The sequence below is a fragment of the Schistocerca cancellata genome, chromosome 1 (assembly GCF_023864275.1).
Source record: "Schistocerca cancellata isolate TAMUIC-IGC-003103 chromosome 1, iqSchCanc2.1, whole genome shotgun sequence".
Lineage (NCBI taxonomy): Eukaryota > Metazoa > Arthropoda > Insecta > Orthoptera > Acrididae > Schistocerca > Schistocerca cancellata.
Window position 1 is genome coordinate 814629129 of NC_064626.1, and position 72089 is coordinate 814701217.

Sequence of the window (72089 nt, forward strand, 5' to 3'; positions counted from 1 at the left end):
CTGTCTTTCTGTTGGAAGAACTACACTACTTCTTCAAGACAGCATGGAACTCCACTACTTCCGTGTGCAATTTCTTTTACTGCTCAAACTTTGAAAAAAAAACACGATAATTTTACTGTGATGAATGAACAGGACTGTCTTTATGGACTGTGAGAAACTTTTAGCTTCCGACCAACATTGTATCGATAAGTGTGTGCATTTGATTTCTTTGTTATTGTAATTATGTAATTTTTTTCAAATGTGTATTGGCCACTGCCCAAAACAATTTGTAAAATCTTTTTGTGGGGAGCATGAGGGCTATGTAAGTAGGATGTTTAGGTTTTTATGTTGGTAACGCCACATAGCGCTCTGTACGAAAATCACTGGCTGTGCTGTGAGCAGTCTGTGACTGGTTTTCATTGTTGCTTGCTATTAAAGTGTTGGGCAGTTGGCTGTTAACAGTGCGTAGCGTTGCGCAGTTGGAGGTGAGCCGCCAGCGGTGGTGGATGTGGGGAGTGAGATGGCGGAGTTTTGAGAGCGGATGATCTGGACAGAGACAGTAAATTTGTAAGACTGGATCTCATGAACTTATATATATATATATATATATATATATATATATATATATATATATATTATGACTTTTGAAAACTATTAAGGTAAATAAATTGTTTGGTATCTATCAAAATCTTTCATTTGCTAACTATGCCTATCAGTATTTAGTGCCTTCAGTAGTTTGAATCTTTTATTTAGCTGGCAGTAGTGGTGCTCACTGTATTGCAGTAGTTCGAGTAACGAAGATTTTTGTGAGGTAAGTGATTTGTGAAAGGTATAGGTTACTGTTAGTCAGGGCCATTCTTTTGTAGGGATTATTGAAAGTCAGATTCCGTTGCGCTAAAAATATTGTGTGTCAGTTTAGTGTTGATCAGAATAGGTAAAGAGCGAAATGTCTGAGTACGTTCAATTCTGCTCAGCTGTTTGAAAATCAAATAATGTAAGAGGTTTATCAGCACAGTCATTCATAAATTTTTCTATGGGGACGTTTCACTCTTACAAACTGATCTTGGGAAATAATTCTACAATACTAGTTTCAAAAAGTTAATGCAACATCTCAGAATTAGTCATTAGTCCACTTTTTCAAATATGAAAGCTGTAGTTGAACGTTTCAGCAGAACTCTCAAGAGTCTTATGTCCAGAAAATTTACTGCTAATGGCTCCTGCAAATTGTTTAATACTGTACAAGGATTTAGTTAGTGTTTGACCGATCGACGTATTTCCGTAGTGCACCAATCGAACTATACTACACTTGCACAACACACTGGAAAAACGACACACGCAAGGTGTTTTTTTCCACCTCAACCGGCCTAAACCGACCCTTTCAATACTTGAACTGATAATTCGTAAGAAAGGGAAGTTCACAACATTCCCATATTAAATTATGCAAATTTTAACCAAAAAATGGTTCAAATGACTCTGAGCACTATGGGACTCAACTTCTGAGGTCATTAGTCCCCTAGAACTTAGAACTAATTAAACCTAACTAACCTAAGGACATCACACACATCCATGCCCGAGGCAGGATTCGAACCTGCGACCGTAGCGGTCGCGCTGTTCCAGACTGAAGTGCCTAGAACCGCTCGGCCACAGCGGCCGGCAGCGATCTATAGAAACTCTAAATTTTGCGAGGCCTTCAATTCGAGATACTTATAATAGTTTCCACAATGGTAACTTTGTACCGAAACCCGGCAGAAAATGCAAAGAGATCGTGGTCATACGTAAAATATGCTACTGACAAGACACACTCAATGCCTTCACTGCGCGAAATACTATCAATGACAGTGCTGCCAAATCAGAGTTACTAAACACAGGCTTCCTAAATTCCTTCATAAAGAGGACGAAGTAAATATTCCAGAATTCGAAAAAAGAACAGCTGTCAACATGAGTAACATGGAAGTAGGTATCATCGGACTAGTGGAGAAAATAAATCACTTAATAAAAGGAAGTCTTCCTGTCCATGCAGTATACCAATTAGGTTCTTTTCAGAGGTTACTGATGCTATAGCTCCATATTTAACAACAATTTACAACCGCTCGCTCGAAAAAAAAAAAGTTCAAATGGCTCTGAGCACTATGCGACTTAACTTCTGAGGTCATCAGTCGCCTAGAACTTAGAACTAATTAAACCTAACTAACCTAAGAACGTCACACACATCCATGCCCGAGGCAGGATTCGAACCTGCGACCGTAGCGGTCACTCAGTTCCAGACTGTAGCGCCCAGAACCGCACGGCCACTCTGGCCGGCCGCTCGACAAAAGATCCGTTGTAAAAGACTGGAAAGTTGCACAGGTCACACCAATATTCAAGAAAGACAGGAGAAGTAATCCACTAAATTACAAGCCCATATCATTAACGTCGAGATGCAACAGGGTTTTGGAACACATATTGTGTTCGAACATTATGAATTACCTCAAAGAGAAGAGTCTATCCACAAATAGTCAACACGGATTAAGAAAACATCGTTCTTGTGAAACACAACTAGCTCTTCACTCACACAAATTGCCGAGTGCTACTGACAAGGGTTTCAAATTGATTATGTACTTCTAGATTACCAAAAGGCTTTTGACACTATACCTCAATATATTTTTTTTTCTTTTTGAAATTTGTGGTAAGGCCTAATGGGACCAAACTGCTGAGGTCATCGGTCCCTAAGCTTACGCACTACTTAATCTAACTTAAACTAACTTACGCTAAGGACAACACAGACAGCCTTGCCCGAGGGAGGACTCGAACCTCCGACGGGGGGAGCCGCGCGGACCGTGACAAGGCGTCCAAGACCACACGTCTACCCCGTGTGGCACACTGTATCTCACAAGCGGCTTGTAGTAAAATTGCGTGTTTATGGAATATCGTCTCAGCTTTGTGACTGGATTCGTGATTTCCTGTCAGAGATGTTACAAGTTCGTAGTAACTGACAGAAAGTCATCGAGTAAAACAAGTGATTTATGGCGTTCCGTAAGATACTGTTATAGGGCCTCTGCTGTTCTTTAGCTGTATAAAAGATTTAGGAGACAATCTGAACAGCGATCTTTGGTTGTTTGCAGGTGATGCTGTTGTTTACCGCCTAGTAAAGTCACCAGAAGATCAAAATAAATTGCAAAACGATTTATAAAAGATGTCTGTACAGTACTAAAATTGGCAATTGACGCTAAATAATGAAAAGTCTGCGGTCATACACGTGAATGTAAAAGGAATCTGTTAAACTTCGATTACACGATAAAACAGTCAAATCTACAGATCAAAATTCAACTAAAAACCTAGGAATTACAATTACGAATAACACATACAAAATGTTGTGGGGAAGGAGAACCAAAGACTGCGTTTTATTGGCAGAACACTTAGAAGATGCAACAGATCTACTTTTTATAGACTCTCTAAGCTATGCTTGTCCTTCCTCTTTCGGAGTACTGGGACGCGGTGTGGGATCCTTACCAGGCAGGATTAACGGAGTACATCGAGAAAATTCAAAGAAGAGCAGCACGTTATGTACTATCGAGAAACAGTTGAGAGACTGTCACACGATACACGATTTGGGTTGGACATTACTAAACAAAAGCAATTTTCGTTGCGGCGCAATCTTATCCCGAAATTTCAGTCACTAAATTTATCCTCCGAATTGAAAATATGTTGTTTATGCCGACGTACATAGGGATAAATGAGCATCATAATAAAATAAGGGAAATCAGAGCTCGCAAGGAATGTTATGGGTATTCGTTTTTTCGTGCGCTGTTCGAGACTGGAATAATACAGAATTATTGTGAAGGTGGCTCGATAAATCCTCTGCCAGGCACTTAATTGTGATTTGCTGAGTGGCCATGTAGATGCAGATGTAGATGTAGATTTGTCTGTTCTTTATTCTATACTGAAGAGCCGAAGAAACTGGTACCCCTGCTTAATATCGTGTAGGGTCCCCGCGAGCAGAAGTGCGGTAACACGATGTGGCACTGACTCGATTAATATCTGAAGTATAGCTGGAGGGAACTGCCACCATGAATGCTGCAGGGCTGTCCATAAATCCGTAAGAGTACGAGAGGGTGGAGATCTCTTCTGGACAGCACGTTGCAAGGCATCGCGGATGTTGTCAATAATGTTCATATCTGGGGAGTCTGGTGGCCAGCGCAAGTTTTCAAGCTCAGAAGAGTGTTCCTGGAGCCACTCTGTAGCAATTATGGACGAGTGGGGTGTCGCATTATCCTGCTGGAATTACCCACGTCCATCGGAATGCACAATAGACATGTATGGATTCAGGTGATCAGACAGGAAACATACATACCTTTCACTTGTCAGATTAGTATCTAGACGTATCAGGGATCCCATATCACTCCAACTGCGCACGCCCCACACCATTATAGAGCCTCCACCAACTTCAACAGTTCCCTGCTGACATACAGGGTCCATAGATTCATGAGGTTGTCTCCATACCCGTACACGTCCATCCGCTCGATGCAATTTGACACGACACTCGTCCGACCTGGCAACATGTTCTCAGTCATCAACAATCCAATGTCGGTGTTGACGGATCCAGGCGAGGCGTAAAGCTTTGTGTCGTGCAATCGTCGAGGTTACACGAGTGGACCTTCGGCTCCGAAAGCCCATATCGATGATGTTTCGTTGAATGGTTCGGACGCTGACACTTGGTGATGACCCATCATTGAAATCTGCAGCAATTTGCGGAAGAGTTGCACTTCTGCCACGGCGAGAGATTCTCTTCAATCTTCGTTGGTCCCGCTCTTGCAGGGTCTTTTCCGGCCGCTGTGATGTCGGAGATTTGAAGTTTACCGGATTCCTGATATTCACGGTACACTCGTGAAATGGTAGTACGAGAAAATCCCCACTTTGTCGCTATCTGGGAGATACTGTGTCCCATCGCTTGTGCGCCGACTGTAACCCCACGCTCATACTCACTTAAACCTTGATCACCTGCCATTGTAGCAGTGGTAACCGACCTAACAACTGCACCAGACTCTTGTCTTATAGAGGCGTTGTCGATCTTAGCGTCGTACTATGCCTGTTTACGTATCTCTGTATTTTAATACGCATGCCTATACCATTTCTTTGGCGCTTCTGTGTTATTTATGTCCCTCGTCCTATATTGGCGTGCCATCGGTTGTTGGCGTTTCAAACATTCCACTCTTGAGCATGAGGTGTTAGAACCACAAGGGGATGAGAGAAATGTAAAGTCTGAAACATTTAAAAATTAATAAAGATGAATTACACTGGTGGCATTTATTTTAAAACTTCATTATAGACTTTTGTTGTTTTTAACTTAGACAAAGAATGTAGGAAAAAGAAATAATAAAATAATGAAAATGCAATTGCAATTATAATACACGTTTAAGTACCTGCACTAAAGAAGGTCATTTAGGAGAGGGAAACTTCAGGTTTTCTTTGTAGGGTCTGCATTGTGAATTTAAGCTTGGATGTCGGTTGGATCTAAATTATGGAGATGAAGGTAGGTGTTAGTGGATAGTGAAAAGACAGAAAGTAAGTGCGGTGTGGGCAGGGCCATTAGTATAAAGAGGAGAGCGATAAGCGAAGCTGGAGAGGGAAGGACGATCCCTGATGTGGGGTGATGCTGTTGGAAAAATTTTATATTTGATAGGCTGGAAACATATGAACCTGCCCGGATAGCCACGAGCGTCATCACGCCGCTTCTGGAATTAGGGGAGGAGCGCCTGCTCCAGATCAAATTACCGACGACGGCCAGTGTACCGGCCACGAGGTTCCCCGCACTGTCCCCTCTCAGTTACACCACTCGAAAACATTGCGAGAACGTTATCATACTCTCACACGGGATGAACCTAGACAGAAGGGGTACACAAATACTGCCCAGGGGGGTGGGGGACTGGCAGAGGGGAGTGACAGGAATGTCAGCAGGGTCCACCCTCTAGCACTATCTCTGCCAAATCCAGATTAACATGCTGACGTCGTGAGGATATGGGTTAAGGCCAGATAAAGGAAGGGGAAGACGAATAAACATTGCGACTGGATTCGTTGCCTAGGAGAGGATATGTAGTGTGTGTAGATACACAAGTTTCGTGGTATGTCTCGGTGTAAGTGCATTAACGTACGTAGATTACAAATTAGGAAACTGTAGGATTATTGGAATCAAGTTTTCGGATAGTGTAGGACGAACGAAGATGTTGAATGGGAATGAGGAGATCTGGAAATGATATATGATAAAGGATCCACATGGCTGAATGTAAACGGTTGTGGAAAGTAAGGCTGCGTGTGCGGTGATCAAGGATTTGGAGGGAGCTGTAGAACTTTAGTGGAGTGGATATCCATGCAACAGTGGTGTGGGTGAGAGTGAGTCGGTTCAAGGTTTAGCGGGTGTCTAGGGTAGTTTAGGGGTGCAATGTCTATAGTCGCTGTGGTTGATGTGCTGTCATTATCAAAGTCTGAGTGTGATGTCCTTTCGACACTGCGGTTCGTTGGATACGGAGCAACAATTTAACTGAACGAAACTGCAGGTCTGATGTCATAATTAAAACCTAAGCCGGTGTATACCGCAATATAGCCGAAAAGATTTTCGAATGGTTCTTGCTGCATATGCTGATAAATAGTAAATGTTGGTTAAATTACTTATTCGTTCTGGAAAAGAGTAATTTGTCCAACTGTTCAAGTTAAGGAAGTAATTATTTCTAAAACAGTAGTGCACCTATATATCTGCTCTGCGAAACAGTTTTTAGTATACTGTGGTTTAAAACCGTCTGTTACTTATGCAGGAGCGCGCATCTAAGCGTCGTGCCATTTAAATACATAGCTATGAATTACACGACGCGAACATTATGTAAGAAATAGTGTTGAAGTATGGATTAAACACATAGAAGAATGTGTAAGCATTGTATTCAGTCCTTTGAATCGTATCAAGTAGCACATCTCAACTCATAAAAGCACTTTCACAAATATGAAACAAGAACAATAGTAAAAGACTAAATAGCTTTTCAAGAGAGTAAATATTAATTGATATAATATTCTTCAAATAAATGAGTATCTTGTATCAAACACTCTCCAAACTAGCCTACGTTCTCCCTCAGGGTTCAACCTATCTTCATATCAAGTTTTATCTATAAGGGTTGAGCGCATTAGTTTTGAAAACGTAAGACAGAATTCCTTTCCCATTTTTATTATTACTATGGGTAAAACATTCGACTACGACATCTTCTTTTTCCATGATCCGATTTTAATCGACTAAAAACTATTCGGTACTACAAGCTACGCTCACGTTACCTGTGAAAGCCCCACGGAAATTAGTGTAGTAGTTTTGTAGAAGAGTATTCAAATAGGTAGACACGACAATTGTACAGAATTGTCATTAGTATGGGAGACAGATTTCTTCTGGCCCATTCACATACAGAGTTTGAGAAGAATGACTATTTTATATGCCTCCATGTATTCTGTAAGCTGTGTCATTTTATGTTCTTGCTCACTTTGGTATCGATATGCAAGGGCTTTGACGACTGGTTCTTGGAGTACGTACTTGAAACAGCTTTCCACAATATATACAGCATCTTTCTTCAAGTGTCTGCCATGTAAGATTTCCATCATTTCTGTTACGCTATTAAGGCAAGCTTATTGTGCTGATTTACCAAACTTAATTATACGCAAGACGCTTTGCATTCAAATATTTTATTAAATAAGCTGCTTACCGGTATTAACTAAAAATTTTAATATGTGATTCTACGTACTGATAATAAGAGAAGCGTCTTCAGTAACCACGTTTGTCTCTTCACTGTAATCAACATCCTTTCCAGACATTTTCCTTTTATGGAAGTCAAAGAATGGAAATCTTAACAATAAAATGCGTGTTTCCAAGCAGTGCCACTGAAAATGCATATCTGCAGGCATACAGCTATCTCGTTAGATATGTTTTTTTCCAGACTTTCTGCTGCATATTTCTTTTCATTTGTTGTATTGTACTAGAAAGAATAATGAATAACACAGATTTCATATACATAGAATCAAATTGGTATATACCGGGTAGTTAAAAAGTCAGTATAAACTTAAAAACTGAATAAATCACGGAATAATGTACATAGAGATGTACAAATTGACACACATGCTTGGAATGACATTGGGTTTTATTAGAACCAAAAAAATACAAAAGTTCAAAAAATGTCCGACAGATGGCGCTTCATCTGATCAGAATAGCAATAATTAGCATAAGAAAGTAAGACAAAGCAAAGATGATGTTCTTTACAGGAAATGCTCAATATGTCCACCATCATTCCTCAACAATAGCTGTAGTCGAGGAATAATGTTGTGAACAGCACTGTAAAGCATGTTCGGAGTTATGGTGAGGCATTGGCGTCGGATGTTGTCTTTCAGCATCACTAGAGATGTCGGTCGATCACGATACACTTACGACTTCAGGTAACTCCAAAACCAACAATCGCACGGACTGAGGTCTGGGGACCTGGGAGGCCAAGCATGACGAAAGTGGCTGCTAAGCGCACGATCATCACCAAACGACGCCCGCAAGAGATCTTTCACGTGTTTTTTGTTCTAATAAAACCCTATGTCATTCCAAGAATGTGTGTCAATTTTTACCTCTCTATCTACATTATTCCGTGGTTTATTAAGTTTTCAAATTTATACAGACTTTTTGATCACCCGGTGTGTCGGAGATCTCTCCAAAACCTGCTTTAAATGTTGACCGAGCAGTCCATTGTTGCACTGCTGGTTCATAGTGACCAACGGGTACAAGTCCTTATCGTTAGGTGCCCTGATGCCGCGTGGCCGACTTATGACCCCTTTCCCCCACGAGTCACTCTGTACACGGTCTATACGCGAAGGCACGTATCGGCGGCCATGTAGGCAAAGACTGAAAAACGGGAATACAGGAAGGCTGGAGGACCACCGACCTTTTTAGGTATGCCCTGACCTCCAAATATTTTTTGTTCAATGGAGAGTACTACTAATAAAGGGAAGCAGCCCAGTCTTGGACGCTGCAACGACCTGGCTTATTTCGGGACGTATTATATCTGTTAAAAAAATGTAACTATTTATTTTGAGGAAACCCTCTCCTAGTAAATTTGTTTGTCCTTTGATTTATCGAGATCTGTTACTGATTTTTAGTGGAGTTAGTTTTTACTTTTAACTTTCAAAAATATGCAAAAGAGATATAATAAGCAAAATAATGAATTTCGCAGGTTGCCAATTACGTATTATATCTGGTTTCATCGAGCGCCAGGCTCCCTACAAATTACTGTAAATGCAATAGCGTAATATTACTCAGCTCTGAAATTATTACTAATCACAGAAAATAGACAAGTTTTAATAAAATTATTTCATTGGATTCCTTCAATTAATCTCACTGAATATTTTAACATAATTTCTTCCGCTCCGGCTATCAGACATTGTGCTGTGAAAAAATATTTTTAAATGTACCTCGTAATGGCGGCTAATTCTTAACAGTCAGAGATCACTGTTACTCGCTCCGCAGCAGCTGGAAACATGGTAAATAGTTTTCATTAAATATTCTTTTCATAAGATAAATGTGGCGTAGGTTCTCGAAGTAATACACGGAGATCGCTTTATACTAATATATTCTTACTAGGACACAGTTTACACCTTTAAATATTGGCAATTACGTTACGACAGAAACAAATGCTAGCGTAGCACAATAGCTTGCGTACCTTATTCCAGCTAACACCAGAACGAACATAACAAAACAGACTAGACAGAAGAATGATCATTGCATTGTATTTTATACTCTCACAAAGATAATAATACTTCTTTTAATTACTTACACATTATAATCTCATGCACTAAAAATAATGTCTTTTCTACATCTATCGATCTATATTGTATATTTTTACAGTTAGTGTTATTACCTTTCGCAGATAAATCGATGTTTGCAATTCATTTTGAGTCACATACAGTCATTTTTATTTATGTTTCACCTCGATAATGGAGAATATTGCAAAAGGGACACTACAGACGCTACGCGTCAGAGTGGGTGAGAGAAATGGTGAGTGGGCAGATTTACGCTGGGGCGTGCAGTGACACAGTGCTGTCATTGACGGATGATTATTCAGGCAACCTTTTACAGCACTCAAGCCAGCCTCAGGACCGCACTGTGTGCGTGCTGCCGTTTGCGGAATGTGCTGACGCTGATGAACGTTGTCCTGGGTCGCCAGCGGGTGCTGTCACACACACACAGACCCTCCGGAGTCTTGTTAGCTAAGCATCCCCGCACGTACTCGTGGTCCCCATGTCATGCGCCTAGGTTAGATAACCGACGCTTTACGTCCTGATGCTGAGCAGCAGTGCCCCCGTCACCACCCAGTACAGTGGCCGATGAAGTGTAGGTGACTAGCAGGAGCGAGGGAGCGCTCCCCTCCCCACTCCCCCAGATGGATCGTAGACTAGAGATGGGCAAACTCGTTTATCCTTGAGAACTAGTTCACTGCTCATCGCTCTTTTTTGGGAGCCGCTCATTTTTACTCGTTCACCATTCATTTGTGCTTGGTATATGGTTCTTACGAAAAACTGTAAACTAGTAGTGTAGGTGACTGAAGGATGGAGGGCACTCGCCTCCCCCCTGGAGTATAGAGTTTTTATTCATTACAGAATTCTTACACACTTTTAGAAGTAATTTCTGTGATTCTGCAGAACCTCTCGTTTAGCCAACTGTAGAGTTGTGTTGCTGATCGCAGGGAAATAATATAGGGTGGCGCACAGAAAACCGGCCCCGTGTACAGACTACTCGCCAATTACGGACGATGTGTTGCCGGTTACGAGCAGGTACAATAAACAGAAAAACATGTAATAATTAGGCAGTGAAGAAATAACAAGCAAATGCAAGCAACAATGGCGAAACAATCGATGACGATGTGCAGAGAGCTGGAGAAGAGAACATGAAAATCTCACGCGACGTGCATGGGCTATAGCACATGTAGTCCTGTAAACCTGTTGGTGGCTGTTTCCCAACTTAATAGACCAAAAGTGTCTTGTATAAAATTCTTCGTTTCGACTTCCACTACATAGCTATGCTACTTTGTAAACAATAATCGTTTGCACCCTATATATACTTCACGTTGTCTCTGAGTTCGTAGGCGAAGTAGACTTTATGGAAGCATAAAATAAAATGAGGTTTTCTCATCATACTTGCGTCACACGCTTAGTAAAAATTAGGTTTTTATGTTGCATTATTAAAGTTAATGCAGCAATAATAATAATAATAATAATTAAGTTCGCAGTAATAAAGTTTTGGATTGAAAGCTCCTTCTGAAGAAATGTTTTTGAGATAATAAGTAAATACGATTTTATGGCAATCTATGTCTCTTCAAATGGAGAGGCACCGCTTTTCCTACTCAGCCAAAATGACCCACAACTCACTTTTTTTTTTTCAAAGAAACCAAACTAGCAGGTAATGCAAATTGGAAACAATCAAACTTAAAAATAATTAGAGCCTTCCTAAATGTAATGTTTTGTATATGAAAGATACACGAAAATCGTTTTATATGAACTTTCTTACTCTAAAATTTAAGCAAATTATTGAAAGTTAGTTGCTACATCAAGTCGATGAAACAAAGAAAATATATGAATAACAAAAAAACCTGCTTTGTTATAAGTATGTCTTCTGCTGTTCATCGATATAATGAAGTGAGATGATATGCCCTTTTGTAACCTGAAAAGACGTACTTATTACATACAACGTAATTTTTATGTAATTTACGTAACTATAAAATACTTTTTGATTACCGGTCGTGGTCGCTGAATAGCCAAACCCTAGTGCAAGAACAGTTTGGAACACATGTAAAATGGGCGAGCGCAGTGAACGAAACGAGCAACTGGATACTGAACTAACTAGGAGCACTCGGCAGTGGAACTGAGACAGGTGGTCATGCGAAGAACGACGAGTGCGGCCGAGGGAGACCGAGACTGAGACGAGCACGCGACCGAGGCTGGAACGAGAACTGCCGAAGTGACCGCCGCGACCGAAGTGAACTAATGAACTATGAACCGATCGTTCCTCGGTCCCGGGAACTATAAGTAGACCGCCGCGACCGAAGTGAACTATGAACCGATCGTTCATCGTTCCCGGGAACTATTAGTAAACCGCCGCGACCGAAGTGAACTATGAACCGATCGTTCCTTGGAATTCGTTCCTCGGTCCTTTCGTTCATCTTGGTGAACCGTTCCTCTGCACCCGTTCGTTCGCGAACTACCCATCTCTATCGTAGACAGCTTGCAGTCCGTCGGCCGAAGTCGCTCAGATGGCGGAGGCTGGAACCCAGCTCGCCGTAGCGGTGAAACTTTCCCGAAGTTCCGCAGCCGCCTCGTGCAGGAACTCAATGAGCTAATCAGCGGACAGGTTGCTAACAGATTTTCAACCCCAAGGATTAGTTGCAGCTTCTCGTAAACTCAAAAGCCTGTCATTCGCTCTCGTTCCAGACGCAGACAGAATGGTGGCACGGCTGAATGCTTTAAGCCCTTAAGCTCAGTTAGCTAGAGCTGCAAGTCTGATATAGTCCTACTGGAAGAGGATTACTATGTTCACTTCCTCTCAGTTGCCCTGTCAGCTTTTCCTAGCTCGCTATGCAATGAACAGGGTCTGCTGGGTCCGGTTAAATTTGCGATATGTGAATTTCTCGGTAACAGGCAAGTGCTCTGATTTACAAAATTTTGCTTCACCATCGGTCACATTGTGTTGTGGCATCCACGGTTCTATGTGCTTCTTGCATGCCTCGTGTAGCAAGCCAGGCAGGCCCCAATGTTTTGACGTAATGTTAACAATACTGCCCAATGGCTTACTCGATTAGCACGTTTCCCGAGCTTCCCTGTACTGTCAAGCTGTGACTGGAATTAAACTTAAGAAATTTACAAATTGTGCATTGAACATTTTCAGAGTGCTGTACATCTCCCTCTTTCGAAAGACTTCTAGGGCTAGTTTTCAATTGAAATTGCTCGTAATGCAAAAAAACTTCCGTACCATTCTGATGGCAACAACCAGATCTATCCATGAGCTTTCCCATATGGTTTTCTCCTCATCACTACTACATGAGCTTACTCTTAAAGCGCGGTTTCCAAAACCTTAGGCCGGCCGGAGTGGCCGAGCAGTTCTAGGCACTACAGTCTGGAACCGCGCGACCGCTACAGTCGCAAGTTCGAATCCTGCCTGGGGCATGGATGTGTGTGATGTCCTTAGGTTAGTTAGGTTTAAGTAGTTCTAAGTATTAGGGGACTGTGACCACAGCAGTTAAGTCCCGTAGTGCTCAGAGCCATTTGAACCAAAGCTTTATCACAATACAATAGCTAATATAATGCTTATACTACTTAATACTGGGGTTTTACTGTTCCCTTGTTCTATGGCGGCTAGCCACTCTACCGGCATATGATGCATCGTTGGATCTGTTGGACAGTGCACGTCTGCGTTTGTTACAGAAATAAAATATGCAGATACCTAGTAGAAACACATCACAACTTGTAGCTGAAATACTTATCAATATACTCTTATGCTGACGATTCTCTTGAAAATTTTGAACGTGTTGTGACGTCTGCTCCATCGAAATTTTCCCCTGCTGTGTTTCGATAAATTTGTCTCATGAACGCGTAGGTTCAGGGCTGTGGGTGGCATTAAGATAAGTTAAATTCTGCGTGGGTAATACCATTGGTGGCCCTTCCTGGCAACACAATGTATTCTGCGTCAGTGTCGTGAGTCTTACCAGCGAAGGGAGCCAGGAGGCTGAATCGTCTCGACTATCTCACAAACCATATGGTTAATAATAATACTGCCTCACTGCAAATCTTAATTTTCTCAACCCCTCAGGCTTATCTTTTTCATAGCAATTTGTCAACACTTCCTGATGGGAAGGCCGAGTACAGTACCTCCCTACTTCCTGGAAGTAATATGGCTCAGAGCACTATGGGACTGAACAGCTACGGTCATCAGTCCCCTAGAACTTAGAACTACTTAAACCTAACTAACCTAAGGACAGCACACAATACCCAGCCATCACGAGGCAGAGAAAATCCCTGACCCAGCCGGAAATCGAACCCGGGAACCCGGGCGTGGGAAGCGAGAACGCTACCGCACGACCACGAGATGCGGGCTCCTGGAAGTAATACCTTCTGGGCAAGACTTCGTTTTCGTTCCCCTAAAAACGTACTCGCCTCACTTGTCTACATATCAGTCTATCCCGGTCTGTGTAAACAGACAACAACACTCCTATGAGAGCACTTCTCTAAATCCGCTAACGATGTAACCACATGAGCTTCTCTGCTACGCGGAACCGATTTTCTTATCATCCACAAAATCGCCATCTGAGGAAAGTAACCGTCCACCATTCCTTCCTTCCTTCGAAACCAGTAACTGACGACAAGCAGAAACAAGAAACAACAGCAACAAAGACCTGACAATAGCCCTGCAATAATGAAATATGGACGTGGCAATGACATGAAGACATTAATTCCATGAAAAAACAACAAGATGCAGAATAAATCTAGCACCAACATAACAATGCACTGAATATAGCAAAATAACTAACTACGTGACCTCAAAGTATAAGGCATGTTTTATGCCATGCGCTGTCTAACCGCTAGAGGTTCCTTTTCTGCCTGCTGCACCTTTGTTTTCTGTGTCAGTCTCAGCTAATTGTGATAACGCATCCACCATACCCTTCAATGGTTTCATCTGACGATATACGTTTTGTTTGGAAAATGTACCTTTACGTTAACTGGCGGGGCCATCTCCACGACCTCATACAGTCCACGGTATTCGGTTAAGAAGTTCTTCGTCTTTCTTTCGTGAATAGTGATTGGTGACCAATACGAACTGCGCTATACGACGCTGTAGCAGTCTGCCACTCCACCTATTTGGCTGTTCTGGCGTTTCAGAACCTTCAGTTCGCCTTTTGTACGTTTCTCCATAGTTCTCGTTTTCTTATTGCAAACTTCTTCACCGATTCGCATTTAGGTCCTAATTTAGTCCTGAAAACGTCAAGACGGACAGAGTCTTCGTCCTGTACACTCCTTCAAATGGTGATGTGCCTATTCTTGCATGAACCTTTCAACTGTGCATGCAAACCACATTTGGAAGATAGGTATCCCATTCGTCATATCCAGCATTCATGTAAAAGCTTAGCATTTTCGATATGGTCTTATGGGTGTGCTCCATGCTACTGTTGGTTTGACCATGGAATGGGCTCATCTGTAACTTCTTAACACGCAACATATGACATAGCTGCTTCATAAGTTTTGAAATGAGTTACGTACCCTGATCCGTAGACAGGGTATTAGGCACTTCAAACTTCAATATCCAGGTGTTAACTAATGCCTATGCCCCACTGCTGGTCTGTTGATCTGGAATTGCTATCACCACTAGAAACGACGAACGATGCTTGTAAGCATACACCTATTCCCTGCAGCTATTCTATTATATTATCCATTAATGTCGAGATCAAGCGTTTGAAACAGCTTTGACGCCTCTGATAGCCTCTGCAAAGGAATTTTATGATGCGAAATATCTGCTCTCTGCACGCTTGGTACACATTCTCTGCCACTCTAATCCACGGCGCACTCCCTATTCCTCCACCAAAAACATTCCACAGCATGCCTTTTTGTTTCTCATTGGCCATTATGAACTGTCACTACATGGTCACGAACCTGTTGCAGCATTTCCTTCTGAAAAACAAAAACTACTGGAACCACAACACGTGCTCAGCTTTTCGTGACTCTGCACAACAAATCCTCGTGTAAGATAAAATGTGGCTGTGATTTAAATCCTGACAATATTTATTTTCTGTCTGAGCATGTTACCGTTTCCACACACTTTTGCCCAATGTACCCAATATGGCTACTTTGTGAGTTAATGTGTCCATGTTTGCGTGTTTTATACCTGTCTTATGGACAACCCCATAATCAAACTCACTAAGCTTGAGAACCCATGCGTTAGATGGGCCTTTTAGACCAAGAAACCATTTCAGTGATGCATGATCCGTCACGACTTTAAATCTTCTGCCATACAATTAACACCAGGAACTTATTTTACTGTATATGACTGCTAATATCTCCTTTTCAGTTGTTGAACAGTTACCTTCTGCCTTATTCAACTGCCTCAAAAAAAAAAGGGCTACTGGATGACACAAAATACAGCCAAATGCATCATCAGAAGCATGACAATAGAGGCTGAACTCTTTTTCGAAATCTGGAAAAACCGATACGGGATCTGAAATCAATAACTCCTCCAATTTCTCGAATGCTAGCTGACACTACTGTGTCCACTGAACTTTACACCCTCTTTGGGTAATCTGTTCAAAGGTCTGGCTGTTTTTGTAAAACATTTACAAATTTATGATAGTAGTTGCACAAATCGATGAACTACTGTCTCTGTATAGTCATCCGTAGTGCTGGAAAATTTTGAATTGCTCGTGTAAGACGAGGAATATGTCTGCACGCAACATTCACTAATTACATATCCTAGATAGTTAACCCAAGTATGAGCAAAACGGCACTTGTCCATGTTCAGCATTAAACATGCCGACTGTAGCCAACTAAAAACATTCTTCAATCGTCTCACATGTTTTGGTATGTCCTTTGAATAGACTATTGTGTCATCTAAACAGATGATAAGCTCTTAGACTTTAACCCTCTTAGAACTCCATCAAATAACACTTAAGCATAGCAGGCGCATTTTTTAATCTGAATGAACTCCATTTGTACTGATAACATTTGTATGGCGTGGTGAACACTGTCTTTGGCCTATGCTCAAGTGCTGTTTTTAAGCGATGATTACCAGCTTAAAGATATATTGTAGTGAAGTAACGATAACGGCCTAAATTATCCAAGGTTTCCGCAATATTAGGGACTGGATAAGCATCTGTGACAGTCTGTGCATTAAGAAACATATAATCGCAGCAAAATCTATATTTCTTGGTTCAATCCAATTATGTCTTAGGGACAATTACGATATTAGTGCTCCAGAGACTGTCGCTACATTCCATGATCCTATATCGTAGCTGCTTTCCAAAGAAATCCTTATTAATGACAGGAAATATCTCTCTGTGTGATACGGTTTCCTATAAATTGGTGTTCTATCCCCTGTTGCTATACAGTGCTGAGTTACTGGGGTCCTGGTAACCTGTATCTGTACTAAACAAATTGCTAAACTTCAATAATACTTTTTCGTCAGCCATGTGATCACTGCCCTTCAAGTGACCCTGATTTTCATATAACGCTCCCATGTCGACAGTTTTCTTATGGTTTCCATCCAGACTCGACCTATCAAAGTCTTCTTCCTCTAATACTTCCAGAGTGGCTATAACTATACCTTTTGACAGACTAACTTCACCTCTGCCAGAGTTATCTTGTTAACTGAAACCATGTAGTCGCCATTGATATAACTGACAGGCGCTATGCTTCTGCATACTACCCAGTGCGAACCATCAAACTCTTCATTATTGAGAGTGGCTCAACCATATACACAGTCCCACAAGGCAAATTGGTACCCAATAAAATCCACACAACTTTTCCCGTTCCTGCCGGATCAGTCTTTAACGAACTCACCTGCAGTTCAGCTGTCATCTCCGTCATTACAGGTGAGCCTTGCTACATGACGTCGACTGCAACTTTATCATCCAAGTGAAACAGGGTTTCATTTAGCTCACCCATACATTACCAAGGATCAAGCCTTGTATAATACTTGTCGAGAAGATGTAGTGTGAGAATCACTAAACATCCTTCACCCACATACGGAAAAACTTCTATACACTTTGTACATTTGTATTCCCACTGGTAAATTCAGGTACCATTGTCCCCAATAACTCACACTATCACTGACCATGTAACTTCTATTGTTGAGGCGCCAGTCTTCTCCTGCTCACCAGAGACAGACTGATAATGGACATGTGTACACCTGTGTGCTCAAGAAACGTCTGTTCCACACAACTCACGAAGCCCACTAAGCATAATTCTGTCTGTGCACTAACTTGTGCAGCGTTGCGGTCTATCGGAATGCTTCTGGATGGAAGAAGCATTCCTGTAAGAATTCGACAGCTGCTTCTCCCGATGATGCTTCCCTTTCGTCCTCTTCTGATCACGTACGTAACATTCAGGTTGGTTAGACTGTTTCTGCACATGGCCATTAAGCTAACACCAATAGCGTTCGACCTCAGAAGCCAATAAATGGTGATATACCCATTGCTTCATGGCAAAATCTAATTCCTCCAATAGTGCCTCAATTCTAAGAGCTGCTATTAAATGGATCCTGAATGCGAACTCTTCGTGAAATATCTACATCTACATCTACATCTACATCTACATGGATACTCTGCAAATCACATATAAGTGTCTGACAGAGAGTTCATCGAAACACCTTCACAATATTTCTCTACTACTCCAGCCTCGAACACCTATATCCTTCCATGCGAGCTCTGATTTCCCTCATTGTATTATTTTGATCGTTTCCCTTTATGAAGGTCGGCGCCATCAAAATATTTTCGCATTCGGAGGAAAAAGTTTGTGATTGAAATTTCATGAGAAGATTCCACCGTAACGAAAAACGCCTTTGTTTTAATGATGTCCACCCTAAATGATGTCCACCGCACAGCAGTACTCCAAAAGAGGACGGACAAGCGTATTGTAGGCAGTCTCTTTAGTAGATCTGTTGCATCTTCTAAGTGTTCTGCCAATAAAACGCAATCTTTGGTTTGCCTTCCCCACAACATTTTCCACGTATTCTTTCCAATTTGAGTTGTACGTAATTGTAATTCCTAAGTATGTATTTGAATTTACGGCCATTGGATTAGGCTGACTTATCGTGTAACCGACGTTTAACGGATTCCTTTTAACACTCATATGGATGGCCTCACACTTTTCATTTATTTACGGTCAATTGCCAATTTTAGCGCCATACAGGTATGTCTTATAAATCATTTTTCAATTCGTTTTGATCTTCTGATGACTTTACTAGGCGATAAACGACAGCATCATCTGCAAACAACTCAAGACGGCTGCTCAAATTGTCTCCCAAATCGTTTATATATATAAGGAACAGCAAAGGATCTATATCACTATCTTGGGGAACGCCAGGAATCACTTCTGTATTACTCGATGACTTTCCGTCAATTACTACGAACTGTGACCTCTCTGACAGGAAATGACGAATCCAGTCATATAACTGAGAGGGTATTCCATAAGCCTGCAAATTCACTACAAGCCGCTTGAGAGTACAGTGTCAAAAGCCTTCTGGAAATCTAGAAATACAGAATCAATTTGAAATACCTTGTCAATAGCACTTTGTGCGTGTGAAGAGCTAGGTGTGTTTCACAAGAGCGATGTTTTCTAAATCTACATCTACATCTACATCTACATTTATACTCCGCAAGCCACCCAACGGTGTGTGGCGGAGGGCACTTTACGTGCCACTGTCATTACCTCCCTTTCCTGTTCCAGTCGCGTATGGTTCGCGGGAAGAACGACTGTCTGAAAGCCTCTGTGCGCGCTCTAATCTCTCTAATTTTACATTCGTGATCTCCTCGGGAGGTATAAGTAGGGGGAAGCAATATATTCGACACCTCATCCAGAAACGCACCCTCTCGAAACCTGGCGAGCAAGTTACACCGCGAAGCAGAGCGCCTCTCTTGCAGAGTCCGCCACTTGAGTTTGTTAAACATCTGCGTAACGCTATAACGGTTACCAAATAACCCTGTGACGAAACGCGCCGCTCTTCTTTGAATCTTCTCTATCTCCTCCGTCAACCCGATCTGGTACGGATCCCACACTGATGAGCAATACTCAAGTATAGGTCGAACGAGTGTTTTGTAAGCCACCTCCTTTGTTGATGGACTACATTTTCTAAGGACTCTCCCAATGAATCTCAACCTGGTACCCGCCTTACCAACAATTAATTTTATATGATCATTCCACTTCAAATCGTTCCGCACGCATACTCCCAGATATTTTACAGAAGTAACTGCTACCAGTGTTTGTTCCGCTATCATATAATCATACAATAAAGGATCCTTCTTTCTATGTATTCGCAATACATTACATTTGTCTATGTTAAGGGTCAGTTGCCACTCCCTGCACCAAGTGCCTATCCGCTGCAGATCTTCCTGCATTTCGCTACAATTTTCTAATGCTGCAACTTCTCTGTATACTACAGCATCATCCGCGAAAAGCCGCATGGAACTTCCGACACTATCTACTAGGTCATTTATATATATTGTGAAAAGCAATGGTCCCATAACACTCCCCTGTGGCACACCAGAGGTTACTTTAACGTCTGTAGACGTCTCTCCGTTGATAACAACATGCTGCGTTCTGTTTGTTAAAAACTCTTCAATCCAGCCACACAGCTGGTCTGATATTCCGTAGGCTCTTACTTTGTTTATCAGGCGACAGTGCGGAACTGTATCGAACGCCTTCCGGAAGTCAAGAAAAATAGCATCTACCTGGGAGCCTGTATCTAATATTTTCTGGGTCTCATGAACAAATAAAGCGAGTTGGGTCTCACACGATCGCTGTTTCCGGAATCCATGTTGATTCCTACATAGTAGATTCTGAGTTTCCAAAAACGACATGATATTCGAGCAAAAAACATGTTCTAAAATTCTACAACAGATCGACGTCAGAGATATAGGTCTATAGTTTTGCGCATCTGCTCGACGACCCTTCTTGAAGACTGGGACTACCTGTGCTCTTTTCCAATCATTTGGAACCTTCCGTTCCTCTAGAGACTTGCGGTACACGGCTGTTAGAAGGGGGGCAAGTTCTTTCGCGTACTCTGTGTAGAATCGAATTGGTATCCCGTCAGGTCCAGTGGACTTTCCTCTGTTGAGTGATTCCAGTTGCTTTTCTATTCCTTGGACATTTATTTCGATGTCAGCCATTTTTTCGTTTGTGAGAGGATTTAGAGAAGGAACTGCAGTGCGGTCTTCCTCTGTGAAACAGCTTTGGAAAAAGGTGTTTAGTATTTCAGCTTTACGCTTGTCATCGTCTGTTTCAATGCCATCATCATCCCGGAGTGTCTGGATATGCTGTTTCGAGCCACTTACTGATTTAACGTAAGACCAGAACTTCCTAGGATTTTCTGTCAAGTCGGTACATAGAATTTTACTTTCGAATTCACCGAACGCTTCACGCATAGCCCTCCTTACGCTAACTTTGACATCGTTTAGCTTCTGTTTGTCTGAGAGGTTTTGGCTGCGTTTAAACTTGCAGTGAAGCTCTCTTTGCTTTCGCAGTAGTTTCCTAACTTTGTTGTTGTACCACGGTGGGTTTTTCCCGTCCCTCACAGTTTTACTCGGCACGTACCTGTCTAAAACGCATTTTACGATTGCCTTGAACTTTTTCCATAAACACTCAACATTGTCAGTGTCGGAACAGAAATTTTCGTTTTGATCTGTTAGGTAGTCTGAAATCTGCCTTCTATTACTCTTGCTAAACAGATAAACCTTCCGCCCTTTTTTTATATTCCTATTAACTTCCAAATTCAGGGATGCTGCAACGGCCTTATGATCACTGATTCCCTGTTCTGCACTTACAGAGTCGAAAAGTTCGGGTCTGTTTGTTACCAGTAGGTCCAAGATGTTATCTCCACGAGTCGGTTCTCTGTTTAATTGCTCGAGGTAATTTTCGGATAGTGCACTCAGTATAATGTCACTCGATGCTCTGTCCCTACCACCCGTCCTAAACATCTGAGTGTCCCAGTCTATATCTGGTAAATTGAAATCTCCACCTAAGACTATTATATGCTGAGAAAATTTATGTGAAATGTATTCCAAATTTTCTCTCAGTTGTTCTGCCACTAATGCTGCTGAGTCGGGGGGTCGATAAAAGGAGCCAATTATTAACCTAGCTCGGTTGTTGAGTGTAACCTCCACCCATAATAATTCACAGGAACTATCCACTTCTACTTCACTACAGGATAAACTACTACTAACAGCGACGAACACTCCACCACCGGTTGCATGCAATCTATCCTTTCTAAACACCGTCTGTACCTTTGTAAAAATTTCGGCAGAATTTATCTCTGGCTTCAGCCAGCTTTCTGTACCTATAACGATTTCAGCTTCAGTGCTTTCTATCAGCGCTTGAAGTTCCGGTACTTTACCAACGCAGCTTCGACAGTTTACAACTACAATACCGATTGCTGCTTGGTCCCCGCATGTTCTGACTTTGCCCCGCACCCGTTGAGGCTGTTGCCCTTTCTGTACTTGCCCGAGGCCATCTAACCTAAAAAACCGCCCAGCCCACGCCACACAACCCCTGCTACCCGTGTAGCCGCTTGTTGCGTGTAGTGGACTCCTGACCTATCCAGCGGAACCCGAAACCCCACCACCCTATGGCGCAAGTCGAGGAATCTGCAGCCCACAAGGTCGCAGAACCGTCTCAGCCTCTGATTCAGACCCTCCACTCGGCTCTGTACCAAAGGTCCGCAGTCAGTCCTGTCGACGATGCTGCAGATGGTGAGCTCTGCTTTCATCCCGTTAGCGAGACTGGCAGTCTTCACCAAATCAGATAGCCGCCGGAAGCCAGAGAGGATTTCCTCCGATCCATAGCGACACACATCATTGGTGCCGACATGAGCGACCACCTGCAGATGGGTGCACCCTGTACCCTTCATGGCATCCGGAAGGACCCTTTCCACATCTGGAATGACTCCCCCCGGTATGCACACGGAGTGCACTTTGGTCTTCTTCCCCTCCCTTGCTGCCATATCCCTAAGGGGCTCCATTACGCGCCTGACGTTGGAGCTCCCAACTACCAGTAAGCCCACCCTCTGCGACCGCCCGGATCTTGCAGACTGAGGGGCAACCTCTGGAACAGGACAGGCAGCCATGTCAGGCCGAAGATCAGTATCAGCCTGAGTATCAGCCAGAGACAGAGCCTGAAACCGGTTCGTCAGACAAACTGGAGAGGCCTTCCGTTCAGCCCTCCGGAATGTCTTTCGCCCCCTGCCACACCTTGAGACGACCTCCCACTCTACCACAGGTGAGAGATCAGCCTCAATGCGGGCAGTATCCCGGGCAACCACAGTCGTAGCCCGATCGGGGGATGCGTGGGACGAGCTGGCCGTCCCCGACAAACTCCCATCCGGACCCCCACAGTGATGCCCATTGGCAACAGCCTCAAGCTGTCTGACCGAAGCCAACACTGCCTGAAGCTGGGAGCGAAGGGATGCCAACTCAGCCTGCATCCGAACACAGCAGTTGCAGTCCCTATCCATGCTAAAAACTTGTGCAAAGAACGTCTGAACTAATCTACACAGAGCGAAAACAAATCGACACAAAATTTAAACGGTTATTAAAATACGAGATTGCCTAGTAAATGCAGTAACTTGTGCACTGCTGACACACTGCTCGGCGGCGGAAGGAGACTACGCGAATTTACACTATTCAGGTACTAAAACGCGATGCTACAACTCTCAAATACTATAATACGCCCGAAATTTATGAATTTAACAATGCAAGTACCAAAAACACGCAAATAAATTAAGAATTAAACTATGTAACAAATGAGTGAGCTAGGAGTATACGAGTTGCTGCTGCAGCTGCTTATAGACCGTTCTCTTCAAGGTAATGCATAATGTTCAAACACAATATATGTTGCAAAATCGTGCTGTATATCGACGTTAATGATATGGGCTGTAATTTAGTTGATCACTCCTACTGCCTTTCTTGAACATTGGTTTGGTCTCTGCAACTTTCCAGTCTTTGGATATGGATCTTTCGCCAAGCGAACAGTTGTATATGATTGTCAAGTATGGAGCTATTGTACCAGCATACTCTGAAAGGAACGAAATTGGTATACAGTCTGGACCGGAAGCCTTGCTTTTATTGATTTAAGTTGCTTGACTAATCCGAGCATATCTATTTCTAAGTTACTCATGTTGACAGCTGTTCTTGATTCGAACTCTGGAATATTTACACCGTCTTCTTTGGTGAAGGAATTGTGGAGGCTGTATTAAGAAATTCTGATTTGGCAGCACTGTTATTAATAGTACACTCCTGGAAATTGAAATAAGAACACCGTGAATTCATTGTCCCAGGAAGGGGAAACTTTATTGACACATTCCTGGGGTCAGATACATCACATGATCACACTGACAGAACCACAGGCACATAGACACAGGCAACAGAGCATGCACAATGTCGGCACTAGTACAGTGTATATCCACCTTTCGCAGCAATGCAGGCTGCTATTCTCCCATGGAGACGATCGTAGAGATGCTGGATGTAGTCCTGTGGAACGGCTTGCCATGCCATTTCCACCTGGCGCCTCAGTTGGACCAGCGTTCGTGCTGGACGTGCAGACCGCGTGAGACGACGCTTCATCCAGTCCCAAACATGCTCAATGGGGGACAGATCCGGAGATCTTGCTGGCCAGGGTAGTTGACTTACACCTTCTAGAGCACGTTGGGTGGCACGGGATACATGCTGACGTGCATTGTCCTGTTGGAACAGCAAGTTCCCTTGCCGGTCTAGGAATGGTGGAACGATGGGTTCGATGACGGTTTGGATGTACCGTGCACTATTCAGTGTCCCCTCGACGATCACCAGTGGTGTACGGCCAGTGTAGGAGATCGCTCCCCACACCATGATGCCGGGTGTTGGCCCTGTGTGCCTCGGTCGTATGCAGTCCTGATTGTGGCGCTCACCTGCACGGCGCCAAACACGCATACGACCATCATTGGCACCAAGGCAGAAGCGACTCTCATCGCTGAAGACGACACGTCTCCATTCGTCCCTCCCTTCACGCCTGTCGCGACACCACTGGAGGCGGGCTGCACGATGTTGGGGCGTGAGCGGAAGACGGCCTACCGGTGTGCGGGACCGTAGCCCAGCTTCATGGAGACGGTTGCGAATGGTCCTCGCCGATACCCCAGGAGCAACAGTGTCCATAATTTGCTGGGAAGTGGCGGTGCGGTCCCCTACGGCACTGCGTAGGATCCTACGGTCTTGGCGTGCATCCGTGCATCGCTGCGGTCCGGTCCCAGGTCGACGGGCACGTGCACCTTCCGCCGACCACTGGCGACAACATCGATGTACTGTGGAGACCTCACGCCCCACGTGTTGATCAATTCGGCGGTACGTCCACCCGGCCTCCCGCATGCCCACTATACGCCCTCGCTCAAAGTCCGTCAACTGCACATACGGTTCACGTCCACGCTGTCGCGGCATGCTACCAGTGTTAAAGACTGCGATGGAGCTCCGTATGCCACGGCAAACTGGCTGACACTGACGGCTGCGGTGCACAAATGCTGCGCAGCTAGCGCCATTCGACGGCCAACACCGCGGTTCCTGGTGTGTCCGCTGTGCCGTGCGTGTGATCATTGCTTGTACAGCCCTCTCGCAGTGTCCGGAGCAAGTATGGTGGGTCTGACACACCGGTGTCAATGTGTTCTTTTTTCCATTTCCAGGAGTGTATTTCCATCGCTATCGCGCAGACAAGGCATCGATTGTGTCTTACCGCTAGCATATTGTACATACGATTTTGGATTTTCTGCCAGGTTTCGGGAGAAAATTTCGTTGTCGAAACTATTACAAGCATATCGCTTGTTTACATATATCTGTATTTGAATACGCATTCCTAAATTTGGAACTTCTGTAGAAGAACGCCAGTCTTGGGTTCGTTTAAATTTGGCATGCACTTTTCGTTGTTTCTGAAATTGTGTTCTGACCTGTTTTGTGTACCAACGGGTATCAGATCTGTCGTTTGTTACTCTATTTGGTATGAATCTCTCAATTGCTGTCGATACTATTTCTTTTAACTCAAGCCACATCTGGTCTCCGTTTATACTGTTAGTTTGGAGGGACTGGAGATTGCCTCTCAGGAATGCGTTAAGTGAATTTTTATCTGCTTTCTTGAAGAGGTATACTTTTCGTTTATTTTTGGAGGATTTGGGAGTTACAGTATCCAGTCTCACTACGACAACCCTGTGTTCACTAATCCCTGAATCCCTTTTGATGCTCGTTATTAACTCAGGATTATTTTTTGCTAATAGGTTAAGTGTGTGTTCAACCGTTTACTATTCTCGTGGGCGCATGAACTAACTGCTCGAAATAATTTTCAGAGAACGCGTTTAGCACAATTTCAGATGATGATTTATGCATATCTCCTGATTAAAACATGTATTTTCGCCAACAAATCGACGATAAATTGAAGTCACCAGCAACTATAGCTCTATGGTTTGGGCACGTGTTTGAAATTAAACTCAAGTTTTCTTTGAACGTTTCAGGAACGGTACCATATGAGCTTGGAGGTCGGTAAAAGGATCCAATTATTATTGTATTCTCGTTTCCAAGAATTACCTCGCCCCATATTAACTCACAGGAACTATCTACTTCAATTTCGCTACAAGATTAACTACTTCTAACAGCAACCAACACACCACTGCCAACTGTGTTTAGTGTATCATTTCGCAAAAGCGTTAGGTTCTTCGCAAAAATTTTCGCTGAACTTATTTCCCGCTTTAGCCAGCCTTCAACGCCTATAACAATATGAACATCTGTGCTTTATATTAGCACTTGGAGCTCTGGTACTTTCCCAAGACAGCTACGACAATTAACAACTGTTATACCGATGGTTCCTGTATCTACGTTCTTCCCGTTGTGCCTCCTGCACCCTTGTGCTTGCTTCCATTGACTCATTACACTTCAAAGTTTCACTTGTGTTATCATTTTTGGCTTTGGAGTGATTTTCTATAAGGTTTTCAGCTACAGATAAGCTTTCTATTGAGGGTCGTGTAGTTTGCTCGTATTCTGCTACTGGTTTATGAATTTCAGTTACCATTTCCTGTGCAGGTTTAGTTGTCTCATACACTACAGCAACAGGGACTCGTGATATATCACACATGTCTTGACTTTCCCTGTTAGCCACACGAAGGGTTACTTCGTCTGATCAACCGCTCATTGTAGCGGTAGCTGTAACATCATTAAAACCGACACATTATCTGTTGTTTTATCCGAAAAGGAATTTTTAAGTGGTGCTACTGCTGAATAACAGGAAGCTACCTACATCTCTGCATTATTTTCCTCTGACTCAGGTTTTGACTGAACTTGAGCGACTTCCAAAGCCTCAGATCTACGAAGGAGGTCCTCATGGTCCTGGTTTTGGTGAAACGTTTCCTCTGTTAACACCCACACTCGCTCTGTTGAAACAGTAACAGACTCTTTAGTTGTAGCAGGACTTATTTCTATCATTTTACATGCTTTACCTCCACTGTAATTGATTTCATAAACACAAGTAGCACACTAATACACTAAAAAAACTCATAAAATACTTTTTCCACCTTACAGACCTATCCACGAGTACACTCTGAAAGATCGTGAGCGAAAGAATCAACACGTCTATGCATAAAACATGTGGCCCCTACATCCTCAGCGAAAGGCAGTTCGTGCCCTGTGCGATTACAAAACCGACACCTTACTGGTACCAGATTGCCGGGTCTACCATTACCCTTAAACAACGATAAGTCCACAAGGTCACGTGACGTCCTAAGCGTAAACTCAAACACACTCTATTCAGTACACCATAAATTAGGTCTAACAACTCAGAACAAATACTGAATTAAACTTAAAACAAAGTAAGACCCACTGAAACCCTTTGTGCTAAGCGAATACTGCCAAACTGCAGGTATCTCAAGTACCACAACACATATGTAGTTTACTAAGGCACACAATCTTATTGCTTGACATCAAACCACAGTGTCTGGGTTCAAGAGCTTCCCAGAAACCACTTTGCTCGCCAAACCATAGTGTTTGAATGTTGAACCAACACTTCCTGACACAACCTGTGTCTTGAAGTGTAACGACCACTTGCTGGTACCAACTGTAACGTATCGACGTACTCCGGCCACCTCCGCACTAAAATGGGGGAAAGAAATGGTGAGGGAGAAGGGAGATTTATGTCGGTGTGTGCAGTGAAACAGTGGTAGCACTGACAAATATCCATTCAAGATGCCTTATAGTCCTGCAGCACTCCAGCCCGCCTTAGGACCACACTGTGGACACGCAGACACAGCCGACTGCAGAATGCGATGACGCCCCGATCACACCGATGACATCAATTGTCCAGGTCATCACCAGCTATCACGACTGTTGCTGTAGTGTATGAGACAACTAAACCTGCACAGGAAATAGTAACGGAAATTCAGAAATCAGTAGTAGACTATGAGCAAACCAACCGACAATAGAAGGCCCATCAGTGGCTGCAAACCTTACAGAAAATCACTCCAAAGCCAAAGAAGATAAGGCCAGTGAACAAAATCAAATTCAGAAGTTGAAAAGAAAACTGGAAACACTGAGGGCTCTAAGAGAGGTGACGAAACGCGACTACAGATGCAAGGTAGCGCTACCTGCGAAACTGATGTATCTCACACGAGTCAGTCAATCGAAAATACAGCAGACAAACCGAGGAGGAAAAAGCAAAAAAGGTGGTTAAAACCCGTATGACCTCTGTAGTTTAAGATAATATCCCTGAAGAGCCTGTTACAGAATCATTTCAGATTAAATATGTAACCAAGGATCAACTTGATAAAGAAACAAGTCAAATTCTATCAGGGAAACGAAAGAATCAGGATCTCCATCAGGTAAAAGTGAAAATAACATCTGAAGGCCTATGTGCTATGAAATCTGCCGAGTACCTCATTTCGGCATTATTCACTCATAAAGTTCTAGTGATGAGGGAAAAGTAAAATTAGTGGAATTGGGCAGACGATATAGACGATGAGGTGTCCGTATAGCCTAACAATAAATGTCGCATAGACATAATCTCTGGAACATTCTCACTCTTAACATAAATAAGGTGTTCACTGTTACTAACGTAGCTGCTCTTAACAACCTCGTAAAGGGATGACATATCATACAGTTTTAGTACAACAAGTCACAAGCGAATATCTAATCAAACTGTTGACTTCACATTAATTTCTAGCACCGACTCGGATTCTAGAACTGGGACCGCCATTGTAAATCATCGTGACAGTGAAATAAAGAATGCAGAATTTTTACCGAGTGGATGTGGAATCGCTTGCGCCATTCACGATGTAACTCTTGTGAACTTTTATGCTCCATCCGGCAGTGAAAACGACTCCATAGAAGCCGTTTCTTTGGTTAAGAATTTTGCAGGTTACTTCAGAGAAATAAAATAAACTTGTCATCGGTGACGATTTTCACTCTTTAATTATTAATGATGGTCAGAAACTTCTTCCAAACAAGTGTAATGACCTTAAAGCTCTGGTTGACAGTTACCATCCTGCAGACACTTGGAGAATTTTGAACCCCACCAAAACCACCTACACTTATTATTATGCTAATGGACATAGCAGACTTGATAGGATATACGTGTCTCTTCAACACAAGCTCAAATAGTTGAATCGCTGATTGCAGAAACAACACTTGTCCGCTTTTTGGCTAAATTGAGTTAAGAACTGATTTCCATGTTATGGTCCTCCCTCTACCGAATGAATGCAGTAACAACATATGTCCATCATTCTTAATGGGACAAACAAGATCCCGACGTTATGACTGAGAGGAGAAAGAACACTTGCCCAGGACGAGTGCTATTTCTGCAGCCAACGTTGGCTAGCCTGTTGTGTAATATCATCTCTGTGTTCACACGGTTTTTATTTGTGAAGCACAGCAATGTTGAACAGGGAAGATATGGATGTACATGATGGTGGTGAAAGTAGAAAGAGGAAAATAGGTGCAAAGAAAGTTGAGTGTCAGCGTGAAACCATAAAAAGGTCGCGAATTAAAGGTGTAGAGTACAAAAACTACAGTGGAAAGTTAGTTTCAAAGAAAAGCATTGGTTTGGACTGCAAGTAAGTAATGTTCTAATACGGGAGGTTATACGTCAGTAAAATAGTAAACTAATGATTTATTGCGTGACTGAAATATCTGTGTAATTATGTAGATGTCGTAGAAACTACTTTGGAAGAATTCCTGAAGAGGAAAGAAATGAAGTATTTTCACTTTTCTACAACATGACATCAATGGACGCACAAAATTCTTATCTCCAAGTGCTGATTACTGTATGTAATATTTCCTGAAGACGGAGAAGAGTACCAGAAGGAGGCAACTGCTAACCAAGATGCAATAATTTTCAGTATTTTATCAATTCCAGCACTGGACAATCAGAGGTATGCAAGAAAGCTTTCTTAAGTATCCATGGTGTCACAAATCAAAGTGTAAGGAGGATAAGCAATCTGCTTGCTTGTGGAAAGTCGCCTAGTGACCAGAGGGATAAAAATGCATCGGGAAATGAAATCGGTGGCGCAGATATAAGTTTGCTAATTGATCACATAAATTCCTATCCCCAAAAAATTACTCACTATGGCACAAGAGAACAGCGTTGTTAAAATAGCCAACTTAATGTCAAAATGATGTATGAACAGTTCAGGTTACGACATCCGCAAGCAAGTAATATTAAGTACGAATTTTATTTAAAAATATTCAAAGAACGTTTTTCACTCACACTTGGCCGACCACAAGTTGACACATGTGGTACTTGTGAAGCGCTTCAAAATAAATTACGAAATTCGGTCGCAGTTGTGTGCAAGATCTTGTTGGTAAAGTAATAGTCCAACTGACCTTACTACCGAGGTTCAGACAAATGAAGGAAAAAGTTCTATGTGACCTCCAAAAGAAAACGGAAGGTACCTATATAAAGAGTCATTCGGTAGATGGCAAAGCAAAAGAACATGTTCCTATCTACGAGAGAGGCAGGAACTGTTTTATAACAGAATTGAAAGAGCATAACGGCCAGAGAACTACCGATGAGAATGAAATAAAAACTGAAATCACCACTGAAATTCAAAGAAAGTGACCTCAACCCATCCTCAATAAAGAGTTTTCTTTCAGAAACACCTCACATCCTTACGGGAAGTGACTAGACGAACCTTAAGGAGCCCTTCTCTTCAGACCAAACCGAGGAAGAAATAAAAACGAGTTCTAAAGTAAAATCTCCAGGAGTGGATGGGATTCCTGCGGAATTTTATATGAAATACTTTAGCACTTTAGGGGAAGTTTTAGTAGATATTGCTAATGAACTCCGTAATGGTGTCGACATACCAGAACAATATGTAAGACGAAGCATCACGTTGATAGCAAAAACTAAGGAAACGCTGAACTTACAGACCCTACGTCCCATCACATTACTCAACGTTGACTATGAATTATTCGCTCGTTGCTTTGCTGGGAGATTAATGCAAATAATGAAAAAAATGATCAGTCCGTATCAAATGTGTTCCGTCCCCGACAGAAACATATATGATGCCTTACTAGCATATAGAGATCATATTCCGTACACAAAAACCGTCGTATCAAAGGAAGCAGCGATTCTATTAATAAACCTAAAAAATTCTTTCGATGGGGATAATCAAAAATATCTAGAAAACGTCATGATTAAAATGTGTTCTGGCGGCAATTTCACAAATGCATTCAGAATATTTTGGGTAACTCTGTGTCACAAATCATTGTTAATGATAGATTAAGTAAGAAAATTTCTATCAAAAGATCATTATGACAAGATCGTCCAGTATCTATGGGGTTATAAGGTAGCTTCAGATCCATTCCATCGTACCGCAGGTTGTGAATGTCAAGGAATTTCAATAGCAAATGAGTGCCTCACGTGCAGAGCTTACGCCGATGAGTTGGGTGTTTTCATGAGAATTTCACGAGATGTTGACATCTTACGTAACATCCTCTGACAGTACAAAAAAGTTACAAGTGCTATTGTGAACTCCAATAAAACTGTGATGTTGCCAATTGCAGATAATAAGTGGAATATGCAGCGGAACTGGTTCACTGCCAAAAATCAACACCAAATGTTAGGCGTCATTATGGCAAATAACCCACAAAGAATGGAGGCTCTCAATTGGCGCACGATAGTGCAAAATATAAGAGCCGTAGTAAAAATCCATGCTGGTAGAAATTTAGCTATGACAGAAAAAGTCAAGCTATGCAACACATAAGCACTCGCAAAAGCGTGGTACTTAGCTCAGGCCCTCCCACTGCCCAAACAAATAGGGAGAGCTATACAGCAATAGCACTGCTTGTCAAAAGAATTAAGTATATAATAGAAAAGGGACCACACTCGTCAATGCTGTACTGTTTCACAAATATCGCCCGAAATCAGAGATAGCGCTGTTTACATTGTCAATATCCTACATTCATTAAACTTTGTCCGAAATTATTAACTCAATAAAAGCTAAATACCAACAGAAGTCCCAGAACAAGTAAAAGTTCGTAACATGGTCATAGTTCTCAAAGAAATACCAATTCCTAATAAATGGAAGCTGCGACTACCGCAGCACGACTGGAAAGAAAACAATACCAGAGGACGCTTGATCGACTTGGTACAAAGTGATAAACAGGCAACAGCGACCAACTCCTAGCTTTACTCCATCCAGCAAATGATCATCAGCCGCATGTTGAAACTTTAATTCGGAGGACACAATCGAACATCATTTTGCGTGCCCAAAATTTGTCGAGATATGGAACACAACAAAGGACATGATTCGACTGATCAATAGAATGGACATACGCAGTATACTGGTTTCTAACGCCATGGTTTTCGAATGGAAATAATGCAACCTCGGAAATCAAAGACTATGTATCACTCAAATATATTTAAAGGATCAATATTTCGAATAACAGATAATTTTCTTAAATTAAATTTTCACTGAGACATTTAAGTCTCTAATTTATCTACGATAACGTTGGAAGCTGAAGAAGTGAATTAAAATTTGTGCTGCCGCCGGGACTCGAACCCGAGACTTAGAGACTTAAATGTCTAAGGGAAAATTTAATTTAAGATCTATACGATCACATGTTGTACAGCACTTCCCCATTAAGTCCAATGCTGGGGTGGTATTTGATTGTCGGAGAGCCCTGGTAATAGTGACAGTATAAGGGGAGATGTGGAGTTTGAGTTGGGGAGGGTATTTGATTTGGGTAGTACGAGCAGCTTTGTACACCATAATGCCGTGGTAGTGTAATGCTCAGCATATCTGCCTAGTAACCTAGAAGAACACGGATCGAGTCCTGGCCGCAGCTCAAATTTTAATTCACTTCTTCAGCTTCCAATCTTATCGTAGATAATTTTCGTTATATATACCTTAAAAGGTCCACGAGGCGGTAATATACCAAACTAAACCTACCATAGATGATGTTTGTAGAATATTTCTTGTTCATAGAAAGCAATGTGTAAAAAATTCTTTTACAAACAGAACTGTGGGTTTTGATGTATGAAAATTTGGAAAAAATATCTAAATAAATGGAAAGAGTTATGTACCTGATGAAGTCAATAACCCTAAATAGCAGCAAAGTCATTTGTACAGAATAGTAATAATGTAACTTGGACAGAGTCTTAGTAATGTCACTTGGACAGCAAAATACTTAAGAAGGAGAAAATGAGAAAAATGGTAATAAATTATTATTCATTTGAAACTAAGTATTAAACTAAATTACTTAAAACTGTTAACATTATGTTGACAGAAATAGTTAAAATTTCTTTAGTAACAAGTGAATTGCCTGTTTCAATTGAGATATGAAAGACCTACGTCATTCCTAGAAGGAGAAACTCTTTAACTACAGGCCATTGACAACCCAAAGATCCCGACAAAAATCAATAGTGCACATGAGGGCAGACTCTGGGGGAATAAGAGTTGAGTTAGTTCCTCCACTGACAACCCAATCAATGTCCGGTTAACAGCAGTAGTGCTGCATGTAGTCCTTATTCGATGAAAAGCCAGTCAGTAAGACAAAGTAGTGAATCCACATTGTTTGCACAGTGGTACACTTGAAATGGTGTCCAGCCAAGCGCCTGTTCGTCCAGAGAAGCAAAAGTAGATTTTCAGTTTTAATGCCATCCACTTGAGATGTCCTTTCATCGTAATGTGTGCGTTTCATCCTTTAATACTAACTGCCTCCCATACTTGTCCAGAATACATTTAAAATAAGAAAACAATTATTAGCCATTATATTAAGTTCATTTACAGTCTGTGCTGGAATAAAAGATAAATTGGATATATGTACATATTTAGGTAATTTTACTGAGAATCAGCTGCATAATAAAACAAAATTTGTTTATAATACCTTATAGTTTTGAACACATGACATAAGCGTGGACATGGTGTCCATTTGTAATGAAATGTGTACAGTAATTCACAACTTGCATTATACACTTCAATCCCATAACTAACAGTAATAGTTGTATCTTCCCAGTTACTGTCGTCATCTTTCAATTCTCTATTCTCTTTATTACGCTCTTCCATCTCCTAAATATCAGTACTATCATCGTGTCAATTAAAAATGTGTTTCCCTTTCTTTATTACCCTCACTATGATTTCGATATTTTGTTTACCCATCTTTTACCAGTAACCTGATAAAGCCACTCCAGTGGCTACTTCTCCAGATTGTAATATATTTCCTTAATTCATTCGTTGTTACCCACTTGTTACCTTTTACTTGTAACATTATTTCAACTTTTATTAATACTGTATAAATATCTTGACTTACCAATAACCATGTTCGATGCGTATATTTATGAAACCATCTGTGATTCAACAGTCTCATTCGTGGTACAAAAAACGTTTTGACTACTGTTATTCCCTTCTTGTGGTTTCTGAATATTGTATATTTATTCTTCCCTTCCTGTCTCGTAGAGTGTCCTGGGGTTTTATAAATGCGTGATATTTAACGGTAATATCAAAGTGCTTGTTTCTCAAATTTGCTAAATGCTGTGTAACTAACAACCGAAATGGGACTCCTGGAATCCAAAGCAGCAGACAGTGGAGTCTTTACAATAGAGCCGGTGGTGAAATGACGCATTTTGTATGTTGTCATTCTCATCTAACAGAGTGCGTCTAACGTCTTCCGTGGGCACTATATTTATTCTGTTTGCTGAAATGTTTTCTGCGTGGGCAGGCTTACTGTTTGTTAGCCCCAGTCTCATATTGTCGTTTATCATTATTATCACAGTAGAAATGATTGTCGTTTCCGTAATTACTTTGATTACACAGGACGCGTACCCTACTTCTGTGTCGGTGACCTCCTCGGTTATAAAAGCCACCTGTGGAATGCCAATTGTTTTCCCTGTAAGGCTGATGTCTCACTTAATGTCCTATTGTCATTTGGTCTATCACAAAATTACTCTTTCCAGTGCCAATGTTGTGTTGCTGGACACGCCATGGGCGGTAATTTCGTATGTAATTATCATTATAATGATAATTAATCGGTGCCTGTTCATCATTACGCCATGGGCGGTCATTGTGCCTGCGATTGTTACAGTGGTCATTATGTGGTGGCCGTTCATCTTTATCAACTATAAGTTCTTGCAAGAAACCCCTGAATGTTTCTATGTCTTCCTTGCAATTAGCCACCAACACTGTGTGTATCACACATATCGATAACTTTATCAGACGTATTCATGTAATTTCTGAGTAACGGTATGAATTTGTCAAAAGCTGCCTCTTCCGCATCATGAGCACCACAAAAAGTGTAAGACTCGAAAAATCATATTGACCATAGTTCTTGAGCATAATAATGCTGTGTTTAGTTAAATACCGTGTTTTCTCTGACCAATATGCAGACAAAAATGAGGGATGTAAATAACCGTAAGTTTGACATTCAATCGGTTGTAAACACATTCGTGTGGCTCGCTCGTCCTCAAAGAAAATTCTGTCCTATGACAAACTGGCCATGTAGGTGGAGGAGAACAGTGAAATTGTTGTAACCACTCTGAAGGGCGAATTTTGTTAGCAACATCTTTGAAAAATTTGAACTTACTGACAAAGTGAAACCATTATTACTGTGCAAGCATGAATTTTCTCAGGCCCCCCAAGGGGTTTCCCAAATGTCTTCTCCTCTGAGGGTGTCACGTACACAGGTAAGCCCACCCACATGCTATAGGTCAGTGTGCTCGTCAGAATTTGCAAAATCAACACTGTCTCACCTCTTGTCATTGCCTACCTTATCAATTTTATTTTAAATATGCGAAAGCTGTTCTCGTATTTTTTTAAGTTGCTGGTTAATGGTCATTTGACCTCGTTTAAAACGCTGTAACGATTGAAATTCTTCGGAATCGTTAAAGGGGGCATGCTACGCGTCACAGGAATTCTTACTTGCATTATCGGCAAATGTGCCATATCTGTAGTGAGTTCCTCAACTTGTTTAATGACGATATTCAAATGCTGGTTAATGTCACTAGACTATAAATCTGTGTGCTGTATGCGCGTGTCGTGCTGAGTGCCTTGTTCTTTCAGCTGTGCAGTTTCGACAGTATCTAACTGTTCCAGTCTGGAATATAGCTTATTCATCTCAGACTTGACATATTCATTCACATCTTTCCTAACCTGCTTCCATAATTCCACAATTTTAACTACCAATTCATCTCTAAGTCTTCTGTTGTTCTCTTCTAGACTGCTACAAACATTTTCATAATTTTTTGCTGTACCCTGCTAGCCTCCTAGGCTTATTTTCTTTTCATCTCTTAATAATATTCTCTTTCTCTCCTTTATTACGTTTTGCCTGTACTTTGCTATTTTCTGTAATTTCTTTCCTAAGCTCTTAATCACTTTTTTCTTGTGCTTTGCTACTTTCTGTGATCTGTTGGGGTTACATTTGTTTGTCGAAATTGACTGGGATCCGTTCTACTAAGTTCAACATTGCTATTGATGGATGGGAAATTGTATCAGTTTGCGTTAGCATTACAGGGACAAGACCTGAGTCTTCGACCACTGAACTTATATATTGTAATAAAGCACATCCTCCAAAAATATTTTCACTGTGAAATAGCCCAGGACATCCTCAATTTCATCTCCAGTTACTGACATATTACTACACCGATCCTGTCAGTCTCTCATTTTGGCGTCTGCCTCCCTTGCATTAACAATCTGAGTGAGCATGCCTCTATTCGTTCAATGTTTCTGCATCAATAGCTGCAGCATACCTCAGATCTCTAGCATTTGATTTGGATCTGGTAATTATTGACATTTTAATATAATTGTACACGACAAAAGAAGTAAAAAAGCACAATTATTCCAAAACAGTTAATGAATGATTACAAGTTAACAGCAAAAATGCAATGCAGCGCATAACGACGTCATTACTAATGCATGAATTTAGATTGTAGAGGCTGTTGTAGAGCAGAGCGCCATCATCTAACCACGGAACAAAAACCAGCCAAAAGGGAAGTATTCTGAGCAGAAAGGTCAATAGATGAAAATTATCTGCTTAGCGCTAGTATTGCATGCTGAAATTGTGCGTAACTGAACTTCTCACTACCAGTCTGGAAATAATCTGAATTCTAATTCCTTATTACAGATTCAGATCTGTAATCGGCGTATAAACGTCTCATGTGACGGGCCGTGTAGTTAAAAAACGACGAGGTCATTTGTATGGAACTAGTTGCATATCATTTTCTTTTACGATCCTGACTAATGATGAATCTATGTGAGATTCGTTATGTGACTGCAACTGAATAGCCGGGATTCTTAAAACAGTTACAGTAATTAGCGGTTGTTCCAAAGTACTATTTAAAGCAAAGGCTCTTGAAAAGCAGCTACCAGCAGAGGCGTAATATTAATTCAACGAGCAACTGAAGAAAGAGTCTGAATCCCTTGGACAGACAGTAATTTTGTAACTTTATTGGGGCCGGCCGTGGTGGCCGAGCGGTTCTAGGCGCTACAGTCTGGAACCGCGCGACCGCTGCGGTCGCAGGTTCTAATCCTTCCTCGGGCATGGATGTGTGTGATGGCCTTAGGTTAGTTAGGTTTAAGTAGTTCTAAGTTCTAGGGGACTGATGACCTCAGAAGTTAAGTCCCATAGTGCTCAGAGAAATTTAACTTTATTGGGAGAACAGATAATCATCTTAAATGATGAAATTCAGTTGCAATTGACTAATGACTGTTACCAGTACCCCATAAGATACACTGGGTACCTTTACAGGAGACACATTGGGAGAAGTTCTACAAGTGGTTAAATCATCAACCAGAAAAAAAACCTGTACAGTTTCAATGTAGTGTCTTGTTGGGAAAAACGAGTCACCATATTTTGCTAACTAATAAAGGCGTTGTTTGAGACGGTGTCTACTTTGCTTTTCAGACAGTTCTGCAATTTACTTCTTATTAAGAGTCAGTACAATAACTGTGGAGATGTCGTAATTTTAAAACGAGCTGTAAAAAACTTTAATTTCATATTGTTTTATTATTTCTGCACTGAATACTTGCAGTAGAGTCATCAGTAACGTGTGTATGTTCCGTAATGCGCGTGTCTTGTGCTGATCTCACATTTACTCCAGTGTCAGAAACGTTGAACGAAGATAAATAAATGAAACTGCTGCAAACGTCGGCTGTTGTGCCAACTCCTGCAGACATCCTACCAGTACTGTAACAGCTATAATTTGCAGCTCTTACGATGACGCCTGATTCAAGTGCTTCTCAAAAACCAGGTTGATGGCCACGTTGTGGAGAAACTGCCTGTATTTCTCTGGACTGATTGAGTATACCATTAACTTCGTGTAATTCCCTGCTGTCCTCCTTTCGGCCTGTACTCATATTGCTCACATCCCTCTTATTTTAAATCACTGTCAGACTTGTTTCGATGATCCAGGTATGTGAACAGACATTCAGTGTCATTTACTTGAAATTGTCTCACTTGCTTAATACACTACTCTACGTCTCATATCTCTCCATCTCATTACCTAATTCCTTAACAAGTTTTACCATTCTCATTTCTACATCTGTCTGCTTTTGTACTCGACAACCAGCTGTAATATGTATGTCGTAGAGTACCATTCTATTCGCAGAATTCTATGGGAGGAGGACGACTGTCGGTAAATATTCTCTTTGCATCCAAATGAATAATACTTGTGTTTCTTGTAACAATTATATTCTTTCGCGCATGTTCTTGTCAGGTTTTTTATATTCGAGATTAACAAATTTAATCAATTTGATTAATATCAGTTGTTTCATCTGTAGCACAGTCCCCGACACTTTCTTGCGAATTGTCGAACTGCATTGCATAGAAGATGGCATTTGACAATAACGTGAAAAACCGTACGACAGCAAAGCTTCTTTGGCATACTATACGAAAACATAGGAGCACTGGTCATTAAAAAAATTGTTGGTCTTCTCCTAGATTGAGAATCATGGGAAACAGCTTTGGTATATTGTATTGCATTTGTATTACGTGGCACACCCTGAAAATGTCTTTAATTAAATACAGTACATACATGTGAAGTTTTAGATAAAGGTTCTGAACAATGTTGAAATCGTCAGAGACATTTGCTAATGAGAATATTAACTGGGCATGTCCCATTCAGATCGACAAGTGGTAATGATTGAATAGCAGTCCGAGCATGCAGTATCGTTAAGAATAAACACTAGTTTTATAGTATTATATATACAGTGTATCTTATGCCACAATTCTCAGTGGAATTATAACGATTTCAGCCGGAACACTGTTTTTCATGTTTATGCTCGATTTACTGGGACAGGTTTTTTGCGGAAACTGCAAACTCTGTACCACTGAATTGAAACATTTCTGCCACTTTTAATTCCTTCGCATTTCTTGCAAATTTTTCCGTAATTTTCTGGAAAGAGAGAACAGTTGCCTATTATTTTGCCTCATTGTGACTTTTCAGTAGGATTTTCGTTTCCTATGATCAGATTTTCTTACTCCGACAGCGACACATTTTTGGGTTAAGAATTACGGAATCCAGCAGCCTGGTCTAGACGTCATTGTTTTAAAATCAACATGAATATTTTTATTATGCAGTAAAGATGTTCAGCTTTGCCTTTTGTTTTACCGTCACAGGCACGTTTCCACAGTAAATAAAAGGCGTGTTTGGTAGCTATCCGGACCTCGATGCTGCCGTCCAGCCAACCGAACACCGCGCATGCTCGAGAATTTCTGTTATTCATTTTATGAATTATGCAGATTACAGACTGTTTCTGAGAACAAATTATTAACCAGTTTACGCTGCGGTACATATGTAGTTGGCGTTTATCGGCGTTTTTACAGCTGGAAGTACAAGGTTCATATAGTCGCCAGTAAAGCACCTACGCTGCAGTGACAATATCTACAATCCCTTGTAATCGTCCGTAGATATAAAACAGCTAAGGAAATCGAGGTCTAACTGTTTATCAGTTTAGCTACCAGGAAATAAAGTATTTTAGAGTTGAAATCTACTGAACGATTTCGTAGTCGCTTATTGGTTCAGGTTAGAACCAGTCCAACATGAAACACATGAGAAATATTTAAACTCTGGCACATAAATAGTAAACCTTGTAGTCTGAAAAATAAGTTTCTAATGAAGCTCGCAACTGGTTACTCTAGCTTTTGTGGTGTTAATATTAACCACCAAATGTAATATTATTCATAGCTTTTCTTCTTTCCTGAAGGTTTTTCTATAACGATTCAGGATCAACTTTGTTTTTATTGTATTGTTTCGATTGACGGCCGTTAATAACCTTGATACTGAAATCACGTTTACTTTAACAAGTCTGCACAATTACACTGGATATTACGAACTGTGGAGTAGGAAGCGTCCAGTTATCCATGGCGACAAGCGAAAACACAAAAACGCAATCACACACAGTATAAATTATGCTATAGCGAAGCCTTGGAGAAGTTCTGATCGCTGCATCCATATCTGTTCCTTCATCCTTGAAATTTCATCAAAGCTTTGAGATCAAAATATTTTCATCTAAGGTTTACAGTAAACGAAGGATGGATGAGGACATGTATGTTTATTTTCTTTGTTATTGTGCCACACATAGGTTTTCATTAAGGAGGGATGATGAGCATTTGTAATTACATATTTAACTATTGCAGGAACTAGGTAAATTATTTTCGCATCTTAATCTTCTTACTCTGTGTCACTAAACTGTGTGAGACAGCATAGTGAGAAAAACATGCAGTTAAGGAAATAGTGATATTCTTGACCTCAAGCTGGCTCCTTATTAATTGACTACATTATAAAGTATATTATTCCTAGTGTAGGGTACTTAGAGTTAAGCTACAGGTAATATAATATTTACCGCGCTTGAAAGTACAATTTATCACGTCCTGGTACATGTCCAACCACTCGCTTTGGATGGAGGTGTGATCGTTGTGGTACAGTCAGGGCGTTGACGACACACTGGATTGAGATCTAATTTACCTGTAACACAGTGAGAGGCAGGATGGTAAACAGGATAGTAAACAGAGATGATGCTGGAACGGAAAGAAGAGGTTTGTTGGATTTGTAGGTAGTGAATAAGTGTGCAAACGGTTTGTTGGATTTTTAGGAAGTGAATAAGTGTGCAAACACATCCATGTCCAATTTAAGAACAGTATATTTCTCAATAATTCAACGCTACTCGGAGAGATGTCTTACAGCGGCTTTTTACACATCGACGATTACGCTCCACTGCTCTGTATGTTAGTCTTTTCCAGCAACTCCCAATCCCTGAGCTCTGCCTTGCACTATTAGAGACAAGTGCTGTGTTTGCGACTCGTTCTGATGGCACACAATCTAATACTTGAATAAAGATAAGAGACGAGTGCGAGATAGCGCTTACTCATGACTATACTCTGACACACAGGAAAATATTAACTATCCCTCGCTGCGATTACGAAACTATACACCTTACTCACACTAGGAGACAACTGTAAGACGACACTTTTTCCTTTGTATATTCTGACACACAGAGATACTATCATTCGTTTTTACTTCTAGAGGCAAAGTATACAGGCAGAAAAGTCAAGGTAATAATTGTGGCTGGATACTTATCGGAAACTCAGTTACCTCCCTCGAATGTGTACAGTCTTCTCACAGTTTACTGCAGTATCATCCAACTGCCAGTCTACAGTGACAGCTCCCGACGATTCGGCTGCTCCCCGGTAACCACTGTGACTGTGAATGCCGAGACTGCCTCCAACTTTAGTTTATATACGGTTTTTTGTTGTTCTTTTTTAAGAGTCTTCGAGGAGTTCCTGTAGCATTGTTGCTTTCCTCTGCTGTTACTGCTGTTATTGAAGGTCCTCTTAATGACCAAAATATTTCCAGAAGTTATTCAAACACCCTTAAATAGTCTGGAAACTCCCCACCCGGGCTACAGTTCCTTGTTTGGCCGCTGTTACACATGGGATTGTTCTCCTAAGGCAGTGGTAATGCCCGGGGTGCACTACTTCCGCTTCTACATGTGATAAGAGCTATGTTTGTTCCACTTTTCCACCACGCTCACAATGATTTTCCAGCACTATGCCTGCGTGTGGTATTTAACATTACTACTAATCACTTTTCCTTCCCTTTCACGGCGTCCAAGGCCCTTCTTATATTAATAAAATTTGACCGCCATGACACCTCTTACATTAAGAACTTGACCTCATATATTAATAAACCTTGTAAGCCATAACAAGTGATAAATGTCTAGAAATTTATCCAGTACTAAATCAAAAGTTTCGCAGTATTTGCTGGATTTGGTTCCACAGTAATCATTCATTGCATTTGGTCTGCTTGCTTTCTATCGATATAAATTTAGGTTCTTCGTATGGACTAATTTTATATTCTTTGTTTAGCGTCAGCTGTATCTTGAGGTCATTCGTAATTGGAGGCCTATATCTCTGATGTGCGAAGCTGTTTCAAATTCATCTGGTCTCTCACTGGAGGGCATTTATATGTTATATGATTCTAGTCTGAAAGTTAGGGTACGTTTGTCCTGTATATTGGGTTAAACATTCACTGCAGAACATTTTGTAAATGACACATCTGGTGAATTTGTCGCCCTTAGTTTTAACGTTTGGGATATTCTGTGAGATGTGTTAGAGTTGGTTTACACACATTGACACTTTTTGTTGCAAAATATTGCCTAAATATTCGGTAAATGCTGTTGGTGTGTTTTCTGCAATTTTACATTTTCCATTATTTGTCTTCTTTCCTTTCATTTATCAGCCAAATTTTCTACTTACTTTGAACGCATAATGATCAGCTCTATATATTTGTATGATTTGTAAAAAGCTCATCTCTTAAGACCCTGTGCATCGTAGGATTGTATGCAGCTACCCTTTGTCAAATCAGGAGGCTAGAGGTAGCGTTATACTTATACCAGCGAAAATTTTAAAAGTTGTCAGCCTGAATATGTTGTATCAAGGGAGCATTTCTATCCTTCTCGTTGTAGTTGGAGCGTAGCTTACAATAACTCACACTGGCGGTTATACAGACAGCATCTAGTAGAACGATCAGGCTGTTCCTTTGGTCGATGAGAACAGAGTTCATGAAGTGAAAGACTACCCAGAAACAAAATCCAGCAAAAGATGCTGTAAGCATGCACAAACAGTCCAGAGAACGATCTGAATCGAAAAACGTCGTCAACACGGCAAGGTTCAATCACTCTTCTATGAATGACATATATCGAAGGGTTAAAAAAATAGCGGGAACTGTTGGAGAAGTGCAAGACCACGGTATTTAGATGCAGCCTTGCACCAGTGAATAGGACCCATGGCGACGAACTTCACAGGGCAAGTTGTGGGCATGACATAAAGGCGAAGTATCTTTCCCCTTTCTTCTCCATACTGATACTTCGGCTTGGTGCGGAATCCGAATCACTGTCATACTAACCCCCCCCCCCCACCCCTTAAGTGGCACATTGGTCCAGCAATGTTCCGGCCTGTACCAACTTTCTCGAGGAAAGTTGAGATAGATGCTGGTATCGTTGCCAGAGGTCTCCATTGTATCCTTGTGTCGTGACTGACGGAGTTAAATGTCGTCACGTCCGTGGAATTACCAACCAGGGAATGGATTCTGGATGCCATTTGATCCTGCCTGCTGTCTCTTGGACCTGCCTGCAAGAAAATCGGTGCAAGCCGTAGTTCAGATGGGGGTAATGGTTCAGTCTCCCTCGGAACCTCAGACTGCGAATGCTCAACCTCAACTATTTTATTTAGTGAGGGGCTGCCTAGTGTTAGTGGTAGGTAGAAGTGGCAGAGGGGGTGGAAGTGGTTCCACCTCAATTGGCTGTCATCGCTGATCATTGTCGACCTTCTGTTAGGGACTAAAACGAGGGCGGAGGTTGTAACAGTGACAGTTAGACTGTCTGGTAGGCTTGTCCTGAACATGCGCGAGTGATGCCCAGTGAGCTACTGAGGCGGAGGGAGGACTGCTGCTGTGTCTCATTTTGACCCGAGCTGATTTAGATTCCCAGGTACTCCTGGCCAGCCGCAACCTCAGACACTTACCGTCTCCTATTGCTAACAACGCCTTGGGTAGACTCGGAATTCCAGACAAAACTGCAAGTTCATACAGGGCAGCCCACGTGGTAATAAGGATGTTTTCATCGGAGGAGGACCCGAGTAGTCTGGTGCAGTAAGTCGAAGAGGGCGCAGAAACTGCACCTGCGAAAAATTTCGTTTGGGCTATGTCCATCCACAGGGGTGACCAGTACACTGCATGGAATCTGGTGGGTGCTTCCCCAGAGTCAGCAATCGTCATTATCTTGTGCACTGCATTTTGAAACTCCTGATCATCCGCTCGGCTTCCGAAGTGAACGCAGGAAGGAAAGGGTTGTTAGCCAAATTCTCAGTACTGTTGTGTTTACAAAAAAACTGAAACTTAGATGCTGCTAATTCAGAGTTGTCGCCAGAATCTAAGATGGAAACTGCCCTCTTTAGTAAAAATATAATGAAGAGAGCATGGATGGTTCCTGCTGCGTTGCTGGTAACCATCAACGCAACATATGGGAAGGTAAAGAGTGTGTCGACACCTACCGACATCATTGTTCTTCCGAAACCAACATGTATTCTCTGCCATGACCAGACAGAGCGTGGCCAAGATTTGAAATGGTGTATTAAGATGACAGTTCTGGTCCATCTGTTCTATAATGGTGTCAACATCATGCCAGTTCGCGTAACACCGCACAATTGCCTTCGTTCTGCACATTCCCAGATGTGTAGTGCGAAAGAGCTTCAGTATGCAGGGGTTGAGCATGGGTGAAACTATCATCCTGCATTCAGAGAATGGCAAACAATAAGACACCATCAGTTGTATTGAATCAGTGCAATAACAAAAAATAAGTGCACCACGCCCATCTGCACCCATAAGCAGGTGCTCCACCCAACGCCAACGTATAGCAGACAACGCCCTGCGGAGTGGCGGATCACGGACTCATTCTGTTGGTACTTCGTTGTGCCGTATTTGGGAATTCGTCGAGCTTGTGTGACACAACACATCGCTTCGTGCCTGTCAAACTCTTCATCTGGGCTGCTCAGTAGTACCTTGTGGGACTGTAATGGATCTCGCAGTTATATTTACTAAGGAACGACAGCCACAGTTGCAACTACACCTACAGATGCATGATTACAGTGCTATTCACAATTAAGTGTCTGGCAGAGGGTTCAACGAACCACGTCCAAGCTGTCTCTACTGTTCCACTCTCGAACGGTGCGTGGGAAAAACGAGCACATAAATTTTTCTGTGCGAGCCCTGATTTCTCTTATTTTATCGTGATTGTCATTTCTCCCTATGTAGGTGGGTGCCAACAGAATGTTTTCGCAATCAGAGGAGAAAACTGGCGATTGAAATTTTATGAGAAGATCCCGTCGCAACGGAAAACGCCTTTGTTTTAATGACTGCCACTCCAATTCACGTATCATGTCCGTGGCACTATCTCCCCTACTTAGCGATAATACAAAACGAGCCGCCCTTCTTTGAACTTTTCTGATATCATCCGTCAGTCCCACCTGATGCGGATCCCACACCGCACAGAAATACTCCAGAATAGGGCGGACAAGTGTGGTGTAAGCAGTCTCTTTAGACTGCGTCATTTAATCACGAAGTGTCGATTGGAGACTGAGTACCGAAGTGGGGCGTTAGTGGTCAGTGATCCGTTGAAGCTTGAGACCGTAAATATTAACATGAAACATCTTGATACTGTATGTGATAGGCAATGCCTCTTTCTCTTTCTGTAAATAATTTTCCTGCGCCGCATTACTGTTTTAGATACAAATGCAATCCGCTGTATTTATAGGAAAGCATTTCTCCCAAGCAACAATCTGGGACATCAGATAGAGTTAAGTTTTTGCCAGGATTGAACGTTTCCAAAGTGGCCAATCTAAGGCGTTTCCTGTAAGTTATGAGAAAGATTTCAGGCTTGTCTATGACTGCAGGTAACTGGTCACGCGGTACGAAAACTGAGCCATATTGGGAATGAAATTCCCATATTAATTAATTTTGCTCAGAGATGAATGTAGTGCTCTGACGTTCTTAGGAGCCAGTAAGTTGCGACTGCGTCCTCATGATCTTTGTGGGTGTGATGGCGTGAGGCCTTCTTTACTTAATCCTTCCTCTAGGTATTTTACACTCGGCTCAAAGAAACTACATTTTCGAGGCGACATTCACAGGCCATTATGTTGAAGCCGATCAGACAATGTCCGTAGGTTTTGCAGGTTCTGCTCCCACATGACCTCGGTAATTATCAGGTCATCTAAATAAATAACTCAGTTGGCGATACCTTGGATGAGTTGCTGAAGGCATCTGTGAAATGTTGCGGGAGTGTTAACGACAACAAACGGCATTATTAGCAACCAAAACCTGTTATCATCTACATGTAACTCAAAACAAGCGTCAGTGAGATATATCTTGGAACAATATTGACACCCAACCAATCTTGTCAACGATTCCTGTGACGTGGAAATTGGATACAGACGTACACTGTCTTGAGCATTAATGCTAGACTTAAAATCACCACAAATTCTATGTGATAGGTTTGGTCTCTTCACTACTACCATGGACTTGTCTACTCGCTAGACGATATAGAGATATTAGTTCCACATTTTGCAAGCTACCTAATTCTACTTTAACTTGATCACATATAGTGATAGGTACTGAACGTTTGCTACAAAACGTAGGAATTGCTGACTGCTTAAGAATAGTTATGCTTGGAACCCTGTTGCGCAACCTGACGAAAGTCCTAAAAGTTACTCATACTGTGCGCATGACATGTCTTGAATTATGAATGAAAAAGCGAAAAATTATATAGGCCAAAATATTACCGATTTCCCAAGAATTTACAACCAGCGGGGTTAGTTTCCAAGATGAATATTTATACCTAGCTTGGACTACGGTCTGACCCCATAACGGAATCGACTGTGCGTCATACGTCACAACTCTGTGCATAAAGTACCACCGCTGCCGTTGCTTCATTGATTTCCACCTACAGCCTGAGCTTCTGCAACCTGTTTGCTACTGCTGTTGGCACCGGCGAGATAGCGTGCAGAGCGCTGGCAGCTGTGGTTGTTGTTGCCCACCGGTCAAGGCAGACGTTTGACACATGTCGAGGTTTTCAGCATACAGGTTACGTCACGGAACAGGCTGCGACGGTGTTGATGCCTTGGGCCGCAATCTGGATACTATCGGATTGCACTAACTTTTCTGCGACTCTTTTACAGGAACGTGGAGTAAACTTTTATAGGACTATCCGCTCGCTTTTTTGTTAGTGAACAAATGTCTACCACAAATCGAGGCAGTAGACAGCTAATTCAAAATTGTTGAGGCTTTCGTGGCCACTTGTTGACAAACTGCCTATTTGCTTTGGTCTCGGGTTCTTCGGCTGACGTTCATCTAATGATTTTACTGACGTTTCGGCAGCACGATTGGCTGGCATTGCCAAAGCTTCACCCTCCATTGCCGGTGTTGAACTGGAGCCGAGCTCGCGGCTGCAGACGATATGTACCTGGCGCGCCAACGTCCGAGGGCTTCTCCGCGGTCATTTCCGGTGCGGTTCTCCTCTTGCTACCTGTGACGGTCGTTCGCTGCAGTACGGGAAGCCAGAATCCGTTTACCTTAAGGCTTTCCTCTTTCTTGTTGAAACTGTTCGCTTGTTTTTGTATTTTTACAGCTTCTCTGAACAAGCGCGTGTGATAGTGCTTCTCTACAGCCAGAACTTCCATGGCGGCGAATTTTATTACGTGGTCGGTCTCACTCATTGTGTGCTCTGCCACGGACGATTTCTCCACCTGCCCCAACCTTCAATGTCGCTTACGTTCTTTGATCCTGGTGTTGATTGATCGTCCAGTCATCCCGACATAAACTTTTCCGCATTTGCATGGTATACGGTATATTCTCGACATTGTTAATGGGTCCCTTTTCTCCTTTCCGGATCTAAGACACTCTTTGATCTTCCTTGTCTGTTTGAAAATCGTCTTTCCGCCATGTTTACGAAATATATGGCCGATTCCATCCGTCACTCTGGGAATGTATGGCAGAAAGGCCGAAAGGCCGTACCTGACATTTCTTTTTCTGATTCCTTACTTTGCTGAGTGTTTGGCTCTGTTACACTTCTAATACAATTTGTAGAGTACCCATTGATCCTCAGAACACTTTCCAGGTGTTGCATTTCGCATCTGAGGTGCTGCGGCTCACATATTCGTCCTGCTCGCGTTACGAGCGTATTAATCATGCCTCTTTTCTGGCTAGGGTGGTGGTTTGATAGTTTGTGCAGGTATCGGTCCGTGTGTGTGGGTTTTCGATAGACGCTGTGTCCCAGGTTTTGCCATCTCTTGTGAACATCACATCTAGAAATGGCAGTTTCTTGTCCTTTCCTACTTCCGTGGTAAATTTTATGTTGGCACTGAGGCTGTTCAAGTGTCTTAGGAAGTCACCGAGCTGTTCTTCACCATGGCTTCACACAACGAAAGTATCATCGACGTACCTGTACCACACCTTAGGTTTGCAAGTCGAAAAGTCCAGTGCCTCTGCCTCGAATTGTTCCATAAAGAAGTTGGCCACCACTGGACTAAGAGGACTACCCTTAGCGAGGCCTTCCAGATGTTCGTAGAAATCGCCATTCCACGTGAAATAGCTCGAGGTGAGACATGCATGGAAGAGCTTTGTGATGTCTTGCGGGAAAACGGAACCGATGTGCTGACCACCGGCAATAGACAGCTAATTGTTGCCCTAACTATTTAATACCCCTTTGCCAGACTACTGGATGGTCGGATGCTCGTAAATCGGGTGACGTTTATTGGATTTCATCATTTGATCATAGAAAAAGTCGACGACAGAAGTATCGTGAATGACAGATCACGATGGTGTTACTTCGTGACATTTTTAGTATAAAGGGTGTCTATATCGAAATTTCCAATTTTAAATGTGTTCCATACCCAAAAATAAATTGAATTTTTTCATAAAAGTATGTTGTATGTGAGGATAAGTTTTGAAAAAAAATTACAATAACAAATCAAAACACTTCCATGTGAGTCACCGCGGTGATACGAAGAATGTCGAGTCTGTTTTCAGTTTCCATTCAGGTCCTCTGCAACATGTCCGAAGGAATGTGTCAATGACCTCCACAGTTCGAGTACGGAGGTATTGGATGTCCCGCATCGCAGTGGAAAACACCCTGTCCTTGACGTGGCCTCATAGAAAAAAATCCAACGGTGTGATGTCAGAAGAATGTGGGGGCCAATTCACGGATGCACCTAGTACAACTCGGCGCCCTTTAAATGTTGCAGCTTTCCGAACATCCAGCGACCAGTGAGGTGGAGCACCATCCTGCTGAAACCAAAGGCTTTGTTGCAAATCTTCAACCTGGGGAAAGACAAAGATCTCCACCGCATCTAGCAACGTTGTTCCTGTGACAGTTGTTTCAGCAAATAAGAATGGTCCAATTATCTTGCCTCACATGAGGCCATACCAAACGTTCACTTTAGGCCTATCTTGTACCTTTTCCCTGACATTGTGTGGATTCTGTGACCCCAAATCCGAACGTTATCCTTGTTCACAGTTCGAGCGACATGGAATGTGGCCTCGTCAGAACGCGTGTTTCCGGTGGTTCGGTTAAGCATTTGACATGCAAATTCGCATCGTCATTGCTTGTCATCAGGCTTTATGGAATGCAGTTTCTGCACCTTGTATGAATACAGACGCAACTGCTTTCTGAGGACTTTATGAACAGTTACACGAGCCATCTGAAGTTCTCGTGAAACTTGACGAACTGATTTTCGTGGACTCCGTTGGAATGTTTGGCGGATATTGTCAACTTTTTCTTCAGAGACCCACCGACCTCCTCCATGCCCCTTTGCAATGTTGCCAGTTTCCAGAAACCGACTGTGCCATGCTTTTATACTCTTGGCGTCTGGTATTGCTTTCCTGTAAACACCACGAAATAGCCTTTGCACCATAACAAAGTATTAAAACACTGCTTCCTGATACTCTTCTCTGTTTATTTCCTGCTCCACTTCTACCATAGCAGCATCTACTTCACCTTCGTTTTCAGATCCTGTATTGCTCTGGGTTGGGATCCTTCCTTTACGTCGATGACCCGCATATAGAATTTCCGTCTTTACTGAACAGTGTTCTTCTCTTCTAATTCATTAATCCACCGTTTTTCAAATTCTCTCGTTTTCCTCCTACATTCGTTATGTGCTTCTCATTATGTGCCTCTTCTTCCGGCATTCTTCAACAGTAATCCTTGTTCTCCTCTGCAGTACTCTTCTTCTTGTCTCATTCCTTTCTTCCATCTTCCTCCTACAATCTTCATCAAACCAGACCTAGGTTATTAATTGCTTCTTTCTACGCAGTACAGTTTCAGCTGTCTCCTTTATTATACTTTTGACAGTTTCCCATCTTTCTTTAACACCCACTCCTACTCGATCATCAACTTCATTACGTCTATTTGTCAAAATAGGTTTATACTGTTGTACTGTATTTTCATCATTTCTTAGCTTGGAATCATAAAACCTTGGTACAATAGTTTTCTTATAACTGTTAAAGAAAAATCAAAATATATCTTCATGTACAGTTGTGCTCAAAAGTATCGGAACGACTTGAATTGCATTTCGCCTATCTCGCATGCAACCCACATAACGCAGCTGTCTAGCAGGTCCTCTAATCGCTCCTCGGTACAGTCGTTTGACTATTGAAAATGGTTCCAACAAGTCACCACTAAAAAACTCTGCTCTTTATCGCAAATAACTCAAGGTGTAAAGTTATACCACGATACTAGAAATATCAGGGAACACATTATCACAGATAAGACTGTCCTTAAGGCTTGTAAGCTCACATTTATTACAATGAATGACATACTTGGATTGTTACCACTCTCATTATTACGTCAGATAGGTAACGCACGTAGTAAGTTAGTCGTATTCATGATTTCCTCTTCAAAGTAACATACCGTACTTATTATTTAACACAAAATGACATTAAAATTTTAAGTTATTCACGAGCAGCTAGTTCAGAATATGAACTTCAAATGACACGACGAACCGTCTCGTTCTGCATATGGAATGAAACCCAGGTCATGCAGACTAAGCAAAGATTTCGTGACTGATGGAAACTAACAGTCATTCCTGATTATGCATACAGAAAGTGATATACCTCGATTTTAGACAGTTTCAGTTGGCAAATATCAACTTCTAATTACATAACACAAACATTCTTAACGGACGGGAATTCCTACGCAGCATCTATTGCTTGTGATGTCATGATCATTATGAATAGAAAAGAGGGTCTCGCTTGTCACCGATGATGGTGACATCGTAGATCGGAGGCAAGAGCAAATGGGCTATTCATAGTTGCTGCATAATCCAAGTGTCAAAGAATGTGCACTACTGGCCATTAAAATTGCTACACCAAGAAGAAATGCAGATCATAAACGGGTATCCATTGGACAAATATATTATACTAGAACTGACAGGTGATTACATTTTCACGCTACTTGGGTGCATAGATCCTGAGAAATCAGTACCCAGAACAACCACCTTTGGCCGTAATAACGGCCTTGATACGCCTGGCCATTGAGTCAAACAGAGCTTGGATGGCGTGTACAGGTACAGCTGCACATGCAGCTTCATCACGATACCACAGTTCATCAAGAGTAGTGACAGGCGTATTGTGACGAGCCAGTTGCTTGGCCACCATTGACCAGACGTTTCCAGTTGGTGAGAGATCTGGAGAATGTGCTGGCCAGGGCAGCAGTCGAAGATTTTCTGTATCCAGAAAGGGATCGATGAAGGGTAGAGCCACGGGTCGTAACACATCTGAAATGTAACGTCCACTGTTCAAAGTGCCGTCATTGCGAACAAGAGGTGACCGAGACGTGTAACCAATGGCACCCCATACCATCACGCCGGGTGATACGCAAGTATGGCGATGACAAATACACGCTTCCAATATGCCTTCACCGCGATGTCGTCAAACACGGATGCGACCATCATGATGATGTACACAGAAACTGAATTCATCCGAAAAAATGACGTTTTACCATTCGTGCACCCAGTTTCGTCGTTGAGTACACCATTGTAGGCGCTCCTGTCTGTGATGCAGCGTCACGGATAACCGCAGCCATGGTCTCCGAGCTGATAGTCCATGCTGCTGCAAACGTCGTCGAACTGTTCGAGAAGATGGTTGTTTTCTTGCAAACGGCCCCATCTGTTGACTCAGTGATCGAGACGTGGCTGCACGATCCGTTACAGCCATGCCGATAAGATGCCTGTCGACTGCTAGTGATACGAGACCGTTGGGATCCACCACGGCATTCCGTATTACCCTCCTGAACCCACCGATTCCATATTCTGCTAACAGTGATTGGATCTCGACCAACGCAAGCAACAATGTCGCGATACGATTAACCGCAATCGCGATAGGCTACAATCCGACCTTTATCAAAGTGATGGTGCGCATTTCTCCTCCTTACACGAGGCATCACAACAACGTTTCACCAGGCAACGCCAGTCAACTGCTGTTTGTGTATGAGAAATCGGATGGAAACTTTCCTCATGTCAGCACGTTGTAGGTGACGCCACCGGCGCCAACCTTGTGTGAATGCTCTGAAAAGCTAATCATTTGCATATCACAGCATCTTCTTCCTGTCGGTTAAATTTAGCGTCTGTAGCACGTCATCTTCGTGGTGTTGCAATTTTAATAGCCAGTAGTGTATGTATGATACACAACTGGATCTGTCTGCCTAGAAATGTTTTGCTGAACAACTGTACCAATACGCAGAGCTTTTAGTAGTTCAAGGAAATTTGTTTCTCGACAAATAGAATCTTACTGAAGTGTCATATAAAAGAGCATGTACATTAACGTAAGTACCTGAAGAAGTAATTTAAACACAAAAGGATTCTTAGCTGAAACAGAAGAAATTAAGTTACCAGGAGTTACTCGCAGCTGCTAAAGCAAGACTGTACAATATTTTGAGCATTACATAGACAGTTTTGCTCTGGAATATTTACGCGGCTCCACAGAATAAATAACGGAGCGTTCGCGTCGGATGATTGAAAGTTAGCACCGGACATTTTCATAATAAGGCTCCAGCAGGAAGAACAATCTATTAAAATAGAGAGAAATCAGCGGGAGTAGTAAAGGAGAGGAAGTGAAACGCAAGTAGGGGATGTATGCTTCCTGACTAATATAATAGAGTGAATAATGTAAGATAGAAAGAAAGTTTGTAACGGACTAAAAACAAATCCATTATTGCGACACAACAGGGAAAAAAGGAAGAACCTTTCTAAGATTAAGAGCTAGCAAAATCTCAGTGGCTAACAGAGCTCCAGTGATGTAGATGAAATATAAACAAATGAGAGAAGATACATAGAGCGACATTTGCGACGGTGACGAGTCTCCAGGGATCAGAACAGGCGACAGGGCTGCTGCTTGGAGTAAAGAAGAAATGATGATCTGTCTTGTTTGTCTTGCTACAACGTAGTGTGCAATTAAGATGAGAAAGCTTAAACAGATATAGTTAACAACTCAGCGAATGCTTTTCGACTAGTAGTTCGCGACATACGTCTTCTTCGTGTGTAAAATTTTACACGGAAACTAACGACAGAACTTGTCACATGGTGAGACCATTAATCGTAACGAGTCGCATTTATATCATCACGAACAACGGCCTGTTAAAAGAGACCTATCCCACAGGACAGAAACACTGTACAGCGTGTAAGACTATGATGTGATGATCAAAAAGAGAAAAATGGCTCTGAGCACTAAGGGGCTTAACTGCTAAGGTCATCAGTCCCCTAGAACTTAGAACTACTTAAACCTAACTAACATAAGGACATCACACACATCCATGCCCGAGGCAGGATTCGAACCTGCGATCGTAGCGGTCGCGCGGTTCCAGACTGAAGCGCCTAGAACCGCTCAGCCACTCCGGCCGACATCAAAAAGAGAGAACAATGTCAATGCTCTTACAGCGTACGTTGTTGTTTTATATAGTAAGTACTCAGCTCATCAGAGAGACAGAATTCATTGTGAGATACCTTCGATAGATGAGTATCGACGGCAGTAGGATAACACAACCCAAAGTCCCAGTTAACTAAACAGGAAACGAGTGTAGTATAGTCCACAATTTTACGTAGAATTTTTTAGTGTATTTTTTTTTCTTGCGTCAGCCTGCTTCCCGCTCACAGTGTCCGCATTAGAGACTGGAGAAGTCGTTTCTGAACTCTGATGAAACGAGCCATGTTATCTTCTTCCCCCTGGAGAGACTCTCGCGATGGCCTTCGTTAGGAATTTAAGGCCGCTCCTCCGCCCAAACTAGCAACTACTTTGCCGAACCTGGCACAAGTATCGGGTAAGCTGTGCGCCCTGTTCCTCCTGGAAAGCAAATGAGAAAAGAAATCGGCTTCAGATGCTCAAAACTTCACGCACGTGACTTTACCGGTGAAAACTTTCGTACTTCCCCTCGTCTCGGCATCTGCATTGCTCCCCAAACGCCAATATACGACCGTGTTCTCCATGTTCTGCGTAACACGTCCGAATAAGCATAAATATTCGTTGATACAGGAATAATGAAGACCATCATTCTCTATGTGTAAACTACCAAGGAGTGATTCATAAAGAATAACTGGTTCGCAGTTACTTTGAGCAGATAGTTGGTCATGGGAAAATTACGTTTTGAACAACTTTCGTCGATAAAATTATTCATGCTTTTCTTTCTTAAGAAATATTTCACCATGTGTGTACGGCATAAGCAGTTTTATCTTTCATATCAAGTTTCACATAGCGAAGTAATAATATCGATACTTCCAATAAGTCACTCTGATTATTTGTATCTTTTTCTGCCAATACTTACATGCGTTTGTATCTAAAACTATTCCGCGCATATCTGCTTTTCCAGTTGTCATTCTCGTTTTCAACGGGACCTGAAACCCCATCCTTGCTTCCCCCCTTTCTTCCTTTATCCGGGTGAAGTAATGTTTATGATGGCATTTTTTACCTGAGAGAAGTCTTTGCACTAAAGTTTAACTTCATGAGAGTGAACTTACTTCTCCCACGCTCTGCGGCTTGTTTCTTCTTCATCAACTTCTTCTTCTTTAATTACCGTCCTCTTGTTCAAGGTTGGTGATCAGTATCTCCTTTCTCAGCTGTCCTCTTCAGATTGTAGAAAATTCGACAACGTATTACTCACTCGCGCTTGCGACTGATATCACAGGCGCAGTCGACAATCTTTAAGGGCTCGCGATGTTCGCATGCCTTTCAGATCTCAAGGTCCCTAAATGTCTGTATAAAATCTTTGCAGATTATATTAGTTGAAGTAGCGTCCAATAGCTTGCGGGGCAGAGCAAGGTAATCGGAAATGTTATCAAGAATTGTCCTTAGGGTTGCATAAGAAGTCCAGTGTTCTGGGATTTTAGTATAGAACCCCTATCACAGTAGTTAGACGGGGCTGATGCTCTTAAAGGTGTTAGTGTTGTTGCATACGCAGATGACATCCTAGTAGTCGTGTCTGCAGCGTCCATGGGGATACTTGAGGGAAATGTGAATTATGTGCTTGTTGAGGTGAGCACCGGTGTAAGGGCAACAAATTTACTGTAGCTGTTCATAAAACCAAGTACACACTTCTGAATGGAAGACTTTCTCTTACAAGGCATCGTCCCTCTGAAGCTTGGCGGAATACTTGTAAAAAGCAGCACAGAGTAAATTATCGTTGCATATGGTACTGTCACATAGCGAAGCTGTGTTGAACGCTATTATGGACTTCGCTGCCAGCGTCTAGGCGCATCGCAATAGACTTGGCAGCTACAAAAGAATACTGTGACGAATTCAGCGGAGTGAACTTCTGAGACTCATCGGTGTCTTCCGCATTGAGCCTGTAGAGGGTTACTGGTGATCCTCGTGATATGTCCGAATGTCCGATGGATATCGTGGTACGTAACAGGGCATTTCTGTATTTGTTGAGGTGAGAGCAATATGATTGTGTGTCCGAGATCACAGCAACTCATATTACTGACAAGATATTTACGGACCTGGAAGTTATATGTATGGCAGTCTGACTGGGACACTAGGAGAACTGCAAGATGCGGTTACAGCATATTCCCAAGCATCAGTAAGAGGCTCAAACTACGCGACATTGTCCCTACTCTAGGTATGGTGCATCTATTAGCAGGTCACGGTCCATATCCCAGACATCTGCATCGAAGGGGATGGAGCAAAACATCAGTCTGTGAGTATGGATTGGAAGGTTCCGCTGATCAGGTCGTTCTCAGATGCTCTCTTCTCCAAGTAGAGAAACACTGCAGACAATTAGACAGCCATCTGCAAACAATTGTAAGTGACCAAAACTTGTGGACTACAGTCAGTGTGATAGCGCATCGAATATCCAAATGGCAAATGCTTAACTTTCAGTCTATAAGATCAAGTGGACGCTCTGAATAGCGGAATAATTACAACACAGCAGAAGAAGCGTTTCCTCCATTATAGATAATGATGGGCACATATAAGCTAAATTAAGTGAAACTTCAAATACATATACAAATATAAACAAGAAAAACAAAAAAAGAAAGAACGCTATGGTCACTCACATAGGTATGCCTAGTCTCGAGGATGGCCGAGGAACGTACATTCCAACGTGGATGATATAGAACAGTGTAGTAACAACAACAGGTTTAGAAGTAGGTATAGATGTAGTTAGTAAGCAAATCTTAAGTTATTCCGAGGTTGCCAGTAATATAGCTAGTAATGCAAGCTGGAAGTTATTCAATCGGAACTTGAGTTAATTCTTATTTTCCTTTTATTTAAATTGATTCTTATTTTTCAAATTTTCTTGTTTTATTCCTACATTAATATTACCAATGATTGCTGTTAACATAATTTATTACCACAAGTATAATATAAAACAATGGATGTCACCATGATTACTGAATATGTACAACCTCTTAAGAGTTTCCAGATAACAGGTCTAAAATTCGTGACGATAAATTAAATTGCACTGAACTGGTCTATCAAGGTGGCAATGTTCGAGGTATTGAACCGGTCTCGAAAATAATTCGACCACAAATGACTTTTCGTGCACGCCCACGTTTCGCTACTATATTTCCTCCAACGATAAGTTGTAGGTAACTCGCTCCGAAAAATGTGTCAACATTACGCTGGTTTTCTACATTTTATGATTTTAGGACTTAAAGGTGAAGTAATACGCTGTCAGTGAGTAGCCCGTTTATGAAGTTTATACGGTGGTATATATACATTCCAGAGGTCTTTAGCCTGTTCATGGATGAGATTTAAAATGTCCAAGTTTCCACTCTTTACAGCGGTACTGGAGAGATTCACTGCATATAAATAGATGTACGCAGTGCAGTGTCATATATATGTTACAACACAATATTTCAGATTTTTTACGTCGAATCCAGAGCGCTATGGACCATGTACAACATTACTTCACTCCGCCCGAACGGGCTATGGAGGTCCAACGGTACCGACTGGCCGCCGTGTCATCCTCAGTCGACAGGCGTCACTGTATGCGGATATGGAGGGGCGTGTGGTCAGCATATGGCTCTCCTGGCCGTATGTCAAGTTTCCGAGACCGGAGCCGCTACTTCTCAGTCAAGTAGCTCCTCACTTTGCCTCACAAGGGCTGACTGCACCCCGCTTGCCAACAGCGCTCGGCAGACCGGATAGTCACCCATCCAAGTGCTAGCCCAGCTCGACAGCGCTTAACTTCGATGGTCTGACGGGAACCGGTGTTGCCACAGATGCAAGGCCGTTGGCACAACATTACTTACAATTATTTATTTCTTCCTTCCTAATACTGTTCATTCGATCTTTCTGCTGATTCCTCTGTTCGTTAGGAAACATTCTTTTTTTTCCGCTCACGGAAACCCCGAAAGACTTGTTGTCAGTTTTGGTTATGAAGATTGGGGTGGGAGGGGGGGGGGGAGAGTATATCATACTAGATGTATACCACAGGTTTTCCAGATATTTATTTAATTCCTCTTCCACATGGCTCCTCACAACCAGTCCTTCTTCCACTTGATTCCTCACTGTCCAGCTGCCAACTTACAACCTCTCTCTCTCCCACATCCATTGCTACATCATCTTTTCTGTTCACCTAATGACTACCCCCCTTCATCTTCCATAAGTTTCCTATACCTCCCTTTCCTCCCCCCTCCCCATCTCCACACCTCTCCTTTTCGCTCCTGTCTCTGTCCATCTCTTGCTCCCACGTCTCTCTGACTGACTCCTTTCCCTCCTCCCCTCTGCCAGTTGCCTTCTCGCCCCCTCCGACCCCATCTCCTCCTCACCCATCTTTCTGCTCATCTCCCCTGCCCTTTCCTGTTTAAACCCTCCTACCCCCCCCCCATCATCAGTATGTCTACTCCTCCCACTTCTCTGCACACCTCCTCCTCACCCTCTTTCTGTCCTTCTACCCCTTCTCCCCTTATACCTCTTTGTCCATCTCCTCCTCCCCCTCCCCCCTGTCATTTCTTCCTTCCCATCGTTCTCTCAGTCCATCTCCTGCCCTCTCTCTACCCACTGAAACCTGTTCTCTCTTTCTGTCCACCTCCTTCTCCCTATATTTCCTATTCATTTCTTCCTGCCCCTCTCTCCCTTGCCCCTCTGCTCTTGGTCGCCTCTCCGAATCCATCTCCTGCTACCCATGTCTTCCCTTTTATCTCCTCCACCCCGTCTCTCAGTTTCTCAATTACTTTCCCTCTCTTTCTATCCATCCTCTCTGTGCTGTGTGTGACATATTTGTCACTCCATTATCGATAGTATCTGACACGTGTATCTCTCTGCCCTGTTACTGGAAACTGAAAGACACCCACCCACAAGTGGTTGTGAGAGCAGCAGCAGACGGGGATATGGGGGCATGTGCGGCAAGCAGAAGTGAGAACTTGCTGACAACAGTGTGGAAAGTTCTAGATCTGGTTTTACCTGGGATCTGTGAGCACTGTGTTCGGCCGAACTTAGCTGGTAGGCTGCGATCTGGTATGTGGAGTGTTACAGACTCCATCACGCCAGCAGAGCTGAACTGTCAGTTACTGTATCATCGAGAAAGTGAGCCCGCTCAGGGAACCGTTGGTTGCCTGCATTGTGGACTTCACGATGAACCCTTCTCTGTAATAGGCAGTAAATTTGTTGTTAACTGCCGCTCGCCCGCTGCATCCTGTTTTCTTTCGGGTGTTGCTAGTATCATGGCAGTAAATACTTAAATATACAAAGACAATTATCTAAGCCTGGGAGGCAAAAATGTCCAAAAAACAAATGGCAACATAATTATCAGACAGGCGGCTAGCTCGGCAAACGGCTCACAACAAGTAATATCGATTTACTAGAAACACCTGACCAGCTGCCTTACCAAACATTTCCACAGACGTACAAAAAAATGGTTCAAATGGCTCTAAGCACTATGGAAACTTAACATCTGACATCATCAGTCCTCTGACTTAAAACTACTTAAACCTAACTAACCTAAGGACATCACGCACATCCATGCCCGAGAGAGGATTCGAACCTGCGACCATAGCAGCAGCGCGGTTCCGGACTGAAGCGCCTAGAACTTCTCGGCCACAGCGGCCGGCTCAGATGTACAAAGAATTTACATTACCAAATATGATTCCAACTTCCCATGGTATTGGTTACTGTGGCTTGGTTGGTTGTGTACACAAGCCCTCACTTACAGTTGTTCAAAAAAATAATGTACTAAAGAGTACTCACACATTCAAGAAGAAAGAGTTTATTTAGATTATTACAGTTTGGTCTCTAGATGCGTTACTGAACTGAGTATGTGATGAAGTGCCATGTAGTCTAGACTGTGCGATAGAAGGTGATCACAAATATTTCGTGTTGCTACGTGAAGTTAATACGATTGCATGGTATCACAACAATGTTTCTGTAGCTCTGAAAAGCATGTAGGAGAACCCTTATTTCTACGTTAACATGTATTATTACTGTTCATCGAAGTGCCTTGCAGTCTCCACTGTGTGACTGCTTGACGTAACGTTGTGTAATTCCCTCTCGGACTTATTGCTGCGTCATTTCTAGGTAAAAATTTGAGCATTCGACGATTACCTCCTTCGTCTTAGTCAGGAGCGAGTGATAGTTTAAAGGCCTGCTGTGGTGACCTTATATAGCCCATAGACGACTTCTGATTGGTAGGTGATTACGTAAAGCTGTCGTATGTGGTGTCGTTGGATGTGCTCGTGGCGCCACCGCTCGTGCAGTAGCATAAACATTGGGACGAATATCTCTGCTTCTTCTTTGCATCGAGGGCTCTCTTCCATGCACAGATAAGACTATATCCGCTGTTGCAGTTGAAGTTCTTCTCGCACCTTCTTATTTCTACAGTCTCTTTAAATACAGAATCCCAGCATGTAGAAGCCTGGGACAAAACTTTGTTTCACCTGGCAGCATTTTTCTAATGGTTGTGCTCAGCAGCCGCAGATTTCTCCAGTTCTTGATTTTTAATATGTCGTTGATGTTGTGCTCAGCGGTCGGAAACAGTGCGGATGCACTAATGGGTATAACTGTTTCCACAGAGAGAAGGGATGGTATGAAACACATGGATCCTGAGCCTGAGACTATCCTTGACAGGGTGTAGCATCTCCTTTAACTTTCTAGGAGGTCTGAAAATACGTCTTACTTTCCTTGTTTCTCCGTCGCGAAGGTGAGCTGGATGTTTAGGTGCTCGCTGTTCATCTGTTCAAGAAAGTTGCCGAGAGCTTCTACGTCACATGGCGAGACTATAAACACGTTGTCATCGTGGATATAAAATGGAGAAGGAGAGAAAAATTTAATGCAAAATTCTCAAAATGTTTCATAAAGACGTGCGAGAAGTATTTCAACTGTGATAGAGTCCGCGCAGTATACCATGGCTGGTAGAAGCACAGACGGCAGGGCACGCGTGGGGAAAGCGGCAGTGGTGGGGGATGCAGGCAGGCTTTGTAGGCCAAATGCCGAGCGCTGGATGGAAGTGCCGTTCTAAACTGAAGCCTACAATCACAATTTTTGTAAATATTAAGCTGGGCCCCTCCACTCCCACACTTGCACGGTGGCCAATCATAAAGATCTTTCGACTCGGCTTTGGTTAGTATCTAAAAAGAATTCCGCTGAAAATGCAGCGATTTATTTTCGCTTGGCTTGTTAACCATTTTGTAACTTTCAGAGAAGCGTCACGAGGGACGAATTTTGAGCAAAACGCACACATATCTCTTTTTACCATGTTAAAATTTGTTTCTTTTTCCCAAACACAGCAGATTTTACACAGTCTTACTTGACTAACTTGTTGTGCAGACGCAACTGAGAGAGAATTCTGAAACAGTTGTTTATGAAGTTCGTTAAGTGAGGAACTGAGGAAAAGTAAGATCAGTACCTTATGTAAAAGCACATCTTCGGTACAGAATAAACGTGTAATGTCTTCACTTACGTAGTTCCAAAACCCATAGCATTTCTCGTTTCACCTGGTATAGACGGCCCTTAAAAACTATATTCTTTCATCGAAGATGCCTGTAGCTAGTGGAATAATATGGTAGATATTGAAGTTTTGCGTCAAAAACCATACAGAAAAATACTCTCCTCTGTGTACTATCATTTGCCCAAATCTCATTTCGATATCTCAAACCACTTATGAAATGTAATGGATGGTGTGGATATTTCACTCTGGCTTGATAGCTGACGCGGCGTATCGCAAATAAGTGTGCTGCGTCAGATCAAGTTCATCGAGATTGGTGACAGACGGAGAGCTCTACCCAAGTCTATAAAGAGTGTTACAAAAAGGTACGGCCAAACTTTCAGGAAACATTCCTCACACACAAATAAAGAGAAGATGTTATGTGGACATGTGTCCGGAAACGCTTAATTTCCATGTTACAGCTCATGTTAGTTTCGTCAGTATGTACTGTACTTCATCGATTCACCGCCAGTTGGCCCAATTAAAGGAAGGTAATTTTGACTTCGGTGCTTGTGTTGACATGCGACTCATTGCTCAACAGTACTAGCTTCAAGCACATCAGTACGTAGCATCAACTGGTTAGTGTTCATCACGAACGTGGTTTTGCAGTCAATGCAGTGTTTACAAATGCGGAGTTGGCAGATGCTCATTTGATGTATGGATTAGCACGGGGCAATAGCCGTGGGCGGTACGTTTGTATCGAGACTGATTACCAGAACGAAGGTGTCCCGACAGGAAGACGTTCGAAGCAATTGATCGGCGTCTTAGGGAGCACGGAACATTCCAGCCTATGACTCGCGACTGGGGAAGACTAGAACGACGAGGACACCTGCAATGGACGAGGCAATTCTTCTTGCAGTTGACGATAACCCTAATGTCAGCGTCAGAGAAGTTGCTGCTGTACAAGGTAACGTTGACCACGTCACTGCATGGAGAGTGCTACTGGAGAACCAGTTGTTTCCGTACCATGTACAGCGTGTGCAGGCACTATCACCAGCTGATTGGCCTCCACGGGTACACTTCTGCGAATGGTTCATCCAACAATGTGTCAATCCTCATTTCAGTGCAAATGTTCTCTTTACGGACGAGGCTTCATTTCAACGTGATCGAATTGTAAATTTTCACAATCAACATGTGTGGGCTGACGAGAATCCGCACGCAATTGTGCAATCACGTCACCAACACAGAGTTTCTGTGAACGTTTGGGCAGGCATTGTTGGTGATGTCTTGATTGGGCCCCATGTTCTTCCACCTACGCTCAATGGAGCACGTTATCATGATTTCATACGGGATACTCTACCTGTGCTGCTAGAACATGTGCCTTTACAAGTACGACACAACATGTGGTTCATGCACGATGGAGCTCCTGCACATTTCAGTCGAAGTGTTCGTACGCTTCTCAACACCAGATTCGGTGACCGATGGATTGGCAGAGGCGGACCAATTCCATGGCCTCCACGCTCTCCTGACCTCAACCCTCTTGACTTTTATTTATGGGGGCATATGAAAGCTCTTGTCTACGCAACCCCGGTACCGAATGTAGAGACCCTTCGTGCTCGTATTGTGGACGGCTGTGATACAATACGCCATTCTCCAGGGCTGCATCAGCGCATCAGAGATTCCATGCGACGGATGGTGGATGCATGTATCGTCGCTAACGGAGGACATTTTGAACATTTCCTGTAACAAAGGGTTTGAAGTCACGCTAGTACGTTCTGTTGCTGTGTGTTTTCATTCCATGATTAATGTGATTTGAAGAGAAGTAATAAAATGAGCTCTACCTGGAAAGTAAGCGTTTCCGGACACATGTCCACATAACATATTTTCTTTCTTTGTGTGACGAATGTTTCTTGAAAGTTTGGCCGTACCTTTTTGTAACACCCTGTAGAAATACGTTAGCCAAATTTCATACGCAGAAACATGTTCCGTAATATACACCAAACATAAAATCATACCGACACCTACTTTTCATTGAAAACTTTTTCGAATTTCGCGCAGTGTCTTACTTCCATGTAAATTTCACTATAACTATGAACATTAATGGGATGATGGGCACATCATAATGAACCTCACATGTAAAGCTACAAGTAGAGCAAAAAAGAATTTTTACGAAATAGATTCTGTAAAATTGTTTCAGAAAGATTGCAGGGCGTGCGTCTGCGTTCTGTCATCATCGACCAGCGGAAAGGTGGCAGACAGTGTACTCCTCCCCTTCCGAACAAACGAATGAACTCGCCCAGCGCTTTGGACGAAAATCGGTCACCGTCCATCGGCCATAGTATCTTGCGCGGGCTCTACCTGGATGTCCAGCTCCAGCTGTCTGACCGTGCTGCCCAATTACAACATGGCTAAATGTCACGAGTACACAAAGTGAAAATACGTTTATATTCTGCTACCACAGTAGCTAATTACACCGCAAATTCATATAAAGTTCACAGTCATAAAAATTAAAGAATTATTTATGCCATACAGACCGGTGGAATTTTCTTTTTGCCTAACTGCAACATGTCGGACTATGTAGGCGACAAAAATCTATAGCCATTCCGAAGTTCCATGTTCTGAGATCGAAGATCTACATCCAGGTAGTATAGAGATTACTGCGTATCACTCATGTGTTCAGGCTTGTAAATATGCTTATAATGGCAAAAATACCAAACAAACTGATATTTTTCATGACAGGGTGTTCGGAAATCCCCGTTACAACCATATAGGATTTCTAGAGGAGAGTGAGGACAGAATGTACTGGTGCCCAAAACTAAAGCAACGAATCACTATTTCCCCACCCTGTGTCTAATTCACAATATAATCGTACAAACTATCCATAGATGTCCGGAAGATCGTGTTCTGCACAGGAGATGGCATTCCGGTCAACGAACAAACACGCCAACGATGACGTCAGGGCACCTGTCAAAAGGGGTGGTGTTTACCAGTTAGTCCCTCATTCACAATCGCTGTGTACACAGTCTTAGACAGTGCTGTATGTCACAGAGAAGACGCCTACCAGACAATCTGCGGTGGAGGGACATAGGAAGAATGGGAGTAGGACAGTCGCAAACTGATTTGGCCCGACGATTAACGTGAATCTTTCTGTTGTTTTTCGGATGTGGCGACAGTTCATAGAGACCGGAACTGTCTCAAAGCCCAGACCAGGGCCGACCAGGTGTGGCATTGGAAAGAGAGGACCGTTATTTGCCTGTAAGGGGACGACGTACCGCCTTAGTATTGCCGACGACTGGATTCTGACTTCGCGGCATCCACTGGACTTTTTGTATCGAGGCAAATGGTGTACAGAAGGCTTCTAAGGAGTGGCATTTACTGTCGGAGACCTGCTGTTTGTGTACCTCTGACGTATCTCCAAAAGTGGAACCGCCAACATGCCGCCTAGATGGTCGAACAGAGGGCCAATGTTCTTATTGCAGATGAGTCCCGATTTGGTCTGGAGAGTAATTCTGGACGCATTCGCATCTGCAGGGAACGTGGAACACTGGAACACGATTTCGGTTTCCAAACAGAGGCCAGTATCGAGGAGGATCCTTAATGGTGGGCGCAGTGATTATGTTGACCACACGAACACCTCTTCATGAAATTCTACGGGTGAATCGATAAGGTTTAACAGTTGTCAGGTATCAGACGAGATCTTGGGACGTCATGTGCGGTTGTTGCGAGTTGATGTGAGCCCAGACTTCGTATTGATTGATGGACGGTAGTTCTCGATCTCACAGAATAGAGTGGTTGATGATTTTTTTTTTGGAAACGGAAGGTACTGCATGCGTGGTGTGGCCTGCGACCTCTCTCGATTTTAATACCATGTAATATGTCTCAAATACACTACGGAGACAGTTTGTATGACGTTAGCATCCATCAAACACTCCCAAAGACTTGCGATCAGCTCTGCGGGAAGAACGGTCGTTATTGCCTCAACGCGAAAGTGATGACATCATTTACAGCAAAATAAATGCAACTTTGCAAAATTTCTGTTTGTTACTTTAATTTTGGGCACCAATGTATTCTGAATGGGAACTCACGTCCGAAAAGTACCGTTACCATTCTACGACGTATAACGCGTCCACGTCTGCAGAGAGAAAGAGAAAATTCTCAAAGTTAAATGTCCTGCTATACGATATTGTAGGAAGGATGACGTGTACTACGTCAGACAACCACCAGATGTCACTTAACGTCTGCCTTGCAAAGTTTAATGTACGAGGTCCCTGTAGAGACAGAGGTAGATCTGCTGGCACGAGATCTGGCCACAGCACTAGAAACTGAAGTGACACCAGGTACGATAGAGAGTGCCTACCGGAACATGCTTCGTAGGTACAATGTCTGTAACAACGTTGGTTGTCGCCGCATCGAACCGCTGCTGTAATGCATAAGTTTTGTTCCGTACGTACTGTAAGCTGGATTTTTTGTTTTTTGTTTACGTATTAATACAAACAACTGGATTTTTTTTAAATATGCTGAAGCGTGAAATGAATGTTTTGTTAGGCTTCCTTTCGAAAGGTTCCTAAGAATCATAGTGATTCTTAGGTAAGGTGGATAAGTTAAACATCTAAACTGAAGCTGTCGTAGAACGTAAGCAGTACTTTTCCGGACATGGAGCCCTATTCAAATTATTGTGTACGCACTCCCCTCTAGAAGTCCTAGAAGTTTGTAACGGGAATTTACGAGCACCCTTTACACACCAAAGATGCTAATAGTGGCAAACATAACGAACAAACTGATGTTTGCCATGATGTATACACCTGTCACAGTACTTCCTGTTAAATTTTGTATATTTATGTTGGTGAATAAACAATTTTAAAAAAAGAGGAACATTAACTAGCCGGCCGCTGTGGCCGAGAGGTTCTAGGCGTTTCAGTCCGGAACCGCGCTGCTGCTACGGTCACAGATTCGAATCCTGTCTCGGGCATGGATGTGTGTGATGTCGTTAGGTTACTTTATGTAGTTCTGAGTCTAGGGGACTGATGACCTCAGATGTGCCATAGAGCTTAGAGCCATTTGAACCATTAACTAATGGACCAGTGACACACGAGAATGAGAGGAAACATCAACATGTTGCATTTGCTACAAGGAATATTATAGGAATCAGAAGACTAAACTTTACAAACTGTGAAAGTATTTGTGTGACAGGAGTTGGTCCAAAAAGTAAGTTTTCTTGAGCTACTGGTCTGCGAGTTTCTTTGGTTATATGAATTAACTATTGTGGCTATAGCAAAGGACCATACTGTTACGTATGGATTTGATACACGAATCTGGATGCATCAAGACAAATATAAAATTCTAAACTTCCTGGCAGATTAAAACTTGTGCCGGACCGAGATTCGAACTCGGGACCTCTACCACGAAAGGCAAATGTCCTGAGGTCGAGTCTCGGTCCGGCACACAGTTTTAATCTGCCAGGGAGTTCATATCAGCTCACACTCCGCTGCAGAGTGAAAATTTCATTCTGGAGATATAAAACGTGATTATCACTGCCAAAATATAAAATTTCATGACGAAAGGCTACACGAGCGTCGTGACAGGAAATGTGTAGTGGTTGCGTTGTAGAGCACTGCAGACATGTGCCAGACCCACATGGTGTTCACTCGAATGCAGTTTTCGGGACGGAGGACGTAGAAACTTCACAGAGTTTAGAGCCGAAGTTGCCGAAGAGGAACTCACGCGATGTGCATAGGCAGCAAACTTGCCATGTGCACAGCCCATTACTCCTCCTACCTTGCGCTGCGTTGTTACATAGCTACGCGCCATGTTTCCTAAGTCGCTTGAAAGGGGCGACGTCGCTGTTGTGTCGCAACAGGCGACTGCTCCCCCGCGTGAAAGCGAGCAGGCCGAACCTCGCGCATGGTGTCGACGGAGCACGACTAAGGCTGACTCGGTTTGGCCATACAAATTCTGTGCTCTAGTGCATTGCGTGTCACCCAAAACGACGCAGCCGTCCATTTTGTGGAATGCACATGTCTCTGCTATTCAAGAAACCCAAACACACTACCGACCAAATAGTAAGCCAATCCGCTTTTTAATACCAACACGAAGCATTTCTTCTTAGTCCTGTGGTGCACATATTCACCGAGGTGAACACCTGTTAATGGTCACTTCTTTGCCGTTTTCAACTAGCCCAGAGGCTGAAAATACATGCAGGGCACAGCACCAGTAGAGAGTGTCCACTAGGGTGGACTGCTTTAGTTTGCAGCCTCAGTACTGATTGAAAACACCAAACAAGCCACATTAACAGCTATCCATTGCATGGGACATGGGCATCATAAGGTTCCACAGAAAGCAAACGATAGTGAACGATGTCAACAATGGCAAATGCATGAAATGCTGTACCGTCCGCCATAGGAGACCAATCATACTAGTCAGCATTCTTAAAAATGATACAAGCAATTATGAAAAAATGGCTCTGAGCACTATGGGACTTAACTTCTAAGGTCATCAGTCCCCTAGAACTTAGAACTACTTAAACCTAACTAACCTAAGGACACCACACACATCCATGCCCGTAGCGGTCACGCGGTTCCAGACTGTAGCGCCTAGAAACGCACGGCCACCCCAGCCGGCAATTATGAAAGACAGATTAATTAATTGCCTGAATAAATACAATCTTTTAAGCGAATCACACTTTGGTTTCCCAAGTAGCAGAAATACGGAGTCAGTCATAGCAGAATTCACAGAAGTGGTACTTGATGCTCCTGATAAAGATGAGTGTGTCACAGGCATATTTTTTGATCTTTCTAAGGCGTTTGATACATTCGACCATAAGATTCTATTAAATAAATTAGATGCATTAGGAATAAGAGGGGTAGCTTAATGACTGATTTAGATCATACCTAGCAGATAGGATACAAAGAGTAGAGATAACACATACTGCAAATACATCTAAACATTTAGTAAAACACTTACCAGAACCAAAATACATTAATATAGGGGTTCCGCAAGGTAGCATATTAGGACCAGTCCTATTCTTGATATACATCAATGACTTTCCCAGTAGTGTTACTCATAGTGAAAAAATTCTCTACACTGATGACAGCAATATTATAGTCACTGAGAAAACAAGAGAATTCCTTGCCAAGAAAGCAAATGAAACTCTCAAGGAAGTTTATGATTGGTCAATAAGCAATAAAGTGACATTGAACATAAAGAAAACCAGTGACATGGATTTCTGTATGAAGAGGGAAAATAACAATGTTATTAAATGTAGATGGCACCTCTATACACTGTGTAACAAAGGCAAAATTTCTAGGAATAAATATTGGTTCTCAGTTGGTGTGGTGTGAACACACAAAGGTACTTGCAAACGGAATGTCATCAGCATGTTATGCTGTTAGAATCCTATCATCAGTATGTAACATGCAGTGTCTTTTAGTTATATATTACTCATATGTACACTCAGTTCTTAGCTATGGCCTTCTTTTTGGGAGAACAAACACAATATATGAACACAATTTTCAAACTCCAAAACAGAGCCATAAGAATAATATCCAAAAATTCTAACCGACCTCATTGTAAAGATCTGCTCAAAACACTGGGGATTTTAACTGCTCCATGTAAAAACATTTACCAGTCAGTTGTACACATGAAAAATAACATTGGTAATTACTGCACAAATAGCTCTGTTCATGACGATGCAACAGGAGATAGACTCAACTTACATTTACAAAGAAGAAATGAACATGAAACTCAAACAGGATTTTCTACCAAGGAATAAAACTCTACAATAAATTACCAAAAGAGATTAAAGAAATGGCAAAAATACACTTATTTAAATGGCTCTGAGCACTATGGGACTTAACATCTGAGGTCATCAGTCCCCTAGAACTTACAACTACTTAAACCTAACTAACCTAAGGACATCACACACATCCATGCCCAAGGCAGGATCCGAAACTGCGACCGTAGCGGTCGCGCGGTTCTAGACTGAAGCGCCTAGAACCGCTCCGCCATCCCGGCCGGCCACTTATTTAAAAAGACAGCTAAAACGTACCTATTACGCATACATTTTATACATTGAAGGATTACTTAGGTAAAACAGGGTAGGGGTTTTGATAAGAAACACGTTATACAAACAAATAATGATAATAATAATAATAATAATAATAAAACGCGTGGAGGCCCGGGAAAAGAATAGACCTCCGGTATGTTCTGCCAGTCGTAAAAGGCGACGAAAAGAACAAACCACTAATAGGGCTAACCCCCCTTTTAGTGTGATTACTTGGTTCAGGACAGAACTAAAGAAGCCTCGGACATGGTCGGGGACGACGCTTGAACCCTATGCCCGCCCACAATGGTAACGACACTGCTAGCCAACTGGAAAATGATTTAAATCCAAATAGAGGTGTTTTGCAGGATATGCTTCCTGCAACCACCCTAGAAGGAAAACAAAGACAGAGGATGAGATGGTCAGATGAAGTTAATCGACACCTCATGTTCTGTTATTACCAAGCAACAAACCTAGGAACCAACACAACTGGATACAGATCACAAGTATACACAACATTTATTACCAGATACCCGGCATTAAAATTTTTAACAGAACAACGACTAGCTGATCAGATCCGTGTAATAATAAAAAATAACAGGATACCCCAGTCAGAATTAGAAAACATCAAACAACAAGTACAACAAATACTGGAACAAAATAATGTGCAATCAGAAGAAGAAGAAAATACAGTAATGGACTCAAACATCCCAGAGCAAACAAACAAAGACCAACACGCATCAATTAAACAATCAGAGGAAAACGAAATCGTAAGACAGCCACCAGAACAAGCACAAATAGAACACGAAGAGACACACGTGTTAGATACAGAAGAGAAAGACACAAATACAGACATTAGACCATTCTTGCATAGACCGCCAAATAACCCACAAGTCGAAACAACAATAAAAACTATCAACACAATTATACACAACAAAATAAATGAAAATACAACTATGGAAGAGTTACAACTACTGGTTTATATAGGAGCACTCACTACACTAAATATACACACTTGGCAGAGATCAGAACAAACCAACACACAGAAGAAACCCACAAAACCAGCATGGCAACACAGGCTACAGATCAGAATAGAAAAACTGAGAAAAGACATCAGACAGCTAACACAATTTATAAGAAATGAAATATCAGACAAAAAACGAAAAAGGTTAGGTAAAATCTCACAACAAGAAGCAATAGAGCAATTAGATGAAAAAAAGCAGAAATTACAAGCATTGGCCAAACGACTTAGAAGATACAAAAAAAGTGAAAATAGAAGGAAACAAAACCAAACATTCAACACAAACCAAAAGAGATTTTACCAAACAATAGATAACACACACATTAAAATAGACAATCCACCAAACATAACAGACATGGAACACTTCTGGAGCAACATATGGTCAAACCCTGTACAACATAACAGGCATGCACGGTGGATACAAGCAGAAACAGACACATACAAGATGATACCACAAATGCCTGAAGTGATAATTTTGCAACATGAAGTCACCCGAGCAATTAATTCTACACACAATTGGAAAGCACCTGGAAATGATAAAATAGCAAATTACTGGCTAAAGAAGTTCACCTCAACACATTCACATCTAACTAAATTATTTAACAGTTACATTGCAGACCCATACACATTCCCTGATACACTTGCACATGGAATAACCTATCTGAAACCTAAAGATCAAGCAGACACAGCAAACCCAGCTAAATATCGCCCCATAACATGCCTACCAACAATCTACAAAATATTAACTTCAGTCATTACACAGAAATTAATGACACATACAACACTGAACAAAATTATAAATGAAGAACAAAAAGGCTGCTGCAAAGGAGCACGAGGATGTAAAGAGCAACTGATAATAGATACAGAGGTGACATATCAAGCTAAAACTAAACAAAGGTCCCTACACTACGCATACATTGATTACCAAAAAGTCTTTGATAGTGTACCCCACTCATGGTTACTACAGATACTGGAAATATACAGAGTAGATCCTAAATTGATACAGTTTCTAAACATAGTAATGAAAAACTGGAAAACCACACTTAATATCCAAACAAATTTAGATAACATCACATCACAGCCAATACAGATTAAGTGTGGAATATACCAAGGAGACTCATTAAGTCCTTTCTGGTTCTGTCTTGCTCTGAACCCACTATCCAACATGCTAAATAATACAAATTATGGATACAATATTACTGGAACATACCCACACAAAGTCACACATTTGCTATACATGGATGATCTAAAACTACTTGCAGCAACAAATCAACAACTCAACCAATTACTAAAGATAACAGAAGTATTCAGCAATGATATAAATATGGCTTTTGGAACAGACAAATGTAAGAAAAATAGCATAGTCAAGGGAAAACACACTAAACAAGAAGATTACATATTGGATGACCACAGCGACTGCATAGAAGCGATGGAAAAAACAGATG